Genomic DNA, 72089 nt, shown 5'->3' on the forward strand with positions numbered 1-72089 from the left:
AATTGCTTCCATCTTGATCACATTTTCATAATTAGCACCATCATCTACAAATCTTTCCGCCCTGGGCATCTAACACAGACAGGCTTCCCAAGCGATGTGTATTCTACTTGTTCGGGAGGGGAACACTTATAGGTCTATCATTAATGGGTCCCTTTCAAATGAAATGAATACGACCTCCCCTGAAATATCAAAGGGCTGCAGCTACCTTGTCTCGCTTGGGACAACACTGAATAGCAGGCAACCGTAAGTCGTTTTGCTCTAGTCAGACATCTATACAATAAAACGTAAACCCACTCTTGTATATTTTAAGTTGTCTGGTGGCCATTTTTGAAAACAAAAAAGGGTCCTTTTAATGTGGTCTAATTCTGACAGAGGGTGGGACGTCAGATGTGGTCTACCGATTCTTTCTGGAAATATTTTTAATTATGCCCCAAAGCTCCTTGTAGCCCCAAAGTAATAATCAGAGAGCAGTTTGAGTCTGTTACTTAATGTGGAGGGGAAAATGGGCTCTAGACCGTATGCAACCAAATTAGAATTACAGCCTATAATGATCTATTAATTTGCTTGAAATGTGTAGTTTTAAATGGAACATGTTAGGTATCTACTATTCTTTGTGCTTGATTTTGCTAACGGAATACTCCAAGCCTTCTTACGGTTAAGCAATAAAGACAGCATTTCCCCTAGCAAGTCACTGGCTAAAAGTGACTATTTGAGACAGATGTTTTTATTCTCATAGTGCGCTCCGGTTCCAAAGCACACAAAACCTTGTATTCTTAGCTGATGGCTCTGGGAGAGGGATGGTGTATTCAGATATGTGCGTCTATGATTTTTTATGACAAAGCAATACATCTTTCTATTTAAGTGTTGTAGACGGGTAAATATTGAAAAAAACGCACAATTTTTGAAAGCCAGCCCCCTCCCTTAAAAATGCTAGCTAACTTTATCCCGCGATGAACTTTGCAAGCACACATTTTGCAGGGATTCAGCTCTAACACCGCGGCCGCTCGCCGCCTGGTTTCGCGGCGCTGCCCGGTGCCGGCGCCCGTGCGGGGCTGCCGTCGCCCCTCCGCCCGCGCCCGTGGTTTACGGCGGCCCCGCTACCCTAACCAGAAGGAAGCTACAATTTGTCGAGCAGTAAATACCAAGGCGGTGGGTGGAGTCCCCAGCAGAAAAAAAAATCTTCCTTCACCAATTAAAAATCCATCCGAGCTCCAACGTGGACCGTGGGAAGGTCTCAAAGAAAACAGCCTCGGTGGCTGTTAGGTGTTTTGTTTGCAACTGTGTCAATGCAATCTCCTTCTCAACACAACTTTCCTGCTAGATGCAGTTTGATCACACCTGCTGCTGCTGATACTGGGCAGAGGTTATAAAATTCAATTGATTTTATTCAGCTATATTTTGTTTTCTTTGTGATTTCCCTGTGGGGCTCTCCTGCACCCTGTGAACAATATAATCTTGTTTAAATGACTTTCCAGACCACACAGCATCACATTACCCTGCTCCATACGTGTTGGCAATATTATTTATCGTATTGTACACTCTCAGCTTCTGAAAAGCAGGATGCAGGGGGGGTGGAGGAGGCAGTAGCTTTGCAGCTCTCAGGTGGAGAAAATAGTTTCCTTCAGTGTGTATCAAGTGAAAGTAGTCACAAAGAATTCTCTAAAGAAAATATTAAGTATGTAACAGACATACCACAAGTTCTCCACCCACCTGACACTTCAGACATTAAAAAAAAAAAAAAAAAAAAATTTAGAACTTCTAGAACCTCTATATTTAGGTTAAAACCATGTGTGGTTTACTGACATCACTGAGATCTGTGAACATATCTGCTATATGTATGTATTTTAAATTATTATCATTATTTACAGTTTTACTGATATAAAGATGCCAATGCCTAAGCTCCTTACTCTAGCAAATTTCTACTAAAGTCAGCAAGCATTTGCTTGGCTGAGGACTGAGGGATTAATCCTTGATTCAAAGTCCATGGAATTCACTAAGAGCCTTTCCTTTAGTGCCACAGTACATTTGGATCAGGCCCAATCTTATTACTAGAAAAATTACTTTCCCTTGTTCTCTTAATGGCTGATTGGATGAAAATATTCAAAATGATGAATGCAGCAACATTAAAAAAAAAATTTAAATAGCTCTTTCTTCCCTCTGTTACTTATTCCTTTTCTCTGCAAGAAAGAAAGGGAACAGTAGACGGAAACGTAACACTACAGAAATATGCGCTACAGTACAGTTTAGATGACTGTCATGTGGCTTGTAAAGGTTTCTGGCCAACTCAAACTGTGCTACAACAGGGATATTCAGACCAATACAGAACTGCAAACCGCAGCCATGAAAATAACTAAATAAAAGGGGTATGGAGATGTCTGGAAGTGGAGAGAGGGAGTGTAAAAACATAGAAACATAACTCATTAATGACTTGGGGGCCAGATTTGCACACCTGCTTCCCACTGTTGAGATCCCATTCAGTCACTTAGTAGGCTGAGCTCTTGGAAGAAATTTGCTCCTTTCTTGGTAACTCAGTGTTTTTAAAATCAGTTCCAGAGCGTTCCTCTAGATTTACAGAAAAGCATGGTGTAACTGATAGAGGTGCCTGGCCCACACTCCCAATGTATTTGTCTTTGTGCAGGAAGGATCCACTGTTCAGATAAATCTCTTACTACTTTTAGCATTTCTCCCCCTGTTTCTTTCACAATCCGAAGCTTGTTATGATCTCACTCAGCCCTGCAAATCTCTGGGAATTGGGTTACCTGGAGATAAAAGATCACTCTTTCTCAAAGCTGTGGTTGGATCAACACTTTGCAAAATCAGATGACAGGCTTAGAGGTCAGGCCCAGGTCTGTGCATGAGGCTGCCCAAAGACCAGGAAGGAAAACTGAACGTAGCTGCTTTAGGGAAATGTCACGTGCAGGAACATATGACCCTGGATGAAAGAACCTACTGCCAGGTATAAACTACTCTAAACTGAAACTTGATAAATGTTGCATTTAAAATTTTCTGCTTTTTAGGAAAGATTACTTCAGATCAAGGTTTGCATCACATGGCTGGGGTTTTCCCAGGAAATCCCATTCAAGGTTTTAGGTTGTACTAAGGTGGCTGTGAAGGAAAGTATCTTAAGGAAGTTTCACCTAGATCAAGGGTAGGACAGAGGGACAAATAGGAAGGAGAAGTAAGGGCAACGAATGGTTATGCAAATTTCACTTTTAAAAGAAAATGTAGGAGAAAAACAGAAACACAAGTTAAAATAAGTATATTAGATGAATTTCAATGGAATCCAATTTCATTCTACTTTCTTTTGCCTCAAAGGAAGACAGTAAAATACCTGGCATTTGTCACCAGTGCATTAAAGTGACCCCACTGTATTCCTCATGCACACACACGTGCACACACACACACACACACACACACACTCTGACATGCTGTACAGTAAGGATGAGAAAAAAAACATGCAGTGGGAGGAAGGAAAGAATGAAAAGGGTATTTTCTCATGATATTCCTAACACCTACGTCGGAGCCTGTATGGAAAACATAATGGAGCACTAAGTATCTCCCAGGTGTTCGAGATGCAGTTACATGTGCGTGAGCTGATCTCTAGATCCAGCATCACGACAGCCTCTTTGACCACAGAGTTTCAGCCCCCGGCTGTGCCATCTCCACCCTGACCACTCTGGGCTGGTGTGGAGGCGCTCAGGACATGGAGCTGGCCAGAGCAATCCTGAGGTGCCACCAGCTTGGGCTGAAATCAGGATTATTTTGGTCCCCTCCGGGACTGTGCTGCAGGTGCCCAGGAAGCCCTCAGTGGATGGGGACGGGGATGGGGAGAGGCTGGAGTGTGTCATCCTACCTGCGCCGTCACAAAACCGGCACCATCCAGTGCTGTGCAATCCATGTCCATCCTGCAGACACCCTCTACAGGGAAAGAACGTGTGCATCTCGTGCTATGTCTGGAGCTTTCTAAAGGATCCTAAAGGAAATCATCTGTTCAGAACAACCCATGTGATCTTTCTTTATCGTTTGTCCTATTGTGCGGAGGCAGAAGTCCTGCTCCATCAGTCCTGACCAGTGCTGCAGACAAGGAGGACTTCATATCTCCTCACTGCTGCACTTCTCAGTCTTCCTTCAGGAAAGTTTATACTTTTTATCTGTTCACTTTAACATCAATGTTTTAAGACAGAGCTTGTGGTAATTTTTCTGACCGTCACTTGGACCTAGTAGTGCCGCTTTCATTTGAGATGCCACCACACAAGTTCCCTTTTGCAAAATGTCTCAGCGTCCCTCCCTGCTGTGTACAGCTGGTCTCATACCATCACTGCTGGGCTCTCCTCCAGCCCGGCAGCCCCTGCCATCTCGATCCCGGCTGCCCTCTCCCCCGGCACCCCGCTGCCCTGTACTGTGGTGCCCCTGCAGCTATGTGGCCTCAGTTTCTCTGGCCCTCTTATTTTCTGCAAGCTTTGTCAAATTCTTTCCATAGTTTTAAGTAGAAAAGCTTCTCCTGAAATCCCTGTTTAAGGCCCATATGGTATATCTTGGGTAATAGTAATTTTTACGGGAACACTAAAGAGGAATTAAATCATCTGTGGGGAAAAGTAGTAGTTTTATCCTTCTTCAGAGGAAACTGCTTATTACAATAGCCTTCTCAACTAGTTAGGTTATTAATCAAGTGATTAATAACATGTTCTAGACACCTTATATTTAAGACAGTGCATCTAAGAAAATATTACATAGGTCAAGACAATCTCGCTCCACCAATTCAACCCTGTTTGAGAAGTGGGTAAGGCTGTCAGAGCTGCTAAATCTGAAGGTTTATTCTTCACCTGTAATGTAAAAAGGGAGGGAAGTTTAATAACTTAATAGTATGTTACCTTAACACACATTCTAATTTGAGGTAGACTTCTACCACCTTTTTTTTCTCAAAAAAAAATGTCATAGACATCAGGACCCAAATTGGCAAGATGGTATCCAAAGGAAATAAAAGATGTTCCTAAAGAGTTTTAGAAGGAAGATATAGACATAATTTGTGACTGACAGCAGCACAGAAATGGACTGAGGACTGCCCATGACACAGCTGGTGCCACGAAGCTGCTGTGGACCTGCACTCCCATCCTTGCTACTTGCAGCGTCTGGTTTACCTTAGTGATTGCTAGCCTCAATAGACAATTTTCCCGCGGAAAGGTGGGTTTTGGTGGCAAAGGGGTATACTAAGATGACTGAAAGTGTTCAGGACCATTTTATTTCCTGGTCTTTCCATTGCAGCATTGCAGCATTGCAGCATCTCTGAGTGTTGTAACTCAGTTTCAGACACAAGCATCACCAATTTCAGGTGATGCTTGAGCCAAGGGTTTGCACAGAAGTGGTTGTGTAAGCATCAGAAGTGGCAAGTCTTGATATCACCAGCATCCACAGCCGAGTTCCTTGTGTGCTGGAAGCCACAAGTGAATTTGCAATGGACACTTTTCTCTTATCTCTGGATACTCTTTTGGCAGCTGCCTCCCTTTCTGCAGAACATGAAGTAGCATAACCTCAGAACAGGGAAACTAGAGGCTGACCACCACTATTATTTTATCCATCTCTAGCCATTACTGCCATATCTCACCCCACTTCATTGTTTTCTTTCAGATTTTTTTTCTCATAAGAACATGATAGACGGCCTTCTCTCTCCTCTAGATGAGATGTCTGACTATTAAGGACAGGTAAGTCTTTTTTTGTTACTTTTCAATATGCCCAGCATAAGGGAGTTGTATCCCATAGACATAGACATCTCAGATGCCTTCGCTGGGGCCTTCTTTCAGGCAGATATGTAAGGACCATAATTTTTCCTTAGGCTCATTTTAAATGTATTGATGTATACTGCAGAACTGCTCCCTTAGTGAATGGTGATCAGTTAAAGGAGGCTGGGTAAGTACTTATGTATATCACAATGACTCAGAAGAAACTGCTTTCTGCACCCTTTGCTCTTGTGAATCTCTTCTAGGTAATACAGTTATTGGCCTTAATAATCTATTCCCTCCCCCCAAAAAATCCAGAACTGTGCCCATATCATCTCTCACAAACCACGCACAGAGAAACGTTAGAGTCCCAGTCAGGTCCTTCAGCTATTTTCGATTTTGCTTTCGGCTCAGGGGCCTCCCGGTCTTTTGTACACATGCCATATTCCATGTAATAACACAGTAAAAATGCTTGGATACAGCATGTAGTCAGCGCTTCAGACTTATCTGAATATAGTCATCTACAACAGTGAAGAAACATAGTCTGTGTTTGCAAATGCACCTGTTTCAATCCAGCTCCACCATTTTCTTTGTTGGTGGCTGATGCTTTAGGATTAAAATGAGGGTCTAACTAGGATCATTTCACAATCTAAACAAAGACTACTGGAACCAAAAAGGGTCTTTGGGAGCTGTCAGGTGTACCTTGGAAATACACTTGTCCTCTGATTTTAATGGACACTTAACCACAGAAAGTCAAAACACATCAGGAGTTTCTGCAACAGAAGCAATAAATTTTCTTGGTATCAATCTTTGTGTAAGACCATGGATTTCCATTTCCAGGAAAGCAGAGAATCTTAGCAAAATATCTAGAAATACAGTACCCACCAAAGCAGACCCTCAAAGAAACAACAGCTTTTATCAAATTGCTCTACAAATGGACATTTGCCACAGAGGGCAAAGCCATTCACAACTCTCCCTTTTCCCATAATCAGGTCTTTAGAGGACATATTCTTCCTAGACTGAAGCTAGCTGATTTTCAGTAGATTCTCTTCAGTTCCCAGAACTGAAGGACTCCAAAGAAAGTTAGACATATGCAGTAAAGAACAGTCCCCAAAACAGTCTGGTAGACCAGATAGTTGCAATACTATAGTCTCTACGTCAAGCAGGCCCAGACCCTCTGACGGCTTGCACAGACTGTTTCCCAGGAACATTCCTACCTCCTGTCCCAGTCTGATACTTCATTAGTACAAACCACAGTGCATTCCAGTATGGAAAACTCAGATTTCTTATGTGAGGTCCAGGGCACCAGCTATCTGTTTGTCCCAGAAGTGTCTCTTTTGTTCGGATGAGAAAGGATGTTACCTGGTGGTTCAGCTATGTCAGAATGCAATGCTGTTCTCTAAACTTAACCTCTGTATCAAATTTCAGTAGGGAAAACCTGGAAAACTTTTCAAAGACACTTCCTCAGATAATTTGGGCAATGCTAAAAGAAGCATGGTTCCCCTTCTGCTTCTGCACCATGGCTCTCATGCATGGCTGATCCATGTATAACAAATCCCACCTTGTGCTTTGCAAAATCTTGTACCTGATCACAAAAATTCCTCTTTCTGTCTCTGACCATTTTGCTCTTTCTACACTCTGCAGTGGAAGTAATCCTTTTCCTGTGGAGCAGGAAAAGTTTTAATACTTATTCACCCATTGTATCATTTCCGCTCAAGGAAGTAAAAATGTACATGTAATTTTCAGTCTGTTCTCCAACCCAATCCAGTTAAATCATTAAATATCCAAAATATACTCATTCCTGTGTAAGAGAAAAATGGGGGGAGCACACAAGCCTGCTCTGGTTTCATGTCTCACTCCATCCTCTACTACCTTCCTCCACCCAGGAGGATGAAAGTGAAGCCCAGCAAGGCAGGTACCTGCTCTCACTCTGCGTAACCACCTCAGACTCGATTATTTGACTGTTCTGAGAAGCAGGAGGTCGGGTTTGCCTGCCCCATTTCACAGACTTGCTTCCCTTCCCCTCTAACCTCTCCCCTGTCTGTTTGCAGAGCCATGTCCTCCCCTCCAGCACACCATGCTGAGGACTCCTCACCAGCGCTCCTCTATTGCCATTTCCCAAAGAAGCTAAATGAAGCCTACACCACTAATGCCCTTGGCCAGATAAGGAATAGAACAGTCCATTTATAACTTAAAATGAGACAATCTTGGCTCAATAATATTTGGAAGTTAATAATTGCTGTGAGTGATCTACAGCTGATGCAGGTTTGCAGAGCTCCCCTGAAATAAATCAGTGAAGTTATGGCCAGCCAACCATCCGGGTTAAAAAAGAATTGCAGGTTTCATGATCACCTGAATTTTATGAAAGCAGAATGCAAATAGTTGTAGTGGTTTGTTTATCTGCTTTTGTTTGGAGTTTTCAAATAAAACTTTTTTCAGGTCACTCGTTAAAACTTTTTTTAGCATATGAAAAAGAATAATGCCCACCTCTGAACAGATGCACGCATACACACAACCCACTTGCCCCAACCAAACATAATGCCCGAACTTGCAAACCCTTTGTCATGAAAGTAGTCTTTATCCGCAAGAGCGATGCCATAGGACTATTCATGCAATGGAGAATTACTCACACAAGTAAAAACTTGCAGGATCAGGTCCTGGATCCAACAACAGCATTTTAATTACAGACAATCCCCAAGCAATGTGTACAAAAGATTTTTTTTCCCTGGACAATAACAAAGGTTATTAGCCTGTTCTTTTTTCCCCCCCTCTTGCTCTTTGGTTTAAAAGGAGGCACCAATAATCCAAACCAAATAAAACTGACCTTTGAACCTTTTCTGCTGTACTTTTTCTCATGCCATGATTTCTTTAGTGTGTTAGTGATCTGAAGGCTCGTTCTGGGCTACAGCCACTTTCCCAGACAGGACTGCCTTTCGTCCCCTGACAAATCACTGCTGAGCCCCTTTTGTCCTGCACCACTTTGATCTCACCTGCCTGTCAGGCAAAAAAGAACTCCCGTACAGTCAGAATGCCTTGCAAACAAATTGGCAACCATTTCATTCCCATACACCATTTCAACAAAGATCAAGATAGAGATAGAGAATTTTTAACCCTTTCATTGACCCGTACAACCCAGAAGGAATGCTCAATTCTGGTGGAGTGATAAGATAATTTCCTAAGGAATTGGAAGGTAAAACAAAACAGAAAACAAAAAACCCCCTTCTGTGGATCATAATTGCAGAGCATATTACCTTTCAAATACAAAGGAGTTATTGCACAGTGGGCAGTGCTATGTTCGGATACAAGCTCTGTAGAAGATCGATTCCTTTTAATTGGACAGCAGCTTAAGCATAAACTAAAGAAACATAATAGGTATTCTCCAATGTGAATGAAATTAATCCTATTGTAAATAACCATTGTAGTATTTAATGGGCTATCTGAATCCATTCCAATATACAAACTTAGCCATAAGAGTGTTTCTTCCCCAGTTTAAGCTCTGTATTTTTTTTCTAACTTCACAGTTCCTCACCAAATCATCACATGAAGTTTAGAAAAGGTATTATGCGTCAATTTTAAAGTGATTTCATGCTTGGCAATGATTTACCAAGATCTGTGTATTGCATTTTGTGATATTGAAGACACCTTGTCCTTTGCTAGATCAGCTACCATGCTGCTCCTCGGCTGGGCCTGTTCCCAATGGGTCATGCTCTGCCTTTTATTTCAAGGCAAAACTCCCTGTCATCTTCAATGAACTAAGATTAGCATGAATACAGGTGCATTTCAGCTGCTCACCATTTATCTGCTCCCAGCTGTTTCCGCGTGCCAGCCTCCTGCCCTCTTTCCACAGTAGGAGCCCTGTTTACCCAGTAGCCTGTCTTGTACCAAAATGCCTCGGCACCTTTTTTTGGTCTACAATGTGTGAAATCTTGATCCTGCTGAAGCAGAGAGTGAAATTCCCATTCCCTTCAATGGGCCAGGGTTTCATTACAGCTTTTCGTTTGCCTAGGGTGTCCCAGTTTTTGGTGAGACCAGTTCCCATCAAAATCGAAGGAAGCTCAGCTGCCAACTTGGGGGCAGGAGGACCAGAGCGAACCCTTCTGCTGTGGAAGCTGTGTTGGTCCTTTTGGAAAATGGTCTGGTCGGGTGAAAGAGGGCATATTCATACTGACACACTGAATGTATGTTTGCTTTCATTCACAATTACAATTTCTAATCCTTAAGCCAGTTTTGTAGTTTTTATATATGACCTAGTCAAAAATATAGAAACTCCAAGCCTTGACCCCAAATGTTTTTCTCTCAAAAATTTTTTTCCTGTCACAATCTATAACAAGGTTAAACCACTGATGGCCAGATCCAAAGTTCACTGGGGTAAATCAGAAGACTTTCATTGACTTACAAGAGCTTTAGACTAAGCCCTTATATGGTGAACTATTTTCACAAATCTGAGTACAAAAATCAACCTCTTCCTTACTAAAATGTTAAATTAAACATATATATATAATTACATATATATACATATTATATATTTTTTATATATATGTAATTACATATGTATGTATGTATGTATGTATGTATGTATGACCACCTGGGACTTTTTTGCAGCCAGTATACATTAGAACCTTTCTGAGGGTGATCTTACTCAGGAGGGGAAGCTATAACTTGTATCTGAATCACTGAAAGCAAAAGTCAGCACCAAGTTACCTTTGCATATCCATTGCTTTGACTGGCGCCCTTCTCCGTGTAACTCTATATAATACCTTCCAGCTAATTTAAAGAAACGTTCTCTTTTTTCACCTGTTCCCATCAGCTATTTAGAGTGCACTCACTTTTCTTTTTCTTTGAGCCTGATTATTTATAATTAGCATTTTCTGCCTCATGTAATTGTGCCTTAAACTCTTTCACATTGGGTTAATTCACTGACTTTAAAATCTATTAATTGACATCCAGAGGGAAAAAAGTAAACATGTCTTTAAAGATGGCATGAATGGTTGAATCGAGATTAGGTCCCCACTCTTTCAGACCCTGATTTTAAGGGAAGGCTGCAGTCTTCAAAAATCAATTGTCTTCAAAGCTCCAAAAAGAAATGGAATGAACAGGGGTCAGACTCAAGAGCATCCCTTGTGTGCTGGAGTTAACATTACCTAAGTACTTTAAGCGATCACTAATTAGTGCTTTCAATGGGCACTCTGAAGACTGCAGGGTTGAAATATCTTATTTAGGAATAAACAATTGTCTAAGGCAGACTAGATCAACTCTCCAACGGGAGCAGCAAAATAACTCTTCTGTTACAACCTGTAACCAGAGAGAGGTCCTCAAGGGCCAGTTAAACCGTGCACAATTGTCACTTTCCTTTATTCCCAGGTTAAGACAGCCACAGGACTCTTGCCTGTATAGGCAAGTGCACCTCCCAGTTATATTCAGTTTTTAATACAGCCCTTTAATGTTGCCCTCAGCAACATTAGTCTGCCAACGGTATTTAGGAGACTAGGCAGTAAAAAAAGCAGCCTAGCCAGCTATTGCATACAGAGTTTGGAAATATTCCTAAAATTAAAGTTCCATTAAAAATCCATAAGGATTATTTCATAGGTGTGTTTAATTTGGTGGAGTTAGTGTTCACTAACCACAACTCATTTAAGCAAAACAAGAGGGTCTAATAGAGCAGCAAGTTGTAAGTGAATATTGCAGAATCCTTGAGTTTCAAATTGACAGCCATAAATATTTTCCAGGTATAACAGCTATAAGAAAAAAACCTGAATAAGGAGACAAAAACACATCATGTGACACATATATTCAATTTTTAACAGTGTAATTACAAATACTGAGTGTTCTTGATAAATGTTTTATAACTGCATTGTCAAATGCAGTTTTTCATGAAAAATGAGAACAATGAATATACACAAGGAAAGGGCTTTGCCTTAGAAAACTGCAAACTGGAATAGGAGTGCCATTTGTAAAAGTACTACTTCATAATGACTTATTTGCTTATCTTTTTTTATATTTACTCATTGATGTAATGTGAGGGTGTACAATAGGAAGTCAATAGAAACTCCAAGAGAGAAAGAAAAAGCTTTGACTTGGACTTTTATCCTGAGCCTGCCATATTGCATAAATGAAATTTTCCTTTCAGGAAAACTAGCAGTTCAGTCACCAAATGAGCAAAAATGAAAGTGGGACCATGACTCTGCTCTAAAAAATGGTAAAAATCTTTGTTATCCAGCAGAAGGAAGAACTTCTATTTTTAAAAAGAAAATTGCCAAAAAGACAAAATGTTTCTGATTTCACAAAGGCTTAATGCTTCCCTTCAAACATTTTGAATTTTTGAAAATTTTGAATTCTTTAAAAATTGAAAAGCCAAAATGGTTTCATTTTTTCCACTAAAGACTCAAACTCTGATTTCTGTTTATCAACAAAATTTGTCTAGGAATAATTCTGTCCAGCAATACTGAAATGCATATTGTACAAATCCTGTTGAGTTCTACCATGGATTCTACTAATAACATGGATTCTAATAGCAGAAGCTTATTTACTAAACTCCGTGCCAAGAATTTGCTTTTTGTGCTCTACACCATATGTATATGCTAGCATATAAGTACTATTTCCAGCAATACTCTTTATCTGAAATTTCAGTGGCTGTTGAATGCTGGTAGTGCTAATTCCTCTTTTTACACATAGCTTAAGAACCACTCAACTATTTCTGACTTTTGACGCTGGCTAGCATCATCCCCTTGTCACAGGAAAGCCAGGAGCAGCCTAGGCACTATAAGCCCTCAGGTTTTGTAGTGATGAAGACCATCAAAGTATCTAACTAGGCAGACCTGGACTTTAAACTACCCCAGTAGCTGACTGGTTGTATCTCGACTACGTCCACATTCACACTGAGATCAGTAAAACATTTATTAACCGAACCTCCCAATTTAAAAGCAGACAGAGAGATATGGGAAGCAAGATAGTTTTCTGAAGATGCTTGCAGGCACTAACTGGTGGCATGATTTGTGGGAGAGAGTCAGGGTCTGAAAGGGATGCTTAGTCATTTGCACTTGCTTTTTTAACAGTGATAGGGGAAGGAAAATGCTCCTGACCGATGATGAGTTACTGTGTTCCTGCATGAGTCTGGAGGACTATTTATTGTTTTCCATACTAACTAATGCAACTGATAACAAGGAGCAAGAAAACTGTTGTCCTCCAGACACTGTGATAATTTTGCCTTCTTTTTTGAGGGAGGACCACTATTCACAGATGTGAGATTGAGGTAAACTGTGATGTGATGTTATGAGGGGAATTATGGCAATCTTGTCAATATTGGTTTGTTTATCTGTTGTGGGGGAATTGCCTCAGACTGAGTTTGGGGAGAAGCAAGCAGAAAATGCTACAGTTCAAAGAAGGCAGACCAAACTATGACATTTCTGAGCTGTTGGGGAAAATGAAAGAGGTGTCCGCACAGCAAAATAATATAGATAGTCTTTCAAATCATTAGTCTACCAGAAAAAAACAAACCTGTATTTGTGGAATCTGACCGCATCAACTCGGAAAGTTTTGAATGAACATTGTAAGCTTTGGAGTGTTTTTTTGAAAAGTCTGATGCTGTTTTTAAAAGGCCCATTGAGGGTAATGCTTTGACTCTGTATCTGGCATACAGAGTGGTTAGCAAAGTCCTAGAGGAGTTTCAGGAATTTTTTCTGTTTCCTCTGTACAAGGAACCTGTGTGCGATGGCCATAAGGAAGCCGCTTACCAGAGGATTAAATTAACAGCTGATGCTCCTCTGAACATATTGTGAGATGTTTTCTTTTTGTGGTTTGCTTTGGTGCTTGGTGGGCGTGATACGAAGATTACAGGCGTCAAGTCCGATGCTTTGTATCTGTGCTCTGGTATTACAATAGTTCTTTTTCTCTGGTAGCAAAGGGGTTAGTTTTTAAGGGTGCCTCTGCAGCCAGTTCAGTTGGCTAAGTGCCACAGCTACAAAGTATTTGGGGTGCAAATGAAAGTTTCTGTACCAGATAAAGTTGTATTAAAACTAACTTCGTGTTTCCACAGCGAAAATCAAAAGCCCACTTGGTGGCACCTTCCCCATGACGGCTGTGACCAGGCTCCCTGCAGCGCGCCGGCATTTGCTAGGAGCTTTTCCCAAGGCATGCTGCAGCCATCCTTGCTGGAAGACGAGGGCGAAAACACAGCAATGCTGGCCCCTGCGGCCGTTGGCCACGTGTGTGTGCTGAACAGCTGGCTCTACTCCTGGAGAGCTCTGCCTGGAGTTCACCGTGCCTGCTGCCGCATTGCATGGAGCCGGGCAGCAGGACCCACAGCCCACACTGCCGCACCGCTCTCTGGAAGGGACTCCCCAGACCTCCGGGGACTGGCAGGGTACGCACTCCTTTCCTCTACACTGTCATGTCCTCACAAGGAGCCAGGTAACACGGCAGGCCTGAACTTGTCACAGACCCAGAAAAAGTCCCGTGTTCCCCAGTTGCTATAAAAGGACTACCAGTAACTAATCGAGACTGTGGACCACGTAGGCTGACCAGGCAACTAGAGTGGATAAGGTTAGATTAAAGCTTACGATTAAAGGTTAAATTACATTAATGCTTGCATTAAAAGCAAAGATGGAAACACCCACTAAAGTAGCAGTACCTTTCCTGCCTTGGATAACAGAAGATAAATCCACCATGCAAATAACAGCGGTGCTTACCCAATTTGCTGGTGGGGAAAGGTGAACCTCATCACCCTCAGGAGAAAGAGTGAGTAAGAGCTGTCAGAAACACAAGCCTCTTCACACGATGCCCCACCTGGAGAGGCTGGGGCTGCTCAGCCGTGAAGGACAGTGTCTCCTCACAGTCACTCTGTGAGATGGGACTCCCAGGGAAGGCCTGGACAGGGTGCAGGGCTGTCCAGCAGGGCTCTTTCCAACCACATCACTAGTACGAGGATGGGCAGCAGAAGGCTTTTTACATCTGCAATGCTTAGGACCTCCTGGTTGTTTTCAAGGGAAGCCAGAGTCATATCAGCTGGGTTATGGATGAGGAACTAAGATGCTAATTGGCTTGTCTATAATATCATACAAAGAAACATATGGCAGAAGATAGATCAGACCTGGAGTCTCCCACGACCCCAAATGACTATCTGAAAGCTCGATCACTCTTTCTTCTCATTAGAATCCCATATGTTGCACTGTTAAAATAATTGCTCTAAACAGTTGTTTAATCTACTTCATACTGTCACATTTAATCATCTGGAGTGTTGGAGCAGGGTCATTATTTACTGCTGTTGAGAGGCGTTATTTAATAAAGCACTCATCACTCATTTGATTTTGCTCTGCCATGGTGGGAAAACTTGAGTTTATATTGCAAATTTCTATGTTTCCCAAGTACATTAGCAGCACAGTAAGCGAACAAACAGATCTTCCAGAAATGTCTCTATTATAGATTTGTTAACAAAAGGATTTTTTTAAATAAAAGTGAATGTCATTGTGCACATAGCGTAGGCTAAGATAGCAGTTGCATTGCCTAAATGTGCTCTTTAGAGTTTTAATTCATCAGAAAAACCCTCGCAGAGAAATTAAATAGTACTCATGGGAAAGGACCCTTCTTTCAGCAAGTTTGCTTGGGACTTTCAGGGCCATTAACAGGTCTAATATGCTGCATTACCTTTCCAGTCACTTCTTTTCCCTTTGTTGTGATACCTACTTAAAATATCAAAGCTGTGAGAAGTTCAATGAGATATTGAAAACTGAATAACACAGGTTTTATATGACAATCCCAAATCCCTCCCTCTGTCTTTTTTTAAGAGTTCTTTGCCAGTATCGCTAGATGAAAAAGAAATCAAAAGTCCAAGGGTGGGACATGAAGGACTGACGAGGTACAACCAGATCAAAAAGAAGCCTCCGTTAACAAATCAAAGAGGCTAAACAAAAGGCTGAACAGAAAAAAGCATTTTGAATCATATAATCTAGGTGTGAGCTGTCCTAACTCAGCATTATTTAGAACTCAAAAAAATGATTCTTATCCATTTCTTTGCTACCAGCCTGCAAAAGAGCAGTGCAGATAGGCAAGGATGCTTCCACCAGAAGAGGGAGGGCAGAAACAACATTCCTCTGGTGTTATCAGAAAGGATGGCAAGGTTAGGAGTCAATGGACAAAATAATACATTTTTCCTGGAGCCAAAGAAAGGGAAAAATGCTAGTCCTTGATGTCTCTGATTGAACTTCAATACTTGCTTTTTTCAGTATGCGCAACTATTGGTCTAATAAGGTTAAAGAAGGAAATCTGGAAAAAGGAAGCATAGATGGCCTCTGTAAGTCTCAAAGTACAACTAAGTAACTTGTTAACTGTTACTGGACAGAAATAAAACTCTAGAATACATGCTGAAGGTGACAGGCCTTGTCTTTTAACACGTCATTAAACCCAAAGTCAGTTCTACATTTTTACCCCCCAATTAACTTTTTTTAACTTTATCCTCAGGTTCTTTCAATTTGCATTTTCTGTCCAGTGTCCAACACAAGTCTGATGGGCTCAGGACATGAAATCCAGAGGTCCAGCCCAAGACTGCAGTATAATATCTATTTAGCTCCAAAGAATCAAAATAGATTTCTGTAAGTGTATAGGCATAGAAATTGTGCATGAATTATGAGGTATAAATATGAATTACAGACTTGTTAAGAGCACATCAAACACAGAATGAACATATTTACACCTCGAATGTGTTTTGGTAGAATAGTAGAAATGCATTTCCTTACAATTATATCTTTTAGAAAACTTTTAGCAAGTCTCCTCTTTCCATTGATACGTTCAGACTCGCAAATTTTGTTGTGAATGTGTGAGGTTTCTGATATGCATTGCTTTTTGTATTCAGTTATTTAACCCTGGGAACTCGTCTCAAAACCACACTGAGATTCAATCTGTATAATCCCGCTGAACACAGACGTGAGGATTTGGTAATCCAGATCCAAGCATCTCAGATCTAACTTTTAAAAGATACCATTTAAATGCCTGGTTGCTGTGAACAGAGGTCTGCACCTGCTAGGTTTATTTCCAAAGGTACAGGTGTAAGCCTTTACAAATGCCCAGGTCTCTTTTTTTTAGTTAACACATTCTGCAATTTTACTGGCATCAATTTGAAATTGAAGGCAAATCTTTTATTTTTTTCATCAATAATCTGCTATATCTTTTAAGATAAATATTCTTTTGAACATGCTTATCAAATCAGACATCCACTATACTTCTTTAACAACAAAAACAATTTTTTTTAACTTGACACTTTAAGGTGGACTTGATAACCCCTAATCCTCACATGCTTCATAATCTTTTCTTGTTTTGTAAATTGCCTTTAAAAAAGTAACCTAGACATGACTTTGATGTGGGTTTGTCCTTTATTTACTACAGCTTCTGAAAACCTTTGAAAAACTAATCTCACCAACAGAATGGCAATGTATAATTCATACTTTGATGCTTGCTACTGGAGGAGCAGCCATTCACTACTGCTTCTCAGTGCATTAGAGATTCAGCAGGAAAAAAACACAGAAGGCATCTTCATTTAAATGAATTCATAGGCCCCGGGGAGGAAGACTTTGTGCATACCTGAGAAGCAAGCCATCTTTTACATAATCAGTCCCGTATATATTATATAGGCCTGCTTCCTGCAGGTCTGAATCTTTGCACGTTTGATCCACTATGACTCAGCTTTCAGAAATGTGGGATTCTGGGAGATTTTTTTTTTATATAAATATGCTTAGATACATGTAAAAATAGATATTTATATAAATATATATATGTGTGTGTGTGTGTGTGCACATGCATGTGTGTGTGTATGTACCGCCCTGGCACTCGGTGGGACTGTTTCTAGAGGTCTTCCTTCAGTATTTCAGGACAACCCGTTGTACAGCCATTTACACTCTGTGAACTGACACATTTCAGATTAATCTGGTATTTAGCTCCGCGAAAAGCAAATCTAATCCACATGACATATGGCACACAGGCGCATTTTAATGTGTGGAGCCAGATGTACTCGCCCGATTCAGAAGTTGTCAAATCTCTGATACCCTCCAGGCTGTATTTGTTTGAGTCATATCGGCACTGCCATGGTGAATCGTCACTGTGAAAAGATAAAGCGTATATATTCACACAGTAAGTGCACCCTGCCAGATCATCTCTGTTTTTATCAGCCCTGCATCCTAGATCGGCACAGCTCAGGCATGACACTGGTGGTTGCAGGCCATGCCTTTGCTCGCAGTGTATGCAGGTTTGAAAAGGGCAGCAGAAACAGGGCTTGCAGCATCTTGTACGCTCGCATCCTTAGGCACACTGAAAACTGAAACTGAGTAGCTGCTGAAAACAGAAACTTGCTGATGCACTGCTGTTGCCACCAGCTCACACAACGCGATATGCCAAAGAGCCTGTTAGTAATGACCTGACATTTGTGTTTGTTCTTAATTTTAAAATAATGGCTTAAAACTATGATTTAAGTGCTTAGGGTTTTGCTGCAGAATGACCAACATTCCACACGTTTGACACTAAAAATGGACATAACATTATAATTAGGCAAAGTCTATTTTGAAAATGTTGGAAAGAGTTTCAAGAGTCTGCTGGGCCAGTGCCCAATGTCATCATTTGGTATAACGACTCCATTCATTCTTTTAAATCCAAGATCGCAACATTTTTCTTAACTGTAGGGCAAAAGACAGGGGACTCTTTTTCTCATTCTCTTCTCCCCACATTTTGTAATAATCTTCCCTGTTAAGATATACCTTCCTTTGCCTTTACTTGTGTTCTGCTCTTATCTCTTTATTCATATGCAGAGAAAAGTGAAGCCAAATCGCAAACACAAATATGAGGGTGAAAGTCTAGGCCTAAAGCCACTGTGATATCTGTTTACTGTCAGAGAAGAAAAGAGCAGGTAACAGATGAAAAAAGAGAAGAAGAGAAAAAGAGAAAAGAAAAGAAAAAGAAGGAAAAGAAGAGACACTGGTTGTCTTTCTTAATTAGCAAAAATGCTGGTCATACCAGACAGTGTTGCTATGTGCATTTTCATTTGCATTGTAATAAATGGCAGCTTAATGAATTTGAAAATCTTTTCAGTTTTCCATCCTGCGATGGATGATTTTGGAGATTTTCTTGTAGAACTCATATTTAGCACCTCAGACTATCAGATCATTTAATCCAGAGTCTCCTGTCTTTACAAAGAATTTTTTTTTTATTATAAGGATTGTCAAATATTGGACAGGGTAGCCCAAAGAGGTTGTGGAATCTCCATCCTTGGAGCTATTCAAAACTTTATTGGACAAATACCTGAGCAACCTGATTTATTTGGACTTGCTTCAAGCAGGGGTTGGACTGGATGGCCTCTGGAGGGTGCTTTTGACCCAAATTACGCTGTGCTTCTGAGCTGCTGTTTTATCAGAAGACGAATAAAAAGACAGCCTTTTTGCCTCACATAGCTGTGAAACATGGGAAAAATGCAATGTCTTCTTCTCTGTAAGTCTTTGTAAGTCCTGGTGAAGACACCGGTGATAAAAACATTTTTCGTGAAGCTGAAGGAGCCGGTCATTTAAGTTTTGAAAATAGATCGCAGATCCCTCCATTTGGTATGTGGATATATGGGTTTTGCCTGTGGCCTCAGATTTTAGAAATCAGTACCTCTAAATGCTAGGACACATTACAGAACCCGTCCTCAGGTCCTCTGGAGTTTGGTGTGCTATGCAGGTTACTACTTAGCTTGAAGCTAGCGGGAATGTCCAGATTTCATCTCTGCAATGAAATAAACCTAAAGCCTGGCAGCTTTCTAAGGGAAAGGAGTGCTGAAGAAGTCCGTGCCACGCTGTGAAGAAGTGAGGACACAATCTAAAGGTGACTGGGTGACATGCAGAGATGTGTGAAACGCACAGAAATGTAGCTATGCTTCAGCTGACAAAACGTTTTCTAGGCAAGCGGTTATAAACAATGGGGCTTTGTACCATTTCATACTGTTGAAGACAACTGCTGAAGACAAACAGATAAACCGAAAGTATCTATTCATGCAGTTCACGAAACAAAAATTATTTGTTTGTTAAAAGAGCACCCCAATTTCATAAGAAATGGTTCCAAGAAGTTCCTATCCCAAATACAAAAAATAGCACTCTACTACACCTGCTGCCATGGTACAGTCTACAGAAAAATAAACGATAATTACAAGAATTAACACTTACATTGCTGTTTACATCAGCCCTTTTAATTCTTCTCTATTCCCAGTCATCCTCCTTTTAACACTTCTATTTTCTTCTTCTTCTTTATTTCTTTTTCAATGTTTTTACTGCCTAATCGTGTTGTCTGGATATGCAAGTTGTATGAGATGCATTAGTAACAGTAATTCATGTCCAGCCGATTTTTTTTGATCATTGATACAAATTTATATGAATAGTGAGCTAGATAGTTTATTCACTGATGTGTCTATTTACTTACTTATTTAATTACTTTACTCTGTAATGTAAAGTAAGGAAACAATAAATATTTAAAATAAGGAGAACTTCCCAGGAACAGATCCAGCTGCTAAGTAAATGCGCTGGACAACCCCAGGCCATCATGGTGACATTTCTAGGTCTACCAATTAACATGGCACACTCCAAGGGTCCAGCAACATGATATCACTTGTAACATACAGATTGGATTTTACAGAGATGTTAGATCAGGCTAAGTATTGTTAGCAAAGAATGATATCCCAGTATGACCACATGTTTAGAAGACTGATAAATGACGAACTAACTTATCAACTAAAGATCCCATCAGTAAACAAGTAGTTCTCCCCCAAATCAAGTTAACTAACCCATTTCTGACTTTGGTCATAGGTTACCTCCACGATAAATGTAGTGCAAAGTGAGGTAGGTAATATGCTCCAGTGCTTTATGTGGTCTCGGTGCCTAATGTTACACGTTATGGTGAAGACATCTACTTCTCATGGCATAGTTAGTGTGCCATAAATGCGTACTCTATTTCACGGGGCATGAATGTCTCCGCCCGGACAAGACCTTCTTTATGCTCTTTCAGGAGCAGATAAATCCACTAGCTCTAAATGATCCTTTCCAGTGTATCAGTATAATTAATACCTCTACTGGCACAAATGGAGCATCTCAGCTTTGCCAAAGTCAGCTGAAGGGAATTTGGTGCTGGGCTGCTCAGGGCTAGGGCTGTCGGAGGCATTGCTATTTGAAGTAACAGCTCCACTTGTGAATTTCCTGGTCTGCAAGCAGAGACAAATGAGACGGAGCAGTGCTCTCCGAGCAAGCAGCCCTTCGCTAAAAGGAACCGGAGAAGTGGAAAGTCTGTGCTCAATTACATTAACAAGATAAATCATTTATGCACCTCGAATTGTATTTGCTGCATGATTTAAGGGCATCATCACTGCACACAGTGTTGTCATTCCTTGTTAGTTGTTATTTCCTTGTTATTAATTCTTATTCTTATTGCATCTCAACTGTCCAAGTTCAGAAAGAGAAGTGCTTGGCTTTTTTTGTGTTTTGTTGCTATGTAATGTGATATAAAACAACTTTGGAGTGTCTCCCTGAATGCATGCCACCAAAACTAGGCCAGAAATCCCTTCCGCTGCAGCTGCTAATCATTAAATCATGGACGTGTTCAAGAAGCCCTACATCCTTATGCCAAACTGCATGAGAACCTATATGAAAGTATTCATATGATGACTAAGAAATCCCCTGGAATATAGAATATGTGCATCCTGTTCATACTTCTGGATAGAAAATACGTTTCCGTTTCAAGAGAATCGCAAAAAAAAAAATTAAAGAGGAATTACATATGTATATTTGTATGTACACAGAGTGCGAGCAAGTGAGCTGGCATTAATTTAATTAGAGTTGGTTAGGAAATTTTAGTAGAAGTGAGAATTCTAAAAAAATTGCAGGGAGGAGAAAAATAGCAGAAAACTTCATAAATGTTTGCTATTTTCAGACTAAGGTTTCTGCAGACAGAAGTTAATATTTCTCTCATATTTATTTTGTGTTGTATTTTTAGAGTAAATGGGGAAAAATAATTGTGGACATCATATTTTCAATTTCAGACTGTAATTTTAGGCATACTATTTATGTTGTTTGTACTTTAGTCAGCATGTTTTTCTGGAGATATTAACTACAGGAATAAGCTAAATGGTTGAATTAAAAGAAAAAATAGGCAAAATCTGTAATGAGATCTGGCTCTGTGTTAATTACGAACTCTTTTTAAGATTCAAAAACATTTAGTAAGATTCTAGAATATTTTCGCTGGACTTCATTGCCTGAGGACAGAATTCAAGTTTTTGACATGGGAGTGCTTTATTCAAACACACCCCACTCTTACTGAAGTAATTTTGAAACCAGCAATGGTTCATATTTATTCTTAGTATTAAAAAATCATAAATATTCTATGTCTTTTTTAAATGAATTTTTAACAACGTACATACTGTTATTTAACTTACCAAGTTAAATAAAATCTCCTAAAATAATAATAAAAAAAAGAAATCCTGCAGTATTTTATGGAAATGCTCTCAAAATGAAATGGACATCCTGACTGCCAATAAGTATTACGTTTGCTAGTATTATTTGAAAATTTGAGAGTATGAAGCCCTTAAGAGGGGAGAATAAGTGCTGTATCAGTAAGTAAAAGCACATTCTGTGGTTAATAGACTAGTGGATATATGCATGCATATTTAATATATTAGCTTTCCGTTATATCTCTTAGTGCTGCACCCAAACTTTGGGGGGATTTTTTCGGGCCGGCGCGGGAGCCCGCACAGGCCGAGCGAGGAGCGAGGAGCGAGGGCGGGGGTGGCCTTGGTGCCGGCGGCCGGGTGCGAGGCGATGCTGCCGGCAGGGCTGCGCCGCCTCCCTGCGCCGGCACTGCCGCCAGGGGCAGGTCCCGGGCCGCTTGAGAGGGAGGCACTGCTGATGCCGGTCTACTGCACAAGGGTGTTGCAAGGTTCAATTAATTAGTATATGCTCTATTTGGAGTAATTCATAATCAGTAGGAGTTTGCCACTAGCTTCAATGGGGAGAAGATTTTGTGGGGTAATGAAAACAGCAGAATGGGTTTTTCTGAGACTCAAAGAGTGTAGCGAAAGTAACACAACCACGAGCGCTTTCTACTGCCGAACAGTATCAATCGGCGATCGCTGACCTCCCCTTGCTGCAAACAAAGGGATTACAGAAAGGCTGTTTATTTTCCTGCAGATCAAAGGGAGGCGACAGAAGAGATCTCCCCAAAAGTTGATGTGGTGCAGAGGTCAGCTCCCGCGTTTCCCATTCGATCGGCAGACTCCTGCGGCTTGCACCGATGAGCCTGCGCGGCACGGTGCATCACGGCATTGTGGCCAGCCTTGGCCCTGCTGTCGGCCTTGTCGACTCTTCCCAGGCTGCATGGGAGAACAGCAGCGCGGCTCTGGCATAGCTAAAACACAATAGACGGGAGCTGCCATATAAAGTGGGGAATTCCTCACATACCTTCCCGTTTTTATGGACTACTGGCAGCGATGAAGGGGGGGGAAAAAAGTGCATTCTGGCATTCAGCCAGATGTTTCACTCGTTTTCCTTCTGATTGCCTGAAGTCGTGCCACGCTGTCGTGGGGACCCCCCTCCCCGACCTCCCGCATGCCCCCTTGCCCGCTGCAAGCCTCACTGCTGAGAGGTCCAGCAGCACTTGCTGCGCTGCCTCCAGCAGCACCCAGCACCCAAGAGCAAGGGAATGGCGCTCCCTGGTCTCCAGCAAAAATCCTGGTATGGGCCAGCAAGCGTTAACACGCAACATGGGGCCACATCATTAACCTGGGCAAAGTTTGAAAATCAGTGTGGCTACAACAACATGCACCAGCTGAGGGTCTTTCCCTGGGTCCTTGCTTATTTTCAGCACCTGTGATGTTGACTTTAAAGCCCCAGTGGTCTGCTGGCTTTGCTTCCCCCTGCAATGTCTCTTAGATAAGGCAGTCCCCTCTCCTAGCCCTGGGCTGCTGCTGGGTCTTGTTGCATGGAGTTGCTTCACTCCACTTGAGAGCAGCTTGTATCTGAGTGCGTACAGTGGGCCTTGCACAGCCTTTATTCCTGAAGAGCCTCATTGAATATTTCCAATGCACAGAGGCCAAAGGTATGAGAATTAGTGCTTTTTTTCTCTAGTCAAACACTGAATAGCATATTTGTTAATGTTTTAATTATACTGAAGAGGAAAGCTCTTGGAGACCTCTTCTAATACTTTTGAAAATGCTGTTTTTGGATAATGGTTAAGTGCAAGTGTGTTTTGGAGAGCTTTAGGATAATCTTTATGTAAAAACCTTTATATAAAGAATTGCATATGTTTGTAGCAGTCATTTTAGGAGAGTGGATCAGAATCCTCACACTGTGTTTTAGAAATCAGGACCGTGACTATTGCACAGACTGAGATTTTCTTCCCAAACATGAGTTGATAAAGTGTGCTACTCAGGCCATGTTGAAAGCAGGTGCAGTTTTATTTTGCTAATAGAAAAATTTCAGTTGAAAGCTGGTACAGTTTATTTTGATTATATGAACATTTCAGTTTTCTGGGATATTCTGTAGAATTTAGGCAGAAATGAATGCACCAGATTTTACATTTTAAGGTGATGTTCTAGGTAGTAGGAGTTACTGTGGTTTCAAGTCTAACATCTGTATTCAATCCCTCTTTATCCTTGTTGCCAGTTGCTGATGTTGGCAATGTTGTTGTCAGTGAATGACACAGTAATATTCTGTTGGGAAGGCTGTAGCAGAATGAAAGAGAAGAAAAGAGTAAAAGGGAAATTTGCCAATAGATGGAGGGAGAAGAGTGAAATTGCTTTCTTGTGAGGAAATAAAAATGTGGAAAAGTGGGGAAAATGAAGTATTGTTCTTGAAGTTTTGTTAACAGTGTAGACACTAACTCTGTTAAAAGTGCTTGAGAATCTACATTAGGCCAACACCTTTTTCTTAGATTACTCAGGTTCTCGTTGTGCCTGAAGTCTCAGCTCAGCCTTGTATCGGACAGGCTGTGGCGCTTATACAAGCAGCAGCACAGCATGTAGGAATGCGCTCGGGTCTGACCAGGAGCCCAGATCCCGTACACTGCGACTCTGTAAGCTGGCAGAGCCAGGATGGGGGGCTGCCCCTGCTCAGGGAGCTCTGCAATCGGGCCCTGCAGCGGATGCGGGTGCAGCGGTGAGCCCAGAGCTGACAGGGTGTGAGCTGCGGCAGGCCACCTGCAAGATGGGGATAACAGGATTTCGTTATGAGAAGGATAAAAGGAGTGTTCAAATATGTGGCTGCTCAGCTGTTTGAGCAACAGGAGTCTAAAAAGCGTGACAAAGGATGCAAGTGCAACAAGTAGCTGGAGAGGGAGAAGTTCAGCAAAGTTTTAAAAGCACTGCAGTGATGTAGAGTGTTTTTAGTGGGCTCCCAGTAAGGGTTAGTATTTGTGCACTGATTATATCTCTGATTTACAAAGCACTTTTTCATTCAGAGATCTACAAGTGCCTCGCACACCTTGGTGCCAAAGTTGCTGTGTTTGCCCCTAGAGCCGGCCAGCTCTGGAATGCCATTAAAAGCAAATGTGTCTAATGTTCTACTTCTTAAGCACAAATATCAAAGGGAGGGGGAAAAAAAAAGTTGGAAGGATGGGGAGGAGGGAGGCAAGAGTCAATTGCTTTTGCAGAAACTGCAGTTTCTTTCAAAAAACCTGTCGTTGACATCTTTCCCCCGAAAACATTTTGTCATGCACATGAGTGTATCTCTTTAAGGAGATCAATCTCGAGAAGGAGTCACACTAACAATCCTCGTGTGACAGACATTTTCAGATGGTGTTCTCATCAATCACGCTGATAATGAGGTGGCAAATTGCTGTCTTATAGCAAAACTAGAAAGACAACTACCTCAGTAGGTGTCAACGAATATGTCAAAGGGTTGTCCCTGGGGGAGTCTGAGGAGGCTCTCAGAAACCTTTTTGTGAAGCATGAATGCAGAATACTTTATTGATCACTAAAGAATTTGCACTGACATGCTATTTCCCCATGACATTTGAACCACCAATTTCCTAGCTCTTGGTGAGTACCTATTTGGTGAACACTCCTTGGGAGTTTTCTTTCACCTTTAGATATACTAAGAAATCTTGTTTTAATATTATCTTAGACTTTTATCTCCTAAAGAACAGCAAAAGAAAACTTTACAAGTTAGAAGCAAGCAAAATGACTGGGAAGTTTAATGCCCAGTAATCACTGTGACTCAATAATGAGAATTCAGAGTTAGCTTGTTTAGTTTATATTCCAAGCATTTTCTTATGTTGAGTAGTATCTTATACTCTGTCTTAGTGAAGCCAGTAGTCCAGTTTATGGAGTAACTTGCTGTTAATTGCAAGAGGTTATCAGTACAGTGACTTTTCCAGATGAAATGTTCATTTTGCCTTCTATTTTCTGAGTTTCTTAGCATCTGAATTACAAGCCCAGTATGCTTCTGCAGCTAGAGAACATGCAGTGGTAAAATGCCATCCCTCCAGGTTATGTATTCAAGAGTTTTGGTGGGAGTTAGGCTTTTTACCAGGCCTGAATTTCCACATGTCTGTTTCCCAATATTCAAGCAATAACAGTAATACTACATTTCTCCCATTTTCATCAGAGTGATGAAAACAGTATGGGAAGGGCTCTCTTCTGCAGGACTTGGGCAAGTAATACTGCAAAAAATGTAATAGTGAAAGTTTTACACTTACTGCTTTGATTGATCTTGGCTCAAATGTAAGCCCAATTTTATGAGATTCCCCTCAATATTTACATGAAAAAATGTATCCAAACTGCTTCTGAAAACATTTGAATAGTCTTTAACATTGCCCACTTTTAGTAAAAAATGTAATGTGAGCAGACAAAACCTGTTTAAATTGGTCTTGAAAAACAGTTGGATAAAAAACTTCACAAAAAGCTGGTACAAAAGAAAGTGTCTATGTGATTAATAATATTTCACAAAAAGGCTTTATGTTGAGAAAAGGCCATTTTTCAATAACAAATATCTTGGTGCAAACCTTTCAGTTAGATTTTGATTTATAGGGTGCCTAGTACAACTGTTTCTAGCCTTGAGATTAGTAATGCAGAATAATAATTGGAATAACACTTTTCTAATATCCATTTGGGCTTGTATGTCAGATCAATTGCACTGGGGACAGTCTTGCTGGTGTATACAATTGTATGTGCATGCTTGACAAGCCTAAGTGCAGATGGTAACTAAATGTTATTATCTGGTATACCTTTACATTGCAAATACATGCAAACTTTTGTCATAAAAATGCACATGAATTTTACACATACAGTTGCATGCTTGTGATATCTTTAAGAATACACAGGCACTCAAAACTACTGACACATACTTGGTTTTATGTTCAGCTTTGGTCATATCAAATCAAACATGTGCAGAGCACATCATTGCAACAATAATAAACATAATTGCAAACAAATAGCACAAATGCAAAGAAGACCCAAGCCCCACAGATGTTCTCTGTATATCATTTACGCCAGCTCACTGGCACACTTTGCCTAAAATATAATTGGGCATCAGCCTAATTTCACATGCATCTTCTGTCAGAAGATGGTTGTGAAAGTCCAGGAAAACAGTACAAAAGATTGCTTCAGAGAACGTTAAACTTAAAAATTGTTCAAGTATCTAATGCATTGTTTCTATCTATGAGCTTGTTCCTCTTTCTGACCTTTGCCAGTTCATGGGACAACATACTGAAGCATGGCTCTTCAGCATTGAGTAATATATCTCAAAGGGTTTATGAGCCCTATCTAATTCCAGTTAAAGTTAATGGAAAAATCACCACTAAACAGCAGTAACAGCAAGTGCAGTCTTGCTGGATTGCCAGCTGTGAAAGGACCACTGTTGTGCTAGACCCTCTGCAGAGCAGCAGGGAGCTCAAGTCCCAGGGAATTTATGACCTAAATGGACAAGACAGCCCCATGCCAAGGGACCAGAGCAGTGCACAAACCAAATACCATCTTATTATACCATGTGTAATTGAGTCATATCAGTATTCAGTATCTTGGATCTCGATCTTCTAGTTAAGACAATTGGTGATAGAGACATGAACCAGAGCAAACCCAATTGCCTCTTAATTAGACTTTTTTGGTTTGAATTTACATTGCATGTGGGACTTGGTTCATATTTCTTTAGCTGCTTACCTGGAAATTTAAGAAATGAGCAATGAGGGAGCCCAGCTGAGGTACCAAGGGTAATTTTTGAAGGCAAGGGACCATCAGAGCCTGAATAAGCATTACAAGAGTGTCAGGGGCATGTACCTTGGCAGACAGAGTAGCCCTCCATATATTTACCACCAGTCCTGGACATCTGCTGCAATAAGCACAGCTGAAATGGGCCTTTCAGGGGATTTAGGATTTTTGCCCTTTCAGGGGTGCAGAAACAAAGCAGGAAGGCAGAAACCCATTGAGATTACTGCCATCCCTAGCTGCACTGGCTGGTCTTGTCTTGCACTCCCTGCACGTGGTTAGCTTGGAGGGGGTGAAATGTTCAGACTCTGGAGAACTGACCATGTTTCTCCTTGTTTTTGCAGATGTCACTGTTTCAGTGTTGGGCCTTTCTTCAGCTAAAGGTGAATACAATATGTGCTCTGGCTTCTGCACTGATGAGTGTCAGTGCCTGGGCAAAGGCTGGGTCCCTTAGCAATAAAATCCAGATCCTTTTGGTTTGGCCTATGAGCGAGTCACCTTCCAGTGTCCTTTGAAGGCAATGCATGTAGTCTGCTCCAAGCAGACAAGCTGGTTTTATCATTAAAAAAATTGTGCTGTACCAGGCAATTAGGCGAAGCATGAGTCTCCTTTAGCCATTCCTTTCCTTAAAGGCTGGGGTGGGGAGGAGGTGGGTAAGGAGGCATTAAGGAGGCTGCTATTCTCAGCCTGTGTTAAAGCCCCTCCAAATTCTGTCATGTTGTCCCAGTCTGAAGATTTGTAAGAATTTTGATGCACTATAAGCAGTGAAGACCCACAGCTGCTATTTGCATCCTGAAAATAGTCCCTGCTCAGAAGGCTCTTCTGCAGGGTTATGTGATCCTGTCTTGCCACCCACTTGCTCTGTCACTTCCTAAACTCTGATTTTTTTTTTTTACAGCATCTCTGGCAGTTAAAAGAGCATATGTACATGTACATCCCTGGAGCAGACTGCAAACATGTTTTTAAAAGTACACAAGGAGACATCTATTTCATAGGTCAAACCAAAAGAATCTGTTTTTTATTGTGAAGAGACTCAAGGGAGCACATGTAGCGCTGTTGGTTTCTCTCCACACCCACTCTCCATGGGATGATGACAGAATCATTTTAATCAAAAGTGAAGACTGCATAATTCAAGCAACAGGGTCAAAAGTCTTGTGTCTACAGGAAAAGTGCATTGGTTTAACTTCAGTTGTTTTTTTTTTAAATCAACATTATTAAAGCTTGGCTAAATAATTAGGTAGAGTAGATTAATACCACTTCTAATTTAAATTAAACCTAAGCTAATTTAAGACAATTAATAGCTGCTCTTTTTAGGCTGAAATTAATATATTCCCAGAAGAGTTTGCACTGATTTACCTAAATCAATTAAATTCATATCCTAGGTCAAACCAGTGCAACTTTACCATAAAAGTAAGGCCTTAAAGAGGATTTTAAAGATAAATATCTCAGTTAAGTGATTAAGTTGGAGCCCAAATCCTATTGAAGTCAGAGAGGGAGAGGGTTCTGCCAGCTAGACATGCACAGAAGCGTGTTTCTGAACTGGGGGCCAATCCTGCTCTTGGGAGCAAACCTCCACTTCTGTGGGAGTAGCCTTAGGAGCACAGCATGTTAATATTTTTACTGCTTCCATGCTGACTGATGGCCACTAGTTCTAGCTACTTTTATGTTAACTAGTGAGTCATTTGTACCAGTGTAGCAACAGCCTCACAGAGCGCAGGCCTCAGGACAGACCACAAAACTATCCAGGTAGCTGTGTAAATATTCAGATGACTGCCATGTGCTGAGCTCCCTGCTATCCCTGCATAAGCTAGCTTGCTTAAAACTACAGTCACCTGAGCTGTTGCCATATTTTCTTGCAGGTAGATGGGTCCTGCTTTGTAGTCATGGGCCCAGCTGACACTGCAGGTTCCTCCAAATCCACCTGTGCCCTGAAGAAGCTGTGTTAAATATCTGCTATTTATATGTTCTTCCTGTCTCTGTGAGTCCTGAATTTGGGAGGAGCGTGCACCATTGTGTAGCTCAGCATTGTCTTTCTTGTGGTCCTTGCTCCCCCATCTGACTCCGAAGCTCATCTAGGCAATACCTGCTCTCTTGTCCGCCTTCCTTGGGATGCTCATGCTGTGCCTGTATCTTGCCACATGCTTGTACAAGTGCAGTACCTGGCTGCTTCCAGCGGTCCCGTTTGGGGTTTTTACCTCTCCCGATGATGGCAGGTCATCTGTTGCTGGGTGTTTGGGAATCCCTGTGCCACATGAGGGGCTCAGCTCCCCCACAATGAGCTGAAGGTGGGTTTTCACATGCTGCACCCCTTTTTCTCAGACACTCAGTACCATCTGTATCCAAAGTAGCAAGAGATGTTGTATGCTTTAAACATGGTGCATCTTCCATACAAACATATTGTAGTTAGGCCTTGGTATTGAGATGAAAAAGCTCTGAAGATCAGAGTAACTTCCCCCCCACCCCCACTACTTGTGGTGAGCAGCACCCCAGACATGGTTAGGGATTGTCAAAATCAGATGTTTGTTGTCTTCACACCTGATGCTCTTTACACTGACTTGAGGAGTAAGGCTGCTGCATGAAGGGGAGAAATGTTCCCTCACTAATTGGATGTTGGTCCCTCTGATAGGGGAAAATCCTGGCAGATTGCACTGACTAACTGCTAAGTCAGTTTGTTGTGTCCATGTGTATGGAAAGGTCTAACATAAGGATGGTGCCAAACCACATCTAGAGAACCAGCTCCTGGTTCATGTAGTAGCTATTCTTGGGGCAGGAGGATTTGCTGGTGGGGCCTGCAGAGATCTGACCACCCTTCACTGGTCAGCCTCTTGTGCAGTTGTGCAAACTGTGGCTCTGTCCTGGCCATGCCTCTGTGCTGAGATGAAGGTCGTGTCCACCTCTGGTTTCTGCTAGCAGAAACCTCAGCGCAGCATCTCCAGGCTCTGCCTGGCATGAGGGCCACCTTGATGCTTTCTCTCTAATGTAGCCCTCCAAGAAGTTGCACAAATGGTCACTTCAGGGGCAGAAATACAGAAAGCAAGGCAGGGCAAGTCATCAAGATATCCTGTGACAGCAGGAGCTAGCAGGGCATATCTGCCATGGTGGGACCCAAGCCAGCACAGGGTGGGGGTGCCAGCACCCAGCAGGACACGATGGGTGCAGCGGGAGGGTGCAGAGAGGTGCTTTGAGCAAGGCGCTGAACAGGGAAGTGCACGTGAACAGACCTGCTCGGTGCACGGCTGGCAGGTGGGCTGGTGCATGCAGTGTGGTTTCTTCCTCTGCTCTGTTGGTTATTTACCAGCTATCTCCAAACTCTCATTCCCTTTATCCAGCCTTATCCAAGCCTTCCTTTCAAGTCCAAGGACATGTCCCACTGGTTTTGTTTTCTGTTATTCTTAAAATCTGTTCTCTATTCTGCTTTTTCTCTGTCAGTCATGTAAGAAAAAAGCTATCTGTACCTCTCTGTTTAGCCACTGCCTGATGTGTGTATGTCTTGCTGGGTGTGTTGCTGTTTGCCCAGGCTCAGGTTTGTGTCGGCTGAACCACTTCCTATGCAGGGTCTCCCCAGTACGCACCACCTGCCTGGCTGCAACACTTGCAAGAGCTGAGCACATCAAGCAGCATGCTGCTGTAAATATTTACTTGAATGTTGATACAAATCTAAACCAGCTGTGTTCCAGCTCCTTGTGACTTCTCCAAATGTTCATTGGCAGAGATGTATATAAACTTTAAGCAAATGCTGAAAATAGCTACAGGCTGTGATATCTGAATTGATAAATGTGAGTTCTTGCACCAAAAAGATACTTCTAAGCCTTATGGAAGTCTAACTGTGGGATATAGGAAGGTCCAAGCAATTCAGCTTGAATTGCATGTCTCAATTATTAGTGGGATACAGCTTATGAACAATTTACTGGCTACTTATTAAATCATACAGGCAATAAAACTGATGAACCAGAGTAAGACAGCACTTGCTGAAAAAACAATGATGTGCAAATTATTTACCCAGCTCCAACTAACACAAATAACCCATTACTTTTTTTTGAGTAGAGTATATTTTGTACTTGTTTAAAAGTTTTGTAGAAAAGCTCACCATTAATGTAACAAAACATTTCATGACTCAGTCAAAGGAGTGGAGCTATGAAACCTAATCTGTAGCACATATGTTTAGGTAACTCCTTGGGAGTGGACAAGTAATTTCATTTTATGTAATGGAATTGGCAACTGGAAGAGGAACTGCCAGTGAAATTGCTTTCACTCTGTCTTTCTGGAAAAAAGCATATTGGATCTGATTCTGTTCTTCCTTGCACTCTGCTTATAGCGGAGCAATTCCACAGATTTAATGCACACTTACACAAGTGAGAACATAATTAGGCCCACTCGTTCTGCCTTTAAAAATGATTTCTTTCATTAGGACTAAATGCTGATAACAGCTTACTGGATGAGTTAGAGATTTTTTATAGTGTGGGTGAAAAGTTAAGTATGCGTAGCAACCATATGTGTCTGAATAACTATACTTAACCCCCCTCTTTAGAGTGCAAATTGATTGCAGAGATGCAGAAGACAATACACGTTTGCAAAGGAACACTGCAATGTAAAGGCATCATGTAATTTCATTAGCATATGTGACTGAGTGATAAATAAGTCCAGAAAGAAGTATAATAACTCTAATTACATCCCAGACAAGTCAATATGTCCCTAGCCTATGCCTGATTTCCTGCAGAAGAAATTGCATTGCCAGTGAAGGAATTTCCAGTTGCACATACAGATCTCTCAATAAACTATTAAAGAGGTAACCTTGCATTTTATTTTTAAGTTCCTAACCGTACATTTAGATTCCTTTGTCAAATATCTTTGTCTATTACTCTAAGTCTTTTCCCATCTACAAAGAGAAGCAGGATAGAAACCAAAAAAATAAATTCTCCTCTGTGTTAAGTCTGATTGCCCTCACCTAAAGAATCAGAATAGTCCAGTAATTTAGGAACTGATAGGTACTGGCATAAACTTATTCTGTAATTCTTAGAAAGGTACTTCTAGGCCTCACTTCCCTCTCCTGTTGAACTGCAAACTGCTTACTTGCAGTTGAGGGAAGCTGCAGGAGTTTTTACTGATAATAAAATACAGCTGATTTTGCATTGGGTATTAGTTGGCCATTTTGTGCTTTCTTCATCCTACTTTAGAGATGATGTATCTTAACTGTTATTGCCACTTAATTTGCTATAATAAGTGTGTTTACTTTGGAGGAATCATGAGAAGTCGTTATCTCCCACCAGCGTGAGGGAAGACAGTGACTGCATTTCCTATGTAGCTTTTCCAGCGTGGGTTATGCTGAGCATGGGAGAAATCCAAGTATTCCCACTTAAAGGTATCTTGTGTAAAATTATTGATGGAGAGTAAGTGAGCTTTTAAGCATACAAGAAAGTAATCTGATACTCTATCTTTCAACTTGCTTGGCTCTTGTGGCAAAAAACAAGGGCTTGCAGATGGTGTTGGCATTTTTCCTCCCTCAGATTGCTAATATTTCATACAGAGTTTAAAAAAAAAAAAAAAAGAAAAAGAAACTATAGGGTCAAAGCAAACAATAGAATGGGTTAGGAACCTGGATAAAAATGTGGGGAGTCTAGAGGCAATATGGGGGAAACTTTGGCTTATAATTTCAGAAGATTTTTCTCATGGGAAAAGTAACACTTTGCTTTAATAAAAGATAATAAATAGCTACAAGCACAACCCACTTGCTCTTTGTTGTAATGTTATCTGCTCTTTGGGCTTTTTTTTGTTTCTGTTCAAGGCATAAAATAATTATTGAAGAGGGCTGTTTTGTCTTTGTAGAGTTCAAAAGTCCTCTTGCTAATTGCCACATCAAATGACTAGAGGACCCCAATGGAAACCTTCAAATGACTGTGAAAAAATTCAGGCCATCACTAAATGCTGGGCACTTTTTTTTTGTGTGTGTGATTTCCCATTGCAGATTAGGTTACTTGGGTGTGGGCTTATCACACAGGAAAGGCCTGGCTGCAGATTAGTTCTGCACCATTGCAGGTCTGTTATGCCAGCTTCATCCTTGACCAAACTGATGGCTAGCACCTTTATTGTATTTTTGTGATACGAAAGAACACTGGACTGTCCAGGCAACAAAGGAGGGAGCAGAAGGTCTACTGTGTTTCTAAAGTGTTACTCCTCTACTTTTTGTCATGCACCAGTGACATGAGTGCCAGGTCCCAGACTTTAACCGCACACAGAGTCAGAAAAAAGCTGTCAGTCTCGGCTTGTTCAAAGACAATCCCTTTGTGAAGATCAGACTAAAGTGGCATGGTCCATATACTCACTAAAGCATGCCAAGGAGTCAGAAAGTCATAATCTGTCTTTGTGCTTATTGCTATTCACATTTTCTTCCATAGCTGGTGCCCAATTACCAGTGCTGTAATTTTTTCTGTTGTTAGAAAACCATAAGAGTTTAGTTACCACTTATCCAATCGGGGTCATGACCTGATGTATTTGGGCTTTGCAAATATAAGTAACAGTTCCCTTATCAGTGTCACCAGGACTCTTTAACATTTAGCAAGCAGAAAGATAAATATACTTGGCAGATACAATTTGATCCATTGCTAAGCCTTCCATTTTACCAATGACCCATGGTGCCCTGCCATTCAAGGGTATGTTAACTATTATAACCTTATACCCTTCAGCTACGGCTCAAACTGGCCAACTTACGCTTCCGGGAAAGACTTACATATGGCAGTGTGTAAACCTAATCTATAACACAAGGGTTTTGTATAACTTGCTGTACAATCCTTTATGCATTGGGAAATTGATGACAATTCTAAGTTTGCTTGTACTTGTTCTGCATTGGCCCAGTCTTAGTGGAATTTCTCCTGACTTATGCCAGGATGAGAACTGGGCTCTGCCTCCATCCAGATTCATTTCCAGGAGGAAGCTAAAGCCAGCTGATTTCCAAGTTCTATTAGAGATAACACTTTGTATTCTTGACTTTCTTTGATGAACTGGCTAGCTTAAATATTCCTTTAATGTTACTTTACAGCTCGTATTTAGCCCCCTGAGAAGTTCTGACTTTCTTTCCTCTTTCAGATCCTTTCTAAGACCTACACCAGGCACAATGCCTACAAGAGCTAGGACAATGCTATAAGGGCCTCACTGAAGAACCTGGAGCTCTGAGCTATATTTTCAGGTATGAAGCAACACAGGTGTACACTTTCATATACATGTGTACACAGAATATCTAGAATCAAATATATGTATCAGTTTTTCATATTTTGATTGTCTCACTTATCTCTAGCCTCTAAATGATGTTCATTTTTAGTGGTAAAATTTTTTCAGGAGATAGTACCTGTTTCTAGGTTTGTATAGCATTAATATATAATAACTGGGTTTCTCTCGCATTTACATTTCCTAATAATAACGTTTGAAAGGAAGTTTAAGAACTGCAGTAATTGAATGTGTTGAAGGAACACCACAGTAGACCTTTAATCAGCTCAGTCATCCAAATCATCTAAGATTCTATTAAAATATCATAACACTATTTTATAGTGGCAGATGAGCTTAAACCAAAAATGGTATATGCTGAAAAGTTTGTTAGTTGTTTCCTTTAAGCCCTTTAAAATCTTTAAGACCACCTACCCCTTGGACAGGTACTGAAATAAGTATTCTTAGCAGGGTCATGTTTAATAGGAACCTGTTTATAGATGGGCTGAAGATGCAGTATCAGATCTAGAGGAGGATCTCTTTTAAACAGAAAAGGGGAAGAATCCAAGTGTGAACCAATAGTGTGAATATCCTATGATAAAATGATCAAGATAGCAGAAAGCTCCAGCCTGTCTTGAAAGCTCATCTTGATTGCCTAGAGGTCTAAAAGTTTGAGGCATTCGGTTATTGCCTCTTCAACAGCAACTTGAGAAACTTTTTATCACAGAATGAAACTTCCAGATGATATTTTGATATCTAAATGTAAAAACTGATATCCAGTTCCTAGTAAAGTACATAGGCATTGAGTAGCCAGATTTCCAAGATTGCTTTGAAAATCTGTACCCAAGTCTTCCTTATTTGTTCTTAGTGTACACTTTCTTTGAGGCTCACAGGCTTTGAGGCTTTTATTAACCCCATAAACTGCACGGACGGATGCATAGGAAGAATAATGAGAAAGGCACTTTTCTATCAGTTCCTGGTCTTATGAGATATTTGGCAAGGAGGCAGTATCTTGGCCCATAGGTAATATATTGTTAAAACAGCTCTGTCACTGTATGAGAGCTGCCCAGTTCAGAGGCCACCAGTAAGGGTCTCTTCCCCCTTTGAGCAACAGGCACCAGAAGACACAGCACTGAGGGTGACAGATTTAGAGCCCCATGAGCTGAACAGACTTGCAAGCAAGGGGGAGTAGGACATGAATTTCGTATGCTCTCTAACACACTTTTTTCCGTTCCTATGCAGTACTGACTCCTAATATGAAGAAATTCAATAAAGCCCCATTGCCCACCACACTCTGAGACATAAAGCAGCACTGGCAAACACTAGAGCCAGCCCTTCCACTGACCACAAAGACTTTACATCTTAAGATGCTTTTTTAAAATTACAAGGACTTCACAAGTCATTCTTGGCTATTTTGATCATGTTGGCAATTTTTATGACCGCTATAAACATCTTCTATCAGAACATCCTCCTCGAGTAAGTTATAATATGCTTTAATTTTCTTAAGTGCCTAGATGCTAGTTAGCTAAGAAAGAAGATAACTTATTTTAGGAAAACCAGAAACAACTTAGTACTTACTGTGGAATCCTAACCAATCTAAAAAGATGGCTAAGATTCTTTAGCTTTTTATTAAAATGGCTTAGCCAGAATTAATGGTTGAGTAGCTGCACCAGCTCATTGTATATGCAGCTGCATGGCAATAACAGCATGTTAGTCATGATTAAAGCACAGAGTCAACCTTCCCACTTAAATATATATCCACACACATAAAGGATTGCTTGGCCTTCAGCCCCAGGTCTGGAACTTGGAGCATAACGCGTTATGCTCCTTAACAGGCCAAGCATCCCTATCCCCTCTCCTGCTGTTAAGTTAAAAGCTTCATGTGAATAAAAACTACCAGGTCATTTTTATACTCTGAGTTAACACAGAAATGTTACTTTATGAACAATGCATTTAGGATTATGAGTCTAATGCTTTACCACAGCAGCATCAGCAGTATTAATTCTAAGGCAGAGACTGCAAGAGGTCTCATGTCTTTTTGAATGCTGAGAATTTCCTGCACAAGATGAAATAAGCAGGGGAACAAAATTTCACTTAATGTTTGCACAGCAACATCACTTCAGGCTGACCATACTATAATCATCATTAAGCACTGTTTATCCCCCTTCTGGTTCTAAAGTGATTTGCTAAATACTCTACATATTTTTGGACAAAGAAATTCCATTAACAAGGTCCCCTTCCTCCTTGGAAAATCTGTCTGTAGAGCCATGTGGCTAGCACCCTACTTAAAATCAGCAGGTAGAAAAGCGTAGCCATTTATTATATGGCTTTTCTAAGTTCACATTGTCTCTCCCTCTGTCTGCTCTTTCCCCCCCTCCTCTTTTAATACAGTCCATTCCTCAAAATCTCTAAGCTCTAAGTAAGCATAGCTTTTATAGTTCCTAGCCCAAGGAACAGTGGTTTGGTGCTGGCCCTAGCCCTTGCAGTATGCAATGGGGACTTCAGAGCAGGAGCAGGATCCAGTTCTCACCTAGAGGACACCAAATTCATGCTTTGCTGTGCTGATATGGACTCTGCAAGCACGCCTGTACTGCTGGCCAGGTGGACTTTCAGATTCAAACTCTGTTAGTCTAGCCCCACATTATAACAATGTTGTTACGGCTCAACTAAATCCTGAGTTTAATTTTCTTAGAGTTCATATCCTTTGGAAGCACTTTACAGAAGTTTTCAGTTTCAGTGGTAGCTATATGGGACTTAAGGCAGATGATATATTTTAAGCTATCATGCTTATCTGGATTTGAGATGCTCAGGAGAATAAGGAATTTTTTTTTTTTTTAATGATGTGTTAGGGCATGGAGTTTCCTGAACATTTAGCAAAGGGATGTCAGGGTGGAACAGCTGCACTTATTAAACCAGCAGTGAAATCCAACTCCTTTTCATCTTCTCAGTTATACAGCTCTTTGTGAAATTATTCTGCAGGGTGATGTGTGAATAACTGCTAACTAATGTATGATCAGTACCATTTTAAGGTGATACAAATGAGACTGCCTGTGTAGCACTGACATAGGTGATGAAGCCAGCACTGGGACAACACTGTGTCATAAATTGATTCAGGTTAAATGGCCTGATTCTTAGCTAATTATTTTATAGTTCATTGACATTCAGCAAATGTGAGAAGTGCAAACCTTGTAGCCACAAGGTGCCATGAGATAGCTGTAAACAGAAGGTCTTTGATGCAACAAATGGTATGTAGGGGAGCTCCATACAGGCATCCCAGCACAAAGGCTCACTTACAGGGCTACTGCCAAAATAAAAAATAAATCAAGCCATAATAGCTATTTCTATCCTGCCTGGAAAACTCTGACACGCGAAAGAAGCTAACGCACTGACCTTACCTTTCTCTATCAGTTCCTCATCCCTACTCTAGTTACAGTTTAGAAGATCTTTACAGAAAGCAAAGAGAAATCACTCCATAATTGTCAGTATAAAACTAAAACTCTCATGGGAACAGATATTGTAATCAAATATCACTTTGTAATTTAAAAGAAAGATTAGAAATCTTCAAACATATTGTAAAAACAAGAATACAGCTAAAATAACACAACACGTTTACAAATACCCTCCACTATCCTTCAGAAGCAGGCACAATGCCTGAATTGATAGTGTACACAACCAGGGTGGAGATGGGAGGACTGATTAAAATAGTTGATTTTAATTGTGTTTTAAATCAACAAGCAAGATGCCTTGATTTACAAGGCTTACTGTGATCTTTGGTATTTGTTCTTCTTCATTGTTTCCCCATTAAAGAGGGCTGTTTCTTCAGTGACTGACAGACTGTCTCTCCTTTTCACTTACCAGAAAGTTTCCCTGTGTCTCTTCATACTTATTTCAGTTTGCCTTGCCTAATGTGCATTACTCATGCATTACTTGGATCCATCAAGCTGCATTTAGATGAGAATTGAAACTAAATTGAATATACAAAACAGGATTTTATTAAAATAAATCTACTCTAAATACACATAAGAACAAAACATGGTTTTACCACGAAGGAATATTGATAGATTTCTTAAATAAAGGAATATGAGCTGTAGGTATTAAATAATGGCTTCTGATCACTACAGATCAAAATTTGAGATATATTATGTATTATCTCTTGGTCTGACTCTATTGATATGTTGAAAGGTGAAGACAAGCATCCTTGTCTCTTCAAACCCTGAGGAGTTTCTGAAGTTAGAACTAAATACTCAGTGCACTAAACTCGCCAAATAGACAGAAGTGCAAAAGTTTAATTGTGTAACAAGCTCTGTCTAAAGAACCTTGCCCAGCAACCAGTTCAGCTTTTTGGCTTCTGTCAAAAGGTCAGCAGAAAGAGTTCAGAGTTACCAGAGGCTGACAAAGTATCACACTGTTAGTCACCAGTCAGAGGGTCTGACTATGGAGATTCAAAAAGTTTGGGGTCCATTCAGGTATGATTCTTAATTTTATCAAAGGCCAGGCCAGCCCTGAGAATGATGTAGCCTTTCCTTTCCTCCCCCTGCCCCAAACTGGAAGAGTTCAAGGTGGTTGGGTGTTGTGGTTTAGGACATCCCTAGGAACAAGCAACTCTTAAGAAATTCACCAATTGTAAAGCACTTCAGAAATCTTCCAACAGTTGGTTCAAAAGTTAGTGATTTCAAAAAGTTAGTCAGACACTGTTTTTCTAGGACCACCAAGGCTCCAAATCCAAGTCAGCTCCTGCTCTTTGGGGCAGACATTTCCCCTCTTGGAAGTCTTAGGGTTGGGTTCCTCCATCCATATTTAAGTTTCACAATAACTTGGTTACTCAAGCCTGGCACTAAGAGTCAAAGGGATAACAAAATTTCATGTTAAATTGTCAGTCATAGTCAGCATTCTTTCATCTGTAGCTGATCCTTTGGAAAAAAATAACAATTTTTGCCACAATGACTAGTGGGAAGAGATATGCAAGTGAAAAGGTATTTATAGAGGAACAAATCTGCATTTCTTATTCAGTTTCCCAAGCCAAAATCCCCTAATACTTGCAAATTGATAATTTTACCAAATTAGAAGTAGTGGAAAAAATGTCCAATAAAAATTGTCTACATGTCTTAAGATAAATTACATTTTGAAATTTTTATTTAAAATTTTTTTAAGGTCTTTCTATTTAGAATTATTTCTCCTTTTCTCTCCCCTCCATCTTTTCCCCAGTGGAAAATGAAGCAGCGTGAAAAAGAAGGGAAAACTGCTTATTTTAAAACAGTAACAATGTGTGAGAAACCAAGCATATCCTCACAGACTTCTCAGCATTGCTTTCCAAACAAAAAAGTGAAAGAAAGATGAGAAGCATAGAAGAAAACTTACTTTCCTCTGCTTCTGATTTCAGCTTTCTCATTTGTTATGTGGAAAATCTACTCAGAGTGAACTATATTTTAAAGTGAAGGATAGCAGTTTTGAAACTTTATTTGTTCAAATCATTTAGTCGAAAATATTTTTGAATCAGTAAATCACATTTCCTAAATTAAAAAATAAAAACAGCTGCACTAGAAATATGTGGGCTGATTACACTCCTAGCTTTGCCTGTGGATAAATATTTCAGAAGTTCTTGGGTTCAGGTACTTCATTAAAATTAACTTTCTGGGAACCTAGATGGGTAATGATATCAATGCTCAGGGTCAATTAATTCAGATCATACTTAATTTCCAGTTTGTAAATGCTGGCCGTAATAAAGGTACTCCATACAATTGCTCAGTTCAGTATTGCTAAGCATGTGACAGCATGATTTTTTTCTATACAGAATTTCACACTATTTAAGCTATTGAACTTTCCTATGCTGGTATGGAATTTTGCTTTCTCTTTTGTGCTTGGCTAAGTTACGTTATTTTACTTCCGAAGTCTATTAATCAGAAATACACGAATTTGTTCATGACTTCAGTTGTGCAGTGTGCCATGTCTTTCTGTCATTTATCATGTATTTTATGAAAAAAATTGGAATAATGTTTCAATTTTTATTTCTTAAGAGGTCATCTTCTCACCATTTTTTGTTTCTTTTAAAGACACAGTCACCTCAGTCAGCAATAAACAGCTGTCTGGTAATCATAGATAAATGCTACTTGTTATTCCTAGGCCCATTGGCCACAAAATCTAAGAATAATGTTTGAACCAGAAAAGCAAGCCTTGAAAATGAGTAAATTAATGTTTAATACAGACTTGGGAACTTTCATGCAAAATGAACACTCATTCTGAAAGGTTGTGACTCACTAGAAAATAGATTTCAAGCTATTATGTTGGAGTAGAGTTCATGTGGGGTTTAAGAAAAGATGAAGACTGCAAATACAGTCTTGCTCTTGATCCCTGAATGTTTTGCGTCATGTAAAGGTTTTAGTGAATTTGTTTTGTCAGTCTATTGGCAAGTTTTTGGAACAGGAGTCCAACCATCAGTCATTCTAGTTTCTTCAGTTTAGATATAAATAATGGAGGTGAAGATTTCAGGTTGTTTACATAAAGAATCCACAAAATCTTTTTTTTATCTGATACCAACAGATGGAAATGCCACAACAGCTTTTCAGGGTAATTTCAATGCATGGTGCTTGAGACAGCTTAGAGTCAAAAGTGCCAGTTAGCTGGCCAAAAGGCAGGAAAACACCCTTCTCCTTAGGCTTTCAGTCCTGATCTGGGAAGAGGGCGCCGAGCTGCCCATTGGCTCCTCCAGCAGGCGTCTCGGGTGCCTCATTCCGACACTCAACGCTGCTTTGCCTCCGTTCTCATTTATCTCTGAAATTGTTCATCTTTCTCTTTCGCCCATCCCATTGTCCTCCTTTTCCAGGAAATTCTTTGGAGCAAGGGGCTCTGTTACGTGTACATACTGTTACATTACCCAAGAAAGGGATCTCTGGTATTAGCTGTTATTGCTAGGCAATTACAAGGGCAATATAAGCAGTATTTAATAGTAACTATTAAATGAACTCCTGCCACATCACCAGTTTCCTGTGTTACCAAAACTGAGTCACTCAAACCCGAGTTTTTGGGAGTCACAGCCAGCAAACAGGTGAACAAGTGCAGCAGCAAGCTTTGCACCCACCAAGCGGGGATATGTGCACCCACAAAACCTGAGCGCGCAGCTCATCATGTGTCTTGACAGCGATCTCAAGCTGGTTGCCCCAACTCATGCCTATCTGCGCCTCTAAGAGGTGGGCACAAAACCAGGGAGCCGGGTTTTTAAAGCATGGCCTATAGCAGCTCAGTTTGTCATCTATCGAACAGGAGCTGCAGAATACCATAAAGAGCTCGGGATGAAATCATTGGCCTCATAATTAATTTTGCCATGAGATAGTTGCTTTCTATTATTAACCTATTACTACACCCATTTTCTCCTAAGACAGACATTATAAAGTGCAAAGTATTTTCAAGCAGAGGATTCTTTTCTAATTTTTAAAGTTTAATCATATAACAAATAAGCAACCATGCATTTTTCGATGAGAAAAGTATTCAGTAAATAGTCATTCATGTAGGTAACACATACTGCTGTGCTGATGGTCAGTTATGTTATGTGTGCGGGGGGGGTCATTTTGTACAGGTTTTCCTTCTAATTTTAAGTGCAATACCATGTATATTTACATAGGCAATTTTAAGAACCTAGCTTTGAGGATTCCCTGATTTCTTATAAAGATTTTACTACTACAACAGCATTTTGATTTTTGGATATGCCTTCCCTTTGGCTATAGTTTCCTTTAAATGTTATTACTCTAGCTGCAGCTAGACCTTCAGGGCTCTGAACAGCATCCGCCCTCCCTAAATTTTCTTTTGCTGCTTGACGCATGAATTGTCCCCTGTGGATCTTCCCTCGGCTACTACACTGTGAAAATGAGCACAGAGGCAGGTAACTGCTGAAGTAGCTATCCGGTCCTGGTTTTGGCTGGGGTCCCACCACTGCCCTTCATTTAAAACTTCTCAAGGTGCTTCCCTGGGCGTTTGGTGATGTCCCAGGGAAAGGTCGGGTCAGGCTAGCACCTTGCAGAGCCCTGCGCGAATGTTTCCCTTCTCTGCACTGTTTCACATCGTGGCTCAGCTCAGCACAGCGACAGGAAAACCCTCCTCCCCTGAACCCCTATTAAATGGAAAATAGTGTTAGGGTAATACAGGCTGGAAGAAGAAAGGGGTAACGGGTAACCCCAGGGAGATGCTTTAAGAAGAGGGAGTCAAGCTGTATTTAAGAGATACCTGGTGGCAACACAGAAATGGGGCTAAAGTTGTTCTAGCATTGCTGAAGCTCAGAGGTCTCCGATTTTCTAACCAGAGATCAGATCACCACGAGACAAAAAGCAGCAGGAGCCCTGAGCCCTGGGGTGTGTTGCCTGCCCCTGGTGCCCCTGAGAGTACAGGCGAATATGGTGTCATCTCTGTTCCTCTGCTGCTTGTTCTCATAAGGGCAGCAGGCTGATATGCATGTCACAATATTGCCACCTCGGAAATTCAGCTAGCGCAAATTTGTCCCCAGATACTGCTTTTTGGTGGCAAATGTAGATACCTTTATGCTTGCCTTTTGACCTCTGAGCCTTCATGAATCTTTTTTCTAAGCTCTTCTCTCCAAACATCTGGTCTCAAAACTCAGTTTTCAGAAGTCACAAGAGCTGAGTTTCCTATGAGATTCTGACTGACTCCAGGAAAGAAACCTTCATTTATGAAAACAGTATTATGACTGTCATGTTGGCTGAAGTCCTCTACTTTTACAACAAAACAATAGAAAATCAGTTGAACTGAGCTCCCCCCTCATTTCAGGGTGAAACCTTGTAAGCTTCCTCAGCAGACATAGCAGATGCTTCTTGAAGACCAATTTCTGAAGCCTAGTTCTTAAGGTAGGAAAATTAGGCCTCTTTTCACAAATATGTCCTCACTTGCTCAAGTACAAATCATTCTGCATTTCCGAAAGTGGCAGACTTTATCACTCGGACACCTGCTAAACACTGGACTAAAATCACCAGTTCTTTGCATGTGGACCACCAAGCAGTCTGCCAAAAATCTCAGCAAATTGAAGCTACGTAGAGTTTAAAATGTTTATCCCATTCCCTTTCCCACTGTGCCATCCTTCTTTCTTTTGCATTATTACATCTAGAGGAAAAAACAATAGTTGATCGTAGAACTGACTTTTACAACAGATTTTAGCAGCCCACATTTTTAGGTCAGTATACATCAGGTCAGGGAGAGACTTATTTTCTGAATGCCTAATAGATATTTAAAGGCTGGGTAGCTCCAAGAATGTTATATAACTTATAGAGTGTCTATTAAAGAAGGAGAGACTTTGCTACTAAAAAAAAAAAAAAAAAAAAAAAAAAAAAAAAGCCTGTGAGATTCCCACCATCTGGATGGAGTCTTTTTTCTTCCCAGATGAATTAGTTGTCAGGGGAGGAATTATTTTAGGCATCAAGTAACCCCTGATTGTGAGTGACAGACTAACACAAGAGCAGATGCAAGGTTACTGCTGCCTATCCATTATGCAGAAAGGAGACCCATGCATGTCCTAGTTACTGGGCCTGCTCACTGGGGTTATTAAAAGAGTAACTGGAGGTGGGTCAGACCCAGAAGATAGTTCATACCACTCGCAACAGATGTTCTTTCACAAGGGAGAAAGCAAACACTGGATACTTTCTGGGGATACTGAAGAAGGAGGGGTCTTCACTGCCTTACAGCAAGTCACTAGTTCAGATTTTCACGGAAGCACAAAAACAACTATTTCACTCAAACAACAATTAGTTTGATAAACTTTCTTAAGGTCTGACTTCTACAGAAATTAAGTCCTGGGGTAACACCTTTGCTTGTGATAGTCTCCTACGCATAACAGTGCCTCAATAAATCCAAATAAATAGAGTAACTGGTGATATTTTGAATGCATGCTAAGAAAAAAAATCAGTTTTCACCACATCCTATTTGAGCTCCTGGAAATCACTTTATTTACATAAATATGGATACAACTAAATCCTCCTGTCCCTGCAGGAGCTACAAGCCTTTTATGGGAATATTTAACAGTGTCTCCTTAGCCACTTTATATGTGCAGGTGTATGTAATATAAGCTATATCCAGATCTATAGCAAAAGAGTCATTATTATAGTAGAACTGCATGAAATGCTGTCTAAAACATTTTGTGCCACTTATCGGCTTTCTCCATGAATTCAGTGCTCAGATCTTGTTCATCTAAATCTTTACCAAGGTTTCTGAATTTTATTAGAATATCTGGATTAGTCTCACGACTGAACCAGTTTTTTGATTTAGTGGACCCCAAGTAAGCCTGAGCTAGTCTGCGTCTGAAAAATCCAAAGTAAAGTGGTGGGCTGTGAAACATTTTACAGTCCAAAAGGAAGATAAGGTCTGCAATCAATAAACACTGCAAGCCACAGCCCCACATTTTTCAAATCTGATATGAAGACAGCAGGTGGTCAAAATAAACAGATATATGAAATAAATGTGTGCTAAATACTAATGAGATCTGCTCATTTTCTCTTTAGAGAATGCGATGAAACACAAGAGGACTGTGGACAGTGCTAGCTGAAAATAAAGAAATAAAAAACAGTGCCATCTTGTGGTGAATAGGATACTTTGGTGAGAGAAGGTGAATTCTTCACAGGTCCTCAGAGCTCTGGACACTGGAATAAAGCTCTCCTGGACCCCTTCCCTGGATTGGTTTCAGGAGCCCAGGAGAGCTGCTGCCAGAAAAACAGAAAGTTGTCAAAAAAAAAAAAAAAAAAAAGGTCCAGTTTCGGGAATGAGAAACGAGCAGTAGCGACGATGTCTGGTTTAGACGGATGTGTCCGTGTTTGACGGCCCCGCGCGTTGCCCTGGTTTTCACCGTGGCCGGTGCTGGTGCTGCCAGGTGCGGTGGCAGCTGGGGACACCACCTTTGGCAGATGGTCTGGCCGACCTGCCGTGGTGCCTTTTCCAAGAGCAGGCTCTGGGAAAGGGCCCGGGCGAGAGTGCGCTGCCCAGAGCAGGGCTGAGAGGCTCAGCAAGGCGCTATCGGTGCCCTGCTCCGATACCTGATAACGCAGTATCGCTAAAAATAAACCTGCAGCTTTATCGGGTGGAGTGACTTGGGCAAAATGTTTCTAAGGCCTGACTAAGACTACTGAAATCAGCAGGATTTTTTGTCTTTGACCTAAATGAAACAAGACTTCAACCTAGGGCACATGTACTTCTAAAGCTATCCAGCATTTTCTGTCTTACTCCATGTGTTTTTTCTCTTAAATCATGTGCCCTGTTTACCAGTGCAGTTGGTAGTAATAACATAATAAAAGCCTGATAATTATAATAGGAGCCATGGAGTGTCTGGTACAGTATCTCCAAATGAGTAATAAATACTCTGAAGTTACTCCATTAATTTGTTCCATTTAATTGCTGTTGAGATAAGGAAAGAAGTTCTACAGTTTTTGTTACTACAATTTTGTTTCAAATCCCCAGAAGGAAAAACCCTCAGATTTCTTGAGATTTATCAACTCTTTTGAAAATTAAAAAATGGTAAGAAGAAGCATGTATTTTGTGGAACATTTTCCAACGTTCTGGATAAGTTCTCTTTGAAATTGTCAAAATTAGCCTTCAGGTTAACATACTTACGTGTATACTTAATTCTTGGCTCTTAGCCAAAGGTATTAGACGTAAAGGTTTTCACATCTTTAGATAAAGTATGTTATTCATCCTAAGCACTAAACATAACTTATTTTCCGTAAATGTAAGGCCTACAATATTCTGAATGCTGCCAAGAGGAAAGAAAAAATACAGGTAACTTCTGGGCAAACCCTGAGTAACCTTATTGCCATTCAGACTCAGGTCTTGAATATACAAACACCGGTTATATAGCATGACTGAAACAAACCTGTAATTTTTAAAACAGCACATGTTTAGAAAGGGCAGTCTATCTTTTTTAATGGATTAATCCTTCTCTCCACTATTACCACTGAAGAGCCTGGCAGCTCATATATTCCTCATCTGTGAAAGCCATCTTCAAGGTTTCTCAGATTCAGGTACCTGAGAAGTGAAGTTTGCAAAATCAGGGTTCCTTTTAGAAAATGAAGATCAAAACATTTCTGGTTTTTCATTGTTATTCTACACACAAAGGCGAAGGTATACTTCTACCTTTTTTTTTTTTTATTATAGTCTATGGAAAAAATAAGCAGTTCAAAGTCACTTAGGAAATAAGGTGCTCATGTATTTTCCTGCAGTAGGCTTTTGCAGAGCATAATTCTTTGATACTTAAATGTAGCCCATGGAAAGCAGCAGGCTGCAATTACATAGCACTGTAACACATTGAGCACTACCACTTTGACACCTGGTCTGTGATGGAAATATCGAACCGCACAAGCAATCATGCTGTCTATATAAAGAATAAGGCCCTGAATTATTGGATTTGGCAAAATTTATTGAAGTTTTCTAGCACCTGAACTGGCACAAGTGCTCAGATTGGCACAATCATAACTGTTCAAGTGAGGGAAAGAAGGTCCCTAATGTCCCTTTCTACACATCATCCTGCCTGATTCACCCGAATTGAGCTCTTTGCTGGAGGAAGTACGGGGCAATACTCCTAGCCAAACCCAGACCAATCCCCATGAGCTGGCAGGGGATCTCAGGGTGGATAAAACATGTAGTGCAGAAGAGGAACTGAGGAACATGCTGAGCTATGACAGAGCCTGCTAGCTACAGATCTTTATTCACTGGAGGTTTCCAAGGCATGTGGAAGTGTGTCAGAAGGGTAAAGAGCAAACTGCCTGGTTTAAGCTGGATTTCTGGGAAGGGTAGTATTGTACTATTGGAAAGATGCAATATTTGGTGCAATAATCTATTGCATAAAAATGTACTTGTGTACTTTTAAAAGTGGGCCCTACTTCTTACGTGGTGCAACGTTGACATATATTTCCAGCAAAAATGATTCACACCTTAAGCTGTCCCTCCCCTTGGCTCTCTAATGTATGTTGAATATGTCTGGTGCTGTTCAGCCATAAAAAATATTATAAGAGGCTACCAGAGTAACTCATTTTGATTATTCCAATCCAACACAGTTACCTTTTTTGTGAGAAATAGAATGGTATTTCCCAGGTGGCAAAACTAAGCCATATTTTTTCCTAAGTACTTCTGCAACAGCTGAAATAAGGAGATGCTTTCCTGTTCGCTGATGGGAATAAAGTCATACACTGAGACACAGAGCTTAGCTGAAAGAGCATCAGGCTGCTGCTATTCTAAAATATCAGAAATGATTCATTATTTTATTATTTCTAATCTTTGCTTTGAAAATATATCCTAGGCCTAAAACACAACAGAGAAATTTTTTCCAGACCTTGACAGGTATTTATTCACTGACACTAAGAAATAATTGACCACACCATCATTGGAGGAACTGATGCTAGGCTGTGACTATAGCAGGTACTTGTATGAATATATTATCAACGCACATAAGTCAAAGCAGAGATTAAAAAAGCGTTTTAGTTACATTTAGGTCATAATTGTCCAGTAGGTGGTGTTATGAGTCACAAGAAATGGAAGTTTCTCAAGAAAACTGAAGTGACCTGAGTGTTACAAGACTTTCTGGGCTTTGGGGGAAAAGAAGGAGGATTGGTTAGTCGAGTTTTAAAATATAGAATTGGTTGTCTAACAGTCAGAATGTACTTATATAGACAGAATATGCTCAATTAATAATAAAGCTAGAGTGAGCCACACACTGAAAAAAACCCCTAGTCTGTGATTTGCTCTTCTGGTAGGACTGAGGATCTGCCACAAATCCATGTACAGGCCATGAACTGGACATTTGTGACCTCTGGACTACATAGCCTGATTTTTAGTCCTAAAAATGAAAAATGAACTTGAGCAAAATATTCAAAGTCAGGATTGTTCAAACCTAAGACTTTGATCTGATAATTTCCCTTATGAGAAATGCTACCTTCTACAAATATGGTAAAATATCACTAAGCACAATTGGATTTTTGCCTTCTTAAGATACCAGGCTATAGGGAGACTGGTGAGACACATGGGAAGAGAAAGGGCAAATGGGCTCCCATTGCAAAGGAAAAGGGACTTCAGGCTGCTCTAACCTGCTTTGGGAAGCTAATACTCCATAGGACTCTGTCCTGATGGCTACAGTTGCCAGTTCACATCACACTTTGGCCCCAATCCCATTTTATAGCTGTAACAGCCATTCACCAGGTCATCAGCTGCCTCCTCGCAGAAGCAGAAGATTTGCATTTCACTGCTGTATCGAATAAGTACAAAGAGGTTGAGGATCAGTGGCAAAGGCTGTAGGAGAACCATTCTCATGGTAACAGCGGTGCCTTTTTCTGCAGAAATTAAGTGTTAGAGCAACGGCTAAGTGAATGGAAGACCTGGGTTCGAGTTCCTCCTCTCTCTGAGGGATGCGCTAACCTCTGTACTTTATTCTGTGCTCTCTTTTTTGCTAACACTGTTCAATACTGCAGAAAGACCCCAAGAATCGCTAGGCCAGGGGAAGTGCATTTGGTAGGTGGCTTACCTTGGTAAGTAGACAGAAAAGGGGATACTTGAATCCCATTTCTTCCTTTATTTGTGTATTTTACATTAACTAGGCATTGCGTAAAATACACTGGCCATGGTGGAGTGTACACCAGAATCCAGATCTCTCCCCTCTAGATGAGTTTCCAAATCATTCTCTGGCAGCAGGAGACACAACTTTTCTCCCTGTGAATTTTGATTTCTTTTCTGAATGAGGGCACAGCTTCACCCTTTAGTCTTGGTAGCTCTGGTGTGCTACCTGGCAGTGGGAGATGTGGGGCCGATCCCACCTAGGAGCAGACAAAAGCTGAAGCTGGGCGTCCTGCATCTGGGATGTGTCCTAATCCCAGATATGTGAGCAGACATATCTCTTTCTTCTTTCCAAAAGGCTGAGCAATACTGGGTTTTGGTTTTTTTGTTTTTATTTTCTTGTTTTCCCCAAAGAACTGTTGGAGCCAGTTATCCAGAATTCCTTGATCTTTGTTTAATTCTGAAACCCAGGAAAAGTCAGGTTGTCCCCAAGGCAATTTTGTAGCTGCTACTATTGAGCTGAATTTAAATACTCTTCAGAAAGGCATGTTGACTTATAAAACCACGTCATAAGGCAAGAGGAGCAAGGCCTATTCTTCAAGCCCACCAGTTAATTATAGTGGAAATATTACACCAATCAGATTTAAACAGTGGCTATTTTTTGAGCATAAGACTATAGCCCAAAGAGCACAAAAACACCTGAGATGTGCAGCAGAAGTTTTTGAGCTTTCAGATACCGTTGCTGCATGTGTGTTATCATAGACATGTAGCAGGATATACCATACATACATAACTATATGCTTCTAGTCCCTGCATGTTGCAAGACTGGAAGCAAGGTAGAAATTACTAATAAGAAAAGTAAACAAAAAAATGACCTTTTATGTAGGTAAGGAGTTCAGAGTTACACGGTTGTTCCTTAATTGCTTTAGCTGGAACACAAGTTGCTCATCACTGTGCTTTCTCAGTCATGCCCAAAGTCCCATCGCTTACCTCCTACTCATTGAAAGAGGAATTCCAACAGATAAGTTGGTAATAGAAAGACATTAAATTCAGTAAAAACAAAATCATTGATTAAATAGCTATTCATCAATTATAAACTTTTAATTGTAGGGTTTATCTCCTTTTTGCCTTTCACCACCAGTTACAGATTTGATGGTTTATGACAGTTATCTTGTTTATTACTGATATTCCAGGTGAGTAATATGTGACAGGGAGCATTCCAGGAGTATAATAAAGAGAAACTGTGAGCAACTATTTATTGGGATTAATGAGTGCAGGGTCAATAATGCTTATAAGGGAGTGTATCAAAAGTGTTGAAAATGGTCATGCAGAGTGAGACAATGACACTCAATTAAAGGTAAAAAATTGTCTTGTAAATAGACATCCACACTTTTAGCTAAACTTGATGTGCCTTTTAACCCCTTTCTCCCCACAGTGTATGTGTTTAACACCTTGTAAAATCAGTATCAGACCCAGTGCAATAGAACTGCCACTTCTTCCATTTTGCCTGAAATGCCACAATTAATAGCTAGCAAAAAATTTCCAAATGCTATATAGTAACGATTTAAACAATACAAGTAGTGAAGCTTTCAAAGAAGGTGAATCTGGTTTGGCTTTGCCAGCATTGCTTAGGTAAAAAATGTGCTATGAAGAATACTAGCTTAACAGGAACAAAGCAGAAATCCATCTTGTTCCACACATGCCTACCTAGCTCAAGAAAAGAAAAAGCTGCAGTTAGGAAAAAGCCTTCTAAAGAAAAGCAATGTTCATCTGACAAACCCAGAAGTGGGAGGCAAAAATGTAATTCCAACAAGACTCTCAACTTCCTCTTACATGTATGCATTCAGCAGCTCCGCAAAATGCTGAATATCTTTGTCGGATTATGGATTGGGATTATGGATTGTGCCTGTGAATGTCTACACTGGTTAGCTGATATGACGCTGGGAATTTGTGCTACGGTCAGGGATGGCAGAAAACCATCACGGAATTTCCTTGTCCTCCTTTCATCAGCCTGTCTAGCTGGAGTCTTTAATAAGCAAGTCCCAAGTCCTATACTTCTAATACCTAAAAAAACATATCTCAAGTCTTGAATTAGAAGACAACGGTCAGACCAAAGCAACAGTGATTTGGGCAATACAGCCCATTATTTAAGGAAAGTAAATTCCCCTAAATCTGTATGTGGCCTAATCTGTGCTAATTTTTTTATGAACAGAAGTTATTCCTTTTCTTCCTCTGTAAATTCACAGATAATTCTGTAGAATTAGGCAGCTGCTTGATCACACATGCACAATATTTATATAATGAAACTGAGATTTTTGTAAGAGTTTAAGTTTAAATCACAAGGGATAACTAATGGGAACTGGGCACTTCTTTCTATAAAGGCTCCTTTGGAAATCCTAGTTTTCATCTGTAAGAATGTTATTTCCAATACCTTGCAAAGATATATTTCTTCAAATACAAGTTTTCTTTAAAAAGATAAACTAAAATGATACTTGAAAAAGAAAACCATTATCTAAAACATTTGTGGCAGGATGTTTCAGAAGAGCATTTGAAAGGAAACAAGAAACTGGCATCTGAGACACAGTATTCATTCGTAGTTGGGATTGCTGTTCACACTGAATGTGTGGATGATGGCGGAATATCTGTTTCCACTCTCTGGCAGCCAGACTTTCGGTTTCAGAAGTTGTCAGGGCTTTTGAAGAGATCCAGGGTAGATATATGCAAAAGTGTATTTCGAATACACGAGGAACTGATGTCTCAGGATAACACTGAAGTGGAGCACCAGTATAGCACAGTTTGTGGAACAGGCTAAAAAATTTTAACATTTTCTTTCTGCAATTGTTTCACTCTCTTTTGCTCTGGGCACCTTTCTTTGCAATCTAAACAAAACTGCCAGGGATTAGGTTGAATCAACTAGCTGCTAATATTTTAATCCTTTTGCAGTTCACTGACCATAGCTGAACTAAGCACTGGTCAAGTGCCATGCCACTAGTTCAATGGAATTCAGACTTTGGCACTCTGAAAAAGGCAACAGATGTGCTTTAATGATTATCTAATAACTTCTATTTTTTTTTCAGTTTGCTATGCTAATGAAATCTAATCTCATTGACCCAGCAGACATAACCATAACAGTGAGAACATTAATGGCAAGACAAAGGACCTGAACAATACCACACTTTGGCAGGAGTCCAGAAATCAAAGCCCTGCAGAATGGATTGGGAGCAACAGACAGGTTGACCTCCATTCTATGAGCACTTAAAAAAAAGTAGCAATACAATATGCAAATTAACAGCAGGAATATGAACACAACATGCCTTCAAGTAAACATCCTGAAATATCATGGTTTTCCTTGGGACTAGGAAAGACCAGAGTAAAATTTCCATTAGGAATCAGTAATAATTCTGGATGGAATCCAAAATGTGAAATTTACTCCTTGACCATTTCAATAAAGTCAGTGGAGTTGTATCAAAAATGAATTCAGTTTATGATAGCTGATCTTATAAATAAACACCAGCAGGCATCAGTGCACTGAGCACAGTTAGAAGTACTGACTTTTTTTTCATTTTATGTTCAATGAGAAGACTGTCAGATCATGAACTGACCAGTCTAGAAAAGAGATTAATAAAATGACATTTAGCTTTAATTTTAAATAAACTCTGACTACCATTTAAGATGTAAAATTAAAACTTTCTTAATCAAGTGGACTTAAAATTTTTCATTGTCTCCCAGATGCATCTGGATGATGTGGCAGCTGGCTTCACTGTTCGCTACCAGTCTCATCGTGAGGACGACTGCTCAGACACACGGACTGGGAGCAAGGGCTGAACTCCTGTTGATTTCGTCATGGATTTCAATGGGAATAAGATAGCGTTTGCCTGTGTGGGCCTGGTGCAAACCTTTTAAATTCCAGAACTTGTCTGGAAACCTTTGCAGTGTCACACACCAGTGCTATTAGAAACACTGCTTCAGACTTGTCCCTTAGCTTGTGCCAGCACTATATGCTTCTGTGAGAAGCTCACAGAGAGCTTTAAAAGCAAAAAGACAAGCAGCTCTCTGAAAGCTCTTTCACTCATCTGCCATATGGCAGGGTATTTGTAATGTTTTATTTTCTGTTTCACACTGTTGTCCTAAACTGCTGTGGAGCTGAACTGTTCCCTCAGCATTGCCTGCCATAGTTTAGTAAAGATATTGCAGTTACATAATTATATAGCTAAACAAAATAGCGAAGTATTTTCTTCAGCCCTACATGGCTGAAGTGACTTAATCCTGATGGACTGTTTGGCATTAACCAATAACAACAACAACCTGAGAATCAAATGAAAGCAGTTATATTGGCCCTAAAGTTTGGAGGCCCCATCTGAATCAAAAAAAGACTTCGAGCCTGTTGATCTTCAGAGCTTGTGCTCTGTGTGCATATCTATACAGAAGGCCATTTTCCTAGTGATTCCTCCTTTCTAGCTGTGTTTCTTTTGCCTTATCCAGGTTGAATTTGATCCGGCTACCTCTGTGTGGAAACTATTCTTATGCAGGCATTGTGATACCCTATTTATATCACTGGTGACATTAATGGCAAATGGGACACATTAGTAAGTGTCACAAGTGACTTGTCAGATGCTGAGGCCATGACTTCTCTCTATCTCTCCAAATGACAGCAAGTAAATATTTTGAGGTAGGCGACTTAGATAGAAGTCTTTGATCTTCTTGTGTGCCCTACTGAAACTCCTGGATGCTAGCAGGGAAGAGCAGACATCAGTCATGGTAATCTACAGCTGTCAGCTAAGACATGTCACCTATAATTGGCAGCACCCTTCTTCTTTGAGTGTTGAAATTTGGTTAAGAAGCTGAAAATCATCATTCTGTCTTCTGCAGGCTTAAAGCCTGTGAAAAGGATAGGCAAATTAAACTTACTGGCATCTCTGAGCCTTTTTACTGACTGTTGGTTGCCAAGGGGGACTGACCGAAAGATCAGAGATGACCCAATTGACCGGATGTACGTTGTTGTTTTAGTTTTAGCTTCTGTGAATTCTATGTGCTTTTGTAGTCACTAGAGATAAGAGGAGGAAAATGCACAGGAGGGAAATGACCTACCTTGTTGGACGTAACAGTCTCTCCAGCAGGAATTTTTGTTGATGAGAAGTTAGAAACCTTTAACCTCATTCAGCAAGGCTTCTGCCCACAGCATTTAATGGAAATCCTGTCACTAACCAAAGAGTTAGGAAACATCAGGGATGGCTTCTGCAAATGAAGCTGTGTGTTCTTCTTTCTGTATTTCCGAGTGACAAATCCAGCTTCCCAGGTACTCTATTATCAGTCGGTGAGGGATTGTTTGGGAAAAGTCTCTAACACAATGGTCAGTGAGTACAACCACCTCCTTATAAACTGCAAATAATTCTGCTGGCCAAGGATGAATCAAGCTACAGGTACAGCTCTAGGGTAGGACTGGGGAGGCCCAGGTTTGCCTCAGTCTTACAAGTGGTCTGCAGTGGAGGTACGCTTTGGCAAATCTTTGCACTCTGATGGCATCCATTCCTCAAGCTGTGAAATGGGACTGCTTCCCTCCTCTGTAAAGCTCCTTGTTGAACTTAGTTTAGATAAAGCTCTTAATGGGGGATTATTCAGAATTTATATCAAAACAGGTATGAACAGAACATGTCCATCTTTTTTAATTAGCTCCACACTCTCTGTGTGACGTTGCCAGCACCCTGATTTAAGCTTCTTGCATCAGCTAGCAGTGGGCAGGCAGCTCCAAACGTTAGAGCAGGCACTAGAGCTTTTAAATTTCACTGCATTCTGCAGACTAAATTTATTTAGTATGCCTAAACTGTCATAGTCATACAGCAATAAAATGTTCTTTGCTCTAAATTGGATCCTTGAAGGTATTATTGGCTCTTGGTGTATTGGGTTTGTTTTAACAAAATCTCTTCATGTTTTTCTGTCAATTTCTATTTTTTCTGTCAAATTCTAGTTTCCCATCTCTCCATCTCCATGGCTTTGAAACTTATCCCCGACAAAAGGCAGCGCTTAGGTCAAAATACACTAATGTCATTTTGACACACAAGTGCACAGCCTGGAAGCCATTTCACTTGGCAGAATTATCTCCTTTGGCAGCCTCGCCACAGCTGAGTTAAGCTGCTGGTCACTCGTGTATTTGTCCCATCCATTTTGTCAGAGGTAAACCCTTGGGACTTTCATCAGCTTACCCGAAATAAACACCAATGCAAATACCATTGAAAAAACTTGCTGGTCTGAGACTGTTTTCTGGGAAACAGTTTCTTGTTAGTTTGGGGGATTTAACTCAGCGCAATCCAAGGAAATGAGCAACAATGCCAGACATGGCATTGGCACCTTTCCTTCCTTTTCCTCTGCTAAAGAAATATGTCTTTTACTGAATGAAGGTGATGAAGTTTGGATTACTACTGCTCATCTCCCTAGTCTTCCTTGATAACACTGCTGCGCTCCTGATTGTAGTTCATCATTTTACTAATCACTCTAGATTTCAGTTTTGTGTTAATACAAGCTTTCTATCTTCAAGAGAAGAAGAATCACAGGAAAATCTTGTGACTTAGGTACTGGACTTTGGGTCTGGGAGTTCCCTTCCAGATCTGACTGGAGGAGCCAAAAATGTTAGTACTGTCACCTACCAGCTGGAGATTGCAGGCGCTAGGGCTCAATGTAAGTGCTCTAATTTTTTTTGGCACAAATCAACCACCATCTTCAAGAAGAGTGCTGGTTGCATGTTTCTTCCCCTTGCACTGTTTTAGGAAATGTAACTGCCAATAGCTCAGCATTTATATGCACCTAGGAAGTGACAGCATCTGTTTTTTCAAAGCAAGCATGTGCTTACATCCTGTATTTCAGGCTATTTTGATCTTTGTCTTCTGTACCTAGATTTGACATAGATTTCCCGAGTGACCTTAGATAATGATGTATAGCACGTGCTGTTGAAAAACTTCCCATATTTGCCTGTGGTTTTGTTTTAACTCCTGTGAAATGGAAATAATGCTTGCTTTCTTCTGCCACTGTTTGCATTGTTCATTTGGACAGTAGCTCTCTGGGGCAAGAAGGACGTGTGGTGCCACCCTGCGAGGCAGGAGCCCACTCCTGGCGCTGCCCTGCACTCCCTAGGGTCCCTGGCTAGGTACTGTGATCTCATTTTTCTCATGCAGTTATAAAACTTGGATTTCTCATTATCTGCTGCCTGACTTCAGATACTGAGTTCTGTGGAAAAGCAAAGCACTCACCAACATAACTAAAGCCAGCTGGCATTTTACTTTAAAATGTAGGTGCTACATAGTATTAATACTCTAAAAAATCAGATCTTAAGGGTCTTGAAATGCGGACTGGTGACTAGTGACTCAAACTAGTACAGTGACTACTATTGATACTGGCCTTTCCGTCTCAATTCTAAGCTGTAAATGGTAATATAACACCACCTCTTCAACTCACAAAGATGTTGTGAATATACACGTTTTCATGTTTGTGTTGCACATAGCTACTGTAGTGATAAGCACTATAAAAATGCATGAGGAAATTAATAATTTGGTCTTTGTATCACCTTTCCAGCAGTGGTGCAGTAAGTAAGGCCTTAGTGAATACTGCTGAGAAAACATACTACAGAGTTAGTTTTAAACTGGGACAATCTGTTTACATACTGAATAAAGTGAATGTAGGGAAAATTGGAATTGTGCAACTAAATAAAAAAGAAGGAAGAAAATTTCTGTCTAAAGCTTTCAGACACAAATAAGAGTAAGAAACATGTGAAGTTCCCAGATAATCCAAATATGAAATATTTACTGAGAATGCTAGAAGCAGTTTGTTTTAACCTGCTTAATATCACAGTCATGAATGGTTCATAATAAGATACTGCTTTCTACTAGGATTAAAGTTTAATTTCTTTTTTGAATTCAATATGAATTGCAGACTCAATATGAAGGACCTTAAACCAGTTAGTCTTCCTTGTTGAGTCTGCATCAGGATAAGAGGAATACACAAAAGGGCAAAGCAACTAGAAATAAATCCTGATTCTGTTATAGTAAATAGAAAAGTTGCTGTTAACTTCACTATGGTCAGAACTGATTTATCCTGTATGGTCGCAGTGCAGTATGCGCCAAGGTTACATGTTTTAATATTCTTGTTAAACAATGACAACCAACAGGTTAGGTCCTCTTCACAGGAAGGCAGAGTGGCTGAGAAAGCCATGAAAATGAAATCAAGGCTTAAAAATACCACTGAAGAGCTTTCTATTGAAATATAAAAGTATTTTCACAATTAGGACAAAATTAGTAATAATTAGTAGTGTGACAAAGTGTCACATTACTCAGACTGTATTAACTCAGAGCCAGTAAGAGAACAAATCTCTCACAGCATCACACAGTTACGGTGGAGCTCTTCATAAAACGTTTCCTTTCTGTTTGGATTGAGATCACTTTGTTCATTGATTCTTGACATTTCATGCATCATTACAAACATCTCAAGAGGGAAGAAGGAAGATCCTTGTCTCTCTCAGAGCTAAAAGCAAGTGATAGAAATAAGAAAACAGTTGCAGTACCTCAATACAGCATTGTTATTATGGCAAATTTGTTTTAAAACATGACTTAGAGAACCACAAAGGCCTCATCATGTTCTCAGTGTGCCCTGTGCCTGGCTGTCTGCCTTGCCTTCATCTGCATCAAATCATGTGTGATGTTTTACTACAGAAACTTTAGGGCAGTGAATCAGCACATCTGTAATACAGAGCAGAAACAAAATCTTTCCCACATATTCTGAGAAGTGTTTGCACACCAGAAATCAGTTAAGAAGTCTTCTTTCTAATTTTAAGTACTAACACAATTTTGGAAAATAGGACTGTGTGTTGATAGATATGGGTGGTAGATATGTATTTATACTTACCACTGGCAAAATAATCAGAAACAGAGATTATAGCTTTATTGGTACACTCGCAAACAATGAAGTCTGTAAGGTTTTTCTTCTTTTGAACACTTTATAATGCAACACAATCAATAATGTGTGCCAATATCTTTTGGAAATGTACTGTGAAGAGGATTATTAAGAGTATTGGGCATGCAGTAATGCATCCCCAGACTTGTTAGTTTTGACTCAGGAAGTTAGGTATCTTCCAGTGACTCAGAAAATAATATGAAAATAAGGAAGGGCTATAAAACTGGAAAGTACACTGAGTTTAACTTAGTCTTGAATCTAGATAAGATTACAACCAATGATACTAGATGAAAACATAAAGATAGTATTAGAGGTTTGTGTGAGGTAACCGTGTAATGTTTTCAACATTTAAAAGACACCTACATTAAACTTTTCATTTGAAAATGCTCATCTTTGGATGAGTCCACAACTCATCTCAAGAGTTTGAATACTTGGCACTGGAATGTTTTTAAAAAAGGGAGAGAGAATGAGAACTTCTACAACTTCTTTAGCTTATCTGCAGTAAAACTGTTTGCAAAGATGAGGAATGCAGTTTTAACTGGAATTCTAACATTGGGGGGCTGTGTTTCTAACAAAACAGGAATATTTAGACACTGCTAATTTTTCCAGAGTCAAAGAGAAAAGCATTTTCAATAATTCCCAATAAACCTTGTCTGTTGGATTTCCTCAGTTAACCCCTCATCTTCTAGGTTACATTTGTAATGGACATGAAAAGGCTAGTGTCTTTATTTTTAGTGGAATATTACAAAAATCTACCTTTCATCCTAATGTGTGGGACAACTGTGAAGATCTCGCCCACACAAAGTGAGAATGAGAGTGTCAAAACCAAGTTTCATGAGTTACATAGGGTTTTGCACTCCAGACATGTCCACTTCACAGAATTTTCCAGCTTTACCTTACTGCTGTATATCGCTGGGCCTGGCTCTGTTATTGATAAGATACGAGTAAACTAAAGCCAATAAAGACAATCAGCTGCTTGCTTTGCAAAAATGAACTCGTGCTATGTATAGTTGTCGAATCTGTGTGAACAAAGCAGGCTGCAGAAACTAAATCCCAGTGTTGCTGAGAAGGTGTTTCAGCCCACAGGAAGGCAAAAGGCAGGAGTGAGGTGATACAGCAGGATGCTACATCTGTCGCACGAAGCCTCGTGGCTGAGCAGGGTCTTGCAGGGGAACTTGCCTGCAGACTGGTTAAAACAGAGCATGGGGAGGTCTCTGTCTTAAACCATGTTGGTTGTTACAACAGCTGGCTGCAGTCAACAGCAATCGTGGCGGACAGCAGCAGTTGGGGGCCTCGCTCGTTGTTGGGCCACCAGGGACCCCTACTATAACCTGTCATCACTCATCTAATGAGCTTGAAACAGGAGCAAAGGCTCCTTGGTGGGGCTCAGCTATCTTTAGACGGGGCGGCTCGAACCCGCTGCGGCGGTGTGTGGCAGCCCCAGTTGGAGCTGAGCGCGGGGATGCCGATGACAGGCTGTCGGGATCAATTTGCACGCTTAATCCTGGGCTCAAGTGGGCAGGCACTGCGCATTCCCAGGGTAAGCGCGCACGTGGGCTTCTTCTAGTTTAAGTTTTATAAGTACTTGTAAGTCTTTGAAGTTGTGTCGCTTGTGTGGCTGTTTTCCCCCTTAATTGTTTTATTATTTGCTCATTTTTGGTGAGATAAAATCCAAGACTAAACAAAGAGTGCTTAGAAGTGCCATGGGTTGACTTTAGTTACACATGTGATCATCTGAGAATAAACACATTACAGTATCAACAAATATATAATGATTTGAGAATAAAAAGTCTTGAGCAATACAAAACACTAAACGACATCCGCATCTTTATCTCCAGCCGTAGGCTCCGAATGTATCAGCCAGCCTTTTGCTGTGGGGTGTTTTTGTCACACAGTGGCTGTGGTTGGGTAGTCGGCACAACCGTTTTGATATGTGCCTCTGGCTTGCCGCTCGGCCCGCTGCCGGGGCGCCTGGCTGAGGCTCCTGGCTTCAGGGTGGCCTGGGGATTTCACAAGCCAGCCTCCAGCATGCGGCTGGGCCGTAAGCCTGCCGCAGCCACAACAAGCCAAAGGCTTTTTGGGTGTATTTTTTTAGAGGAGGAAGGAGACAGTAATTTTAAATGGCAGGAATTATGACATCCTATCAGTTTGTCCATTCAGAGGTTTTCTTAATTCATAAGCAATTCAGCTGGGGAATAGTTTGGGCTCTGAGCATCCCTGGCTTATGGGAGCTGGCAAAAGGAGGAGAAAATCATTGGAAAACTTTTTACCTCCATATCATGCAGACAGCAAGAGTTCTGTGGGCTCTTTAGGCCAGCCCGGTGCAGCTCTGGTTTCCATGCCAGCTAATGAGCCTTCTTCATTAATTCTGGACAGCTGGCTGCAAATTCCAATTAAGGGCCCCATTCTTACAGACGTGTGTGCGTGTGCATAGACACACGGACATGCTGCTCACATGCTCATGGTGAGCTGCAAGAGTACGTGCACGGAGGGTCAGTCTCCGCTCCAGAGGCACGAGCATCCTCCTGGGACGTGCAGGCTCCGGTGAGGACCGGCCCTGCGGGGAAGCCCATCCTTGCCAGGGCACAGCGCAGCGCCACCTCAGGATGGCCAAGCTGGCGAGGGCTGAGGCAGGGAAAGCATTTTCCTTGGCAGAAGACAATGTCGTTAGCTTCATAAGCGCTATGTTCACTTATCCATTCCCAACAAACCAAAGGAATACGGCAGTAAAAGCGGCAGGGGGGAAAATAACTATGTATTATTCGTATCTAAGTATATTTAACTTCAGGCTCTCGCTGAACCTCAGCATGAGTTATTACCCGCTGAATCAAGCCTTAGGCTAGTTTAATTATAGGAACATCTTATTAAAAGGGAAGGAAATGAAGAAGAAAATTAAGACAATATTCCTGGAGTACCATCTGTGTGAGTATCTGGAGCTCATTAGAGGTTTGGAACTTACAATTAGCTATCTTAAATGTATCACCCCTAAGTATCTAGGAATAATCTTTAACTCCTAAGATGTTCATTAGGATTTATTTTTCAGAACCAGGATCCAAAATCTGCAAGTGCTGATTTGGTATCTACAAAGTAAAACTGAGTTGCGTTTGAAATCAATTTGTTTATCAGTTTCTGGACTAGCTAAAATATGCTTGGCTACACAGAGGGGTTCAGGATGAGAATTTTTAAATTGGAGATCCTGCTGACGCATCGTGAATCTTCATGAACCATGAAGGTTCATAGGGTTAGGGGAGGGGGAATCTTCCTCTGTAACTATTTGATAACAGTAAATGAAAGGTGGCTCAAGCACCAAACTCAGACTTGGTTCACGGTGCCAGAAAAACCCAAAGTTTAGGTATATTCCTGACAAGGGTATAGATTTGGCACAGTGTTGTGCAACCAGCTCCAAAATTTGGATCTAGCTTCTTGCTCTTTCTAGGAAGCTGATAAAGGTTTGAGTCCCTGGTTTCATTTCAGACCTACCTCATTATCTTTTGGGAAATAGCATGAGCATGGTGGCACGGTAACAGAGAGTGGGAACACTGCAGTTGTGCCTTCTTTTTCCTTTGCTTTATTTAAAGAGTAGGGATAAGATCTCCAAAAGTTTAACCCATGGATTAAACTACTGAATTTTTAAGCAAATGAATTTTTAATTTTTTTCACTGAATACAAGAAAGGTACTGACCACCCAACTCTTTTGAAAAATAAGCCATTAGATAAATCTTAACTTTATCTTGTTTTGAAGATATTGGTATATTACTATGAAACCAGGGAAAACTTGGGCAGGGGAAGGCAGCTAACAACGCAGTCTTGCAAGCCTTGTGTAGCTGATTAATAGTTAGGTAGGGCGCAGGAGTCACGCACCTTGCTGCGTACATATACGAACTTCGTGACTGCACTGCGTCGATGGGCACCCTTGGGGCAGCCTGCAGAGGGGGGCCCTGGCTCCTGCCTCGAGGAGGCCTGCCAGAGGGCTGGAGGCTGCTGCTGCACTTCCACTGCCCGTGAGGCTGGCAGTTCATGCTCACAAAACAAAACGTGGGCACATTGCAGCCCCAGGGCAACCTCAGGCCTGCCCCGTGCTCAGCAGCCATGCAGGTACTTAGACTATCTAGAAGAAAATTACTGAATCCTCACCGGCACAACTGTTTTTTCCAACCATTCCCTTTTCTTCACTGTAGCATCAGTTTTTTTTCTCATAATCTATTTACTAGAGGGGCTGTAACAGTACCTGCAGAGTGAAATCTTGCTGTTTCTGAGCACATCATGACTTCTGCTGTGCCGTGACTGCTTAGCTCTGAATCAAGCTGTCTGATTTCCCAGTGCCATCCTGTAGCTCATGGACATCACAACAGAAGCACAGTGCCCTGTGGCTTGCTTTGCCTTGGCCAGTGCCATGAAACAGAGGACAAGGCCATCATAGAGGGGAATTTGGGGTACTTTTGCTGGGCTGAATCTTGGTATGCCACATCTCTGTTTACCCAAGCTTTCTGTAGCCCAAAATCCTGTTGTCTTGGCGAGCTGCTGTCTCCCACACGGGTGAGGTGGTGGCAGCTTTGACTGACCAGCATCTGAAACCAAGGTCTCCTACAAGGATGAAACCATCCTCCTGACCCAGCAGGTACTTTGTGCCTCACCCTCTTTCCAGGATCCTGCCAGCTACTGCAGCTGAAACCACAAAGGTGCCATGTTAGCATTTAAACCACATGGACCACAAGAGGGTAACAGGCATGATTATCTCCAGCCCGACTCCACATGTGTAGGCAAGAGAGGATCGGGAGAGAGACAAGTCTGTCTGCACCAAGCTCATCCTACTATCCCCATGTGAAGTGTCCACTCGACTTGCCCGGGCTAAATCCAGGGAGAGGGAGGTGCTCCTGCCTTTCAGACCCTTTGCACGCAGGTGCATGCACAGGTGTCACTTACGGGGTACAAACGTCCCCGCATACAAGCACAGAGCAGGGGGCAGAGTCCCGAGTGAGGACTTTGCATTTATCAGAATTCTCCACTCTTGGCCTTCATGTGGACCAAAGGAAACACTCTGATTCATGCCACCAAATGGCTTGACCAGCAGTGCTTCTTGTTGTGAAGAGTTAGAGATGTCAACGTAAAGCATTACAGTGAGTAGAAGGGGTTGAACTGAGGCTGGCCATAAGCTTGCTGGGTTCAGCGAGGTGTGACTGCAGACCACAGAGAGGCAGACCTCCTCAGGAGGAGCGTGCATAGAAAAGAAAGCACCTCCAAAGGTACATGTGCACCAGGGCCAGCTTCAGCTTCACCTGAGAAACCTACGTTTCACTGAACTATGTAGAGGCTGCCATCTGGTGACAGGAATAAGAATTTGGGTACCAAGAATAATGCTGCAGCTAATGGCTGAATACATGGTGATAAGGTTTTCCACAGAGAGTAATTTTAGTGTAGGCAGTACTGTCTATACTATACCCATCTTCTGTGCAGAGATACCAGAACAAATTATAGAGAAGCATTTTGACAGAGACATACTGAGGATTCAGTAAAAACAGGTACTACAGTGGCAGGAAACATTGTCACCACAATAACAGTTTTTTGGGCAAGTTTTCAAAGCTTTAGAAAGTGAATCTTTTCCTTTCCTATCTCTTTTCCTGTTTTTATTAATATCTCTTAGAGAAAGATAATTTTTGTCTCATTAAAAAATGCCATCATTTCGAAACTGACTTCCACTTTAGCTAGGAGCAAAACAAAAAATCAGCAAGTTTTCTCATCGGAAATGTAGAAACAATTTATTTGAACATTTTCATTTGAAACAAAACAAAGCTTGTTGTTTCAAACCAACATTCAACATAAATTTTCATTTTAGCTCAGTTTCCTAAACCAAAAAAACAAACAATATAAAAATGACACAAGAAATGTCCTCTCCCTTTGAAATGTTAATTTGGAATCAAAATATTTATTTCTTGTTAGAAAATTAACATTTGCCATAAAAAATATTGTATTCACTTGGAAAAAAATGCAATGCTTTTTAGACAAAACATCTTCTGAACACAAAACTTATATTTATTACAGTTAGTGGAGCTTGTTACAATCAGCAGAAGTTGATTTCCCTATTGGATTCAATGGTTCTTTTCCCCAAAAACCTCTTTTTTTGCAATACAAGTGCAACTCAGGACCTGATTTCATCCACCTATGACTCATAAGCAATTGGGGCTGGACACATGCAAGAAATACCCTGAGATTTCCAGGGAACTAAACCAGGAAGGGATCAGAGAATTTAAAGATGAACTGCAATATGAATAATTTTATGTTTGTCTGTCTTTGGCCCAGATTTTAAATGCATTGTGTATAAATGCACTTGTGTATAAACACACTAATATATGCATCCAAATTGTATGCAGAAATTAGCGTTACTAGCATTACTAGCTAATTTTCCATGAGTAGGCAAAGGACGTTTTGCAGGTACATGTGATGCAATTCTGCATCCAAGTTAAAGATAATGAAGCATGTGTCTGCAGTTCATTGTATGATCTGCTACAACGTATATATGTGACATTTCACATTCTAGTTGTAGGGACACTCCTGTTTATGCTGGAGAACAGAAAATCAAGCAGATACAGTCATGGGTTGGTAACATATGCCTTACTAGTATTCATGACTATTTCAGTGCTATGCGGAAGGGCTCCAGGATACAGCTGGTCACAGTTTGACCAACTACAAAGTTCGTATTTGTGTTTTGGGCTTAAAACCAACTCTCCAAATAATGTGCCCTGCAAAACCACATCCTGATACTTGCAGCTGAATGTGTATGAAAACAATCTCTTTCCATCATGTAAGATTTTGTAGTTTCATGGTTAGGTTTGGTTCCATGGTTGAATGAGGAATTCATTCCAGGTTTGGCCCTGGAATGAAACCAGAACCTACAAAATTATTTTTAAGTGAGCAACCCAGAAAGCAACCCAGAACAACATAAGCCCAGCAGCCAGGGCACTCATGGCTCCAAATTAGGCCAACTGGGGATTTGAAATTGAATCCTTCTAAGGCAAACCCACCGCCTGTATTCTCATCAAATACAGTCCTGTCATCTTAACCAGCAATTTTATCCTGGTCCTAAGAAATTTTTCCTAAAGAAAGTTTCTGCTGAAATGAAAGTTTCTGCTCCATTCATAAGTATTTTCCAAAAAGTTAACCTACAAGTTTTTTTTTTTTTCCTGCACTACTTCCTTGAGAATTATTAGTTTGTCTGTAAGGCATCATTCATAACCTGAATGTTCTTTAAGTAAAAGTAGCATTTTATAAAGATGATTGTGATTATGATCATGATACTATAGAGACTAGAAAGAGAAATCTGTCATCTTAAGGGCAATAAAAAGACAGACAAAAAAGGTGGCCCATTCGCCACAGAGTTTGGTCTCTGTATGTCCTTGACAAGCAGGAGGAAGTCCAAGAAGGGGGAAAGCAATGGAATAATGTGCTTAACATAGTAGGCAGTGGGGTCGAAGTCTGAGTGGCCTAGCCATCATCCAGTTGTTTTGTAAGCATCCCTCATTTCAAGGGAGTGATTTGAAGGAGTCTGAGGTAGCTTTGTAAGTGTTTACGGGAGAGCATGGGAGAAAGCAGGATAGACTAAGCTTTGAATATGTAGTAAGTTTGCAGTGGGAGGCTGATATCATGGGTTGATTAAAAGTCAGAAGTGATTAGAGCTGATGCTTGGAACATTTTCAGCCAATACATTTCCATCAAAATATGTTTTCTTAGCTGGAGTCAAATATTTCATATCAGAATAAAAAAATTTCTAGTGAAATTTCCCAGGACAAGTTTGATCAAAAAGCGAGGAAAAGATGATGGAGAGAGAGAATGCACACAATCAAAATAAAAAATAGGGCTTTCAGTCTGGCAACACTCACTGCAGAAAATGTGTAGACCTATTCTACTTCATGCCAGTACAGAATAAAAGGAGATTTTGTAGTATCGAAGCACCCATGAGGTTGCCTTTGGCTATTTGTATTTCAGAAGTGAACAGGGATCAGCAAGATGGGATTCTGGCAGGGTTTAAAAGTGAAGACAAAGAAGGGAAAGATGTCAGGGCCTGAGAGAAGGGTATTGAGGCAATTACAGAGTAAAAGTTACCCACATTGCGATCTACCCAGCAGAGCACTGTAGAGATTTAAAATATTCACCAACAGCTAGTATAGAAGAATGTATGACAAGATACACATAAACCCATCTCTGCATTAAAACATGTTGTATATTGCTGTGCTAAATACAGCTGTTAAAATTCTTATTTTCCAAAGGAGAAAAGGAAAGCAGGAATATAAGATTAAAAAGAATAAAGTATTTGGGCTATTCTCATGTTATTCTCATCAGACTGTAGTTATTTTACTGAGATGTCAGGGCTATTCTAGAAGCCCATATTCAGGCTAAATGTCCAATTGTGCAGATGAGAGTTTTGAATACGAAGTACTGTGATCATGCACTATTTCTCCCACGCCTTGTGTGGCAGGAGAGGAGGGAGTTTTCCCCAGCTATGTGTCACCTTCCATTTCAGAAGCAGTAAGATGTTGCCCCCAGTTTTGTGGAGGCAGAGGGTCTGCTTCCTTATCAGATGCCTTTAGGCCCAGATTCTCCAAATATTTGTGCCTCTATCTCATCCAGATAGCTCTAAAGAAAAATGTCTGCTCATGAAAAGTTGGCAAGACAAAATAAAGAGCATAAAGTTGTTTGGATATTAGAGCACTGTTGCTCCCCATATTTGACTTATGAGCCGCCTTCTTCTGAAATTATCAGTGCCTTAGGCTGCCCTAGGAAATACTAAAGGAGAATTTTGCTCTTAGCAAAGACAGATTATGTGATTGGAAATACCAGCATTTCCCAGTGAGCACTCTGAGAAAAATGATTGGAATACTGTTTCTGTATTATGAAACTACCAAAATATGTTCCTTTTATTTAGCTTATTTCACATTCTGACTATTTAAGGATTTCAGTATTAAACGAAAGAGTCCTAGCAGATTATTCACATTTTCTGTTTTGGAGATTACCTTCATATCTAAAGATGAATAAATGCTTACATATCTTCTGGGATACTTAAGGCTGTCAGAGGCAACAGGTAAATCCTTTATACATCAGATTTTTCCATGCAGTTAATGAATGGGGGGATAGGTTCTACTCAATGGCAGAAGAAGATAAAAAGTGAAGGACTGGAGTGTAAAATTGATATATAAAGCTATACAATACTGAGTCTTTTTTCATCAAGAGTGAGCAGTTTTATGACTTAAAGCTATGATACAATGAATTACTCTTCTGCATTTGCATCTACCACCAACTTTTTGAAGTGCTTACGTCTGCTGTCTACTCTCTAGATATCACCTGAAAGTTTCTAATTTCCATTTGTTTAGTTGTTCTGTGCCATTTTTTCTCGGGGCAGGATTTTGCCTTCATGAATCTAAAACAGAAACCTCAAATGTGAATCAAGGACCTGGGGCTCAGGAAAGCCATGCAGCTTGAGAGAGACATTTTATTTTGTCATTGTATTTCCAACTTGACTTGCAGGAAAGGCTTTCATCTCCCATGGCCTCTTGACAGTTTGTTGCATTAGTTAAATACAGCAATGTCAGAATCTGATTCCTATAGAAATCCATTTCAGATATTTACTTCATCCATTCATTTCCATCTTTCCAGAGCTGGCCAGGAGATAAGGCAATTCAGTTAAAAGTTAGGTTTTATTCTCAATTTGTTGTCAACATGTTGACAAAAATAGATGAAACAATTAAGATTCTTATTCCAGGACAGACTCTTCATTTGTAGTCTGAGACCACTGACCGCAGGGCTGCTTTCTATAGGTAAAGCCATCATTTAGGCTGGAGTTCTTTGCAAAAGCAAGATCACCAATATTACGTTTCAGTGAACTTTTTTTATTATTATTATTTTATTTTAATCTCACTTGAAACCCTGTTAAGGTAGGGATAGTATTCTGCTATGTATTATATATAAATTAAAAAAAGACAGTCTTTCCCCCCAACAGCTTTCCAGTGGAGTAAAAGAAATAGCAAAACAGATGATGCCAATGAGCAGACTGGGGAACGTATTTGTCAAATAACAATGACAAACTTACGTAAAGCCTAATCACAGCTCAGCTTCCTTGTTAAGTGTTTTATGACCTAGGATGATCCTAGAGGAGGGGCTATCTATGGAAATCTTCTCCCAAGAGTAAGGAACAGTCATGGAAAAATGAAAGGGGAAAAAAAATGAATGGGACGATTCCATTCACGGATGTGAAGGACATCCTCGTAAAACACAGCTCCTCAGCTAGTCCAGGAAAAGTTGTGCACTCAGAAATAAGCTATGGTGTCCCTTCAAGGACAAGGATTTGGAGTTAGCCTGAATGAGGAGGGAGAGCAAGCATATCACAGGAGTGACACGAGCAAAGTCTATATCCCGGCATATGACTTTGCCAAGGGTTTTGGAACGGATAAGGGTGACAGGATAGCAGCTGCCAAGACTAGAGCTGGCCAAAATATGTTTAAACATTATTAAGTTTTTGTTAAACTGAGTGTTAAAAACAGAAATAAGGCAAAAAAAGATTCTTCTGTAAATGTTTTCACAATATTTTCAATAAGTACTTTTATTAAACTTCCTCCTGAGAATCACTGATAAAGTTTGTTTTTATGGGTAATTTGTCCTTTAGTAGTTGAACAGAGCTAATAACCATTTTGATCACTCTTTTGATTGCTAGCATTTCATTATTTAAAAAAAAGCAGTGAAGTTCACTTCAAACCTAAAAATTACAGAAAAATATCAGCATTTTAAATGACTGTGACATTTCAAAATATATATGGATGATTTGTCTCTGTGAAGAGAGGTGTCAAGGTGAGAAACCCTCCCTGGGGACTTCAGCTGCCAAGGGTCTGCCTTGTCCTCTGGAGATATGCAACTTTTTGTGTTGGGTAGGCACCGGGGAGAATAGGCTCCACATATAACTCTCACAGTTAAGGGCTTCTGGTTTCTGAGCTAAATCCAAGCCATCAGTACGGGGTTTTTAGACACCATGAAAAAGTCTAAGTCAAAAATGATGCTCAGAGTGTAGTCCTCAGTAGCAGAAAATACATTGCTGTTGTGCATCTGAGAAAAGAAAACAGGGGAGATACTGCAGATGATCCCACGCTTTGGAATGGATTTCCCCACAGTAGGATTATAAAGCTGGTTGAAAAATAGGGGATACATTTCTGGTATATTCACTGGCCTTTTGGAAATGCGATAACTTGGAGGCATTTCTAGTGACTACACATATTTAGATACATAGTTATAGAGGGAGGAAAGATGGGTCGAGAACAGACTTTGTGAGATTCCCCTTGACATTTGCATCAGGAAGGAGGCAGAGCAGCCAGGAGAGGGCAGAATCATAAAAGCTACAGGAGGAGAAGATCTTGGGGAGAAGAGGATGGTCAAAGTGCAGACTAGAGGGAAACGGGGAAAGGCCTCTGCTCTCAAGCTTTGCCCAGAAGGAGGTTTGCAGAGCGCCAGGACAGAGGCAGCACGGAGCAGCACCTGGGACAGGCTGAGTGGACGGAGGTCCTGGCCACAACCAGAGCTCGCACACTCGCTGAGCTGACACATGACGCAGATTAATGTGGCTTTGTCGACCTACTTTCTTAATCTTAGTAAATGTAAGACTTCAGCATAGCGGCTTTTTTTTTTTGAAACAGGATGCAATTTAAGGCAAGAATGTTCCCTCAAAAGCAAATAAACATAAAACGGATGGGATGTTATGTTCTATTAACACTAATCACATCCTTTTCTGATTGTTGAATTTTCTGAACACCAGATTCCTGGCAGGGCTGCTCCCGCTCACTCCCTTTCTTTTTTTTTGTCTCCATGAGATTGAAAATCTGTGATATTTATTTTACATTATTCAGGTGGAAATGCACTTCAAACCTTATACATCTTTAGTATCTTGAAGGCAATCTGAATTTGCATAAAGCCTATTACACAGACCTTGTTGTTTTCTTTTTTTAATTGAATAATTTTATTTTGTCATGAATGCATACAACTGAAATGTTGCACATTTTACTGTCATGACTTTAGCCTGATGTACTATTATCTTTAATTTATCAGCAATCCCACTTGACATCAAAACTGAAGGTGCAAATACCCCCTACCTTTCTTCAAAATTACCATTGAGTTTATTTCCATTTCCTAAAGGAGATTTTGTATTTGAAAACAGGGTGAGCGTATAGGAAAAGGCATTTTAGAATTTATGGTTTTGAAACAAAGGATGCCAGTGGAAAACAGATTCCCTTTGTCTGCTTGGCCAAAGGATGAGACCATCTCCTCTGTTTATATAGGCAATATTTCCTCAGCACTGCTGTTGTGCCCTGCTACAGCTATTACACCATTACAGCTATTGAAGGGAGATTTCTCCTACCTATTCAATTAGTTTCAGGAACTATTTGCAGGTATGAGCGCCTTTTTGGCCTCCCTTGGTACCTCTGAGGAGTGTTTTGAGTGACTGAATTAAGTATGAACTAGGCAGGTCAAAGCCTCATGGAAAATCTGTCTTTGTGATGTGAGTACCATCAAAAACAGAGCAGAAGAATCTTTTCTCAGTTTTAGCTTTACGGAAAAGGTTATTTACGTATAGTCTAATGTCTCATGCAGCAGTTACGAAAGTCTGTTTTTCTGTGCTCATATAACTCAGCAAATGGCAACACAGATCTATATAATAGTTTGAAAATGCACCAAATATTTAAATAAGAGGGATTAACATATAACATAATGGAACTGGACTGAAATTCTGCAAAGACAATGAATCTACGTGTTTGTTTTATATAGATAGACCAAAACTCTGCATGCTGAGTTACAAGTTCATTTTAATAGCCAGTAGATGGGGCTTGACACCTCCTGGCAAGACTCATTCAATTTATTGTAGCATGTGAAGTCTTCTTACTTGAAACAGAGAAGAATGCCCTTGCCTTGCCTTGCCTTGCCTTGCCTTGCCTTCACTTTCCCAACTTTTGGGTTATTTGACGTTCTGCCTTATTTTTTTGTTGTGGATTAGATTTGCAATGAAAAAAATGATGCCAAAACATTACTTCAGATACTATTGCAATGTGAAAAGAGAATAGGGAAGCTCATTAATGCTCTTTAAAAAGCATCTTGCTTCTAAATTGTTCTGGACTTTGTGTATTTTGGTGCAACTTTCACAGAGAGATGCAACAGAAGTCTTACAGCTTTGTGAAATTGAGGGCAAAAAGAGTTAGCACAAGACTAAAGGAAGCATGTTCTGAAAATCTTTGGTGCATAAGGAGTTAAAAAAGATTTTACATACTTTACTGAATCTTGACCTCAATTCACTTAATTTCTTTCTGACAAACAGTAAATGGCACATGAATGTTTCTATCTTGTGAACATAGAAAATGCAGTTTTTAGATCCTAATCAGGAGGGGGAGGGTTGTCTGTCTCATTTTCCTGTCCTCAGGAAGACTTAACAAAATTTGATCTGCAACCAAAGAATTCACTCATTCTTCTTCCAGAAGTAGTAGGATATCATGTAGGTTCACTCACCTTGATGT

The sequence above is a fragment of the Apteryx mantelli genome, chromosome 4 (assembly GCF_036417845.1).
Source record: "Apteryx mantelli isolate bAptMan1 chromosome 4, bAptMan1.hap1, whole genome shotgun sequence".
NCBI classification, from domain to species: Eukaryota; Metazoa; Chordata; class Aves; order Apterygiformes; family Apterygidae; genus Apteryx; species Apteryx mantelli.